Genomic DNA, 72,089 nt, shown 5'->3' with positions numbered 1-72,089 from the left:
TATGTTGTCCAAAAAGTTTGATTCACTTTGTTGAAATAATGAGACACTCTTTCAGATATAGACTTACTAATGTTTTAAGTTCAAGTAATTAATTTAGAGCTCATATCTTTATTTATTAAAATGTCATCATTTTGATTTAGTATCTCATACCTTTGACTTAGTTTAAGTATCTCAGAATCTGTTACTATATTGAATTACTATAATCTTCATACAGAATATATATACACACACACACACATCTATCTGTCTGTGCCCGACAGGCTCTTGTGCTCTGAGGCCTTTTCGGAGCAGCAGTGGAGTCCAGATCTCTCCGGAGCACAGTGTGTGGTGTATGATCTGCTACCTCTGTACTGAGAGCAGGCCAGCAAGACGACACTACACAGACCTGACACACTGAACGATAAGCAGCTGCTGGCCTGGAACCACTGCAAGATGTCTCAACGTGTCCGGTGGGTTGGCCTGACGGTGTCTTGTCCCACGGAGGACCAAGAGTCAGCTCGGTTTTATTTTACTGGAAGCAACAGGCGGGCACTCTTTTACACAGCATTGTATGGACTTAATCAGTAAATGATGAATGTCTTTTGGTTTGGTTGTTTTGCATTGAATCACTTTTGAGTCAGTGTATGTATTGAATTTAAAAAAATTACGGTATTTGTTAGAAATTGTGCAAAAAAGGGCCTTTGAAAGACATGATCATCATTTGAAATGTGAAAATCCCACAAAGTAATCTTTTGATCAGATATATTTTGCTCATAAGGAAACTTGCTTTCCACGAATACTTTGACCAAATTCTTGGTTTGTTTTCCAGCCATTGTTTCACTGCAACACAATAACATAGAGCACATGGAAGCGCTTCATTGTAAGAAACCTTCACAGCCAAACTGAGCATGAAACCAGAGTTTATATTTCTTTGACTAATCCCAAATGTGGGGCTTGAACACCGATACCAGAATCTTACAGCGGTCATGAGTCCTGCAGGTGTTTTTTTATAGATACAATTCATTTTTTTAAATACTAAAAGACAAAGTCTACTTTTATTTGATTCCACACAAATGTCTTAAAAAGTGACAAATCTCAGTTACAAAAAATGTGTGCACAGAAGCAAACAAATCCCAAATCTTAAAGCAAAGTTGATGGTAAAGAATATCAATCATTGTTCATCTGTGAGTTTTAAAAACACCACCACACAGAAGAAGTCACGACCATATAAGGACATGTATGCCACCAAATCTGACACACCGAGGCTTTAGAGTTCTAGATTTAAGTTGCTGTAGTTACTATGATCATCACAAACAGGCTCCTTAACCCCAAATGTAATGCAGTATGTTCTTTTTGGTAGCTCTCCTGTGGCCCCATCTTGTCTCTGCAGATGCCCCCCTTGTGAGTTTGATTTAGAAAGAATCACACCTGCTCAACAGTCGTTTCTGTTGTACCAGCACATCAGTTGTTCACAGGCATCTTATTATTACTTTGTTTTCTAAAGCGGCCCAGAAGTACACACTCTTGTTTTCCTGTAGTTTCATTTGGGGCAGACTCTCCAGCATGTCATTATGGGGCCGTGTTTTTCACCAGTGTTTGGGGCCTCCATCCATCCATCCATCCATCCAGCTGCAGACCTTATCAGCAGAGGCTCTTCCTGCTGTCTGCTCTGAGCGCTGCTGTCCTCTACTTCACATCTGTGTGATGCCATCAGATGCTGTGCTGCGGAGTGCCGGGTCCTGCTTCTACCTGTCTCCCTGTAAGACCGTTAACAAGAGGACGTCCCAAAATGTTGCATGTTACTCTAATGTTAGGTACGCACTTATAAAGTGTCATAGTATGATTACCCTGTTCTAAATTACCTTGGTATTCATTTGGTAATGAATGAAAATTGCTGAACAATATTAAACATATTTAATGACCAACAGGTGACCAACTCAAAATGTTTTTTTTAACTTGGGGACACATTTTGAACAGAAGTTTACGTGGACGTTTTGCTGTCTGTCCCACTGCTTCATCCAGCTTCCACTGTAGAACACTCACCACATGCAGCAGTCTACAGGTGGGACATGGGATGGCCTGACTCCTTTGGTGGTCATTGCAGTGATGGTAATTGCAACTGAAACCATATTAAAACAATTAAAGCAAGACCCTTGTTTTCTTTAAACCACATGGTAAATGATAGAAGTTTACTCTACAGAACATAAAGTGCTCATCAAACCTGGCCAGACTTTCCACGAGTACACAAGTTTTCCGATGATCTTTGAAAACCACTGAGCACATTCATGAGGCATATTTGAAATCAGGTTTTTCCGACATGGACCGGAGGAGCCAGGGATCAAACCGCCGATCTTCCGTTTGGACAACAACCCTCGCTCTCCGAGCCACAGCTGCCCCAATTTGTTTTCCTCCAAAAGGCTTCGGATTTGAAATGTTTTGTAGCAGCATATTGAAATGAAAACAACCCGTCACTTCACAATTGGTTCATATTAAGAACAGACTTTCCCCCCCCGGGCCTTCAGACAGTGCCTCCATTTCCAGAGACAACAACACAACAGTGGTCCTGATGGGAAGCGAGTTTATGTTTTCATTACTAGTTTTCACTACTTTCATTTACTAGTTGGTGAAACTTTTATTATTCTATTAATGTACACATTTAGATAACATATTGACAATTGCTGTCTCAGCTGTTGCTTTCTCTGCTCTGATCTGGACTCATGGGGCTGAGCAGGGCCGTCCTTCAATCAGAGGGTCGGCGGTTCGATCCCCGGCTCCGGCTCTGCTAGTCGCATGTCGATGTGTCCTTGAGCAAGACACTTAACCCCGAAATTGCTCCCGTAGCTGTGCCTCGGGTGTAGAAATGTGATAGAATCTGAATTGGGATAAAAGCATCTGCTGTACATTGGACTGTAATGTAATGTTAACGTCAGCTAGCTCAATGAATCAAACTTGCATGCTGAGATACTAATGGTGAAAGTGATGCTAAACCACGACTGTTGTTGGACCACAGTTCACCAAATATACACCACACATCAAGTTTGTAAGGGAGTTTCTAACCGGGGGAGCGGACAATGAGGCCATATTGATTTCAGTGGCATTTAAAATACGATTGATTCACGATTTCAAATGGCTCTTATAAAATACTCAATCTTTTTTTGGACAAAAAAGGAATTTTGTTACAATTGTGTTACCATTTGACTGTTTTCTGAGTGTTTTCTTACTTTTAGACTAGTTGACTAGTCTAAGTTTAAACTTCCGTTTTCACGTCTATTTAAGTCGTCATGAGGAACATCACACATTGATAGTCCTCTGTGGGTTCGTCACTACGAGGGGAACCTGTAACATTACAGTCTTTTGATCCATTTTACATTTAAAAATATGAATTAGTGCAACTTTAACAAAGTGTTATACTGCTTGGGGCTGAACATCCTTCATGACGTCTCTGTGTCTTTATCCATCTCTACATTGAATTTTTCACAGAACGTCATTTAACTTCATCTGGAATGAATAACATGATATATGCATGATATAACATATCCCATGTAGACGCAGTGGTCAGGCTTTTACATGCATTCAGTTGTTCTGCTTGGGAAAATATTTTTTGTGTCCCCACCCTTTAACTGACATCACTTCTGAGACCTGTTTTGGAGCTCTGTTCCAGATTGTGGAAAGGAGGGTAAAAAACAGATGTGACGTGGAAGATATTACCAGAGGAACAGTTCAGGAAAATGATACAGATGGCTGCTCTGACTCGCCACGGCCTCCACGCCCCAAACACCACCACTACGAAGTCATACCTCGGCTTCCTGCTCCTCTTCATCACAGACTGATGAAGGCAGATACAGATGGAGCTGTGAAACGTTTGCGTCACCGGGATGTCCGTGATGAGCCTGCCTCTTCTTGTCGCAGGGGGTTGTTGGAGTTTCTGGGAGGAGAATGTGTTTCAAAGAGTCGGTCACGGTCAGAGATGCAGCTTTGAATTCAGTCACATTCATGCTGCAGATGTCAGTACAGCTTGCCAACGCTCCAGACACTAGATCGGGGACTGGGTGATGGATCGACCATAACTACATCTGAACAACTGTGTCTGCTTATCACTAGAGGATATCCAAAAGGCAATTACCCAAACTGCAGCAAAAACAGACACTGCCCTCAAAACAAAGAATACAGCAAGAATGCAAAACAGAGCAACTTTCATGTCAATTGGCAAAGGATTGGATTATTTGTTGGAGTCACCAGAAATAAGCACAGCTGCTCCTGCCCAAAGCCAGGAGAAGTCTGGATATGATTATGGAGTTTTGCAGTCAGATGGAAGCTGTTGTGTTTGTGTGTGTGTGTGCTGATCAAAAAGGCATTTCAAGTGAATAGCAGTGTGAGTAAACAGCAGCTTCAGTCCCAATTATAAAAGCAAGGTCCATATTATTGGTCCATAGTCAATTCCAAAGACTGGGTCGGAACCCACAGGTGAGTCGCTCGGGATTTCATGAGGGCCGCAATATACATTTGCAGAATTTCTTCCATTGTCTTTTATTTTACATTTATATCTGCAGTACACATTTGAGCCATGAGGCAGCCTGAATGTACATATTGTTGTGATTATTGTAGTCTACTTTGAAATTGAATCTAATATATGAGAGGAAATGAAAAGAATCAGAGTCTGTTTTAACTCTGCCCTAATGCATGTTTTAATAACACATTCTGGTATATATATATACATATATATACAGTATATATATACAGTATATATATACAGTATATATACACCCCCACACCAGCTCTCCAGGGTTGTCAGCCCCCTCTCTCTCTCTCAGCTGGGCAGCAGCCTTGGCCCCGGCTGCCCTGCTGACTATGGGAATTGTAGTCAGTTAACCAGATGCCATGATGGGTTGTAGTCTCTGCTGCAACCACTGGGAGGGGATGTATCTTCCATTGATGACACTCCCTCTCATGACATCACAATATATATATATACATATGTGATTCATTCACCTGCTGTTTCCCTGACTGGATCTCTGTTACGGCACACAGCAGGAGCTCCACCTTCTAAAACCGTCTTAGGTCTGCTCCCAGTGCTGGACCTGGACGCTGGTTGTCCCCTGCTCTCCAGCCTTCCCTTGAGACTGCTTAGCAGGCTCCCATCTCCTCCCCCTCTGCTCTGTGGTGTCACCCCGTGTGTCATCCTCCCACTGCTGGGCCTCTGCTGGAGGGGACAGCAGAGCCCCTGCACTGTGACAGGAATAATGATCAGACCATTACAGTTTATCATATTGATCGATTTGTATATACTAACTTATATTTACATGTAGTCACCTTGCAGGCCCAGGAGCTCAGAGCCTCTGGAGGACAGCCCTGCGTCTCCATAGGGCCGTGGTCTCGGTGGAAGCGCAGTGAACACTGTGCTCTGGGGCAAGTTCCTCCTCTGCTCGCTGTGGACATACATGCTTTCACCTGCACACTCTGCCCGATGCTTCTTCCTGTCATTCATCACACATCCAACATGTTTTACTGCAAAGACAGATAGTGCACAGTCAGTGGTCAGCCAGTAATCAAACTGTGTGACTCACAACACATTTAATAACTTTCTTTGAATTGTGAGTACTTGTTGCACAGGCCTTCGAATGGATTTCAAAGCTACAGATGATGACTTTGTGTAATTGGGTCTTCCCAGCATATTTAGCTTTTGGAATATGGGATGAATGTATTACTTAAAGAAAAGATCTTCAAAGTATCTGTTCAGAATCTGCATTGAATTTATTGTAATGGAGCTGAAACATTCCTAAAACATTTTGGCTCTGTTGTTTAAATCCACTAAGTGAAACCAGGATTTACATTGGATTCAATATGTTGAAGTAATGTGTCAACCACATGGTTGGGTCAAAGTATCTCTTAAGCTCTTTTTGCTTTAGATCTGTGGAACTTTGATGGGTGACAAAGAATGAAAGGATAAACCAACATAGTGTCTTGGTAAGGTGTTGTTGTACCACGAGCCTCCAGAACTAGTTACTTTGGATGGCAGCTAGATTCGATATCACGAGAGAATCGCGGGGTCACGTGATCACACATAAGGCCATCTTGTCAGGTTACAAGTAATGCGTTTGTGTCCAAACCACAGTGGCTCGGACCAAACAGCGTCCTGTGAAGAGGTACAGGCAGCGACGGCAGTGATTTAATGCTCCTGTATTAGTTTCTCTGCTTTGGCTCCCTGTGATATCAAGAACAGAATTTCAAATCCTTCTCCTCACCTACAAAGCCCTAATTAGTCAGTGGTCATATCTCAAAGAGCTTATAGTACCATATTATCCCACCAGAGAGCTGCGCTCCCTAAATGCAGGGTTACTTGTAGAACCTAGAGTCTCAACAAGTAAGATGGGAACCAGAGCCTTCAGTTATCAAGATCCTCTTCTGTGGAACCAGCTTCCAGTTTCAGTCCGGGGGTCAGACACACTCACCACATTTAAGAGTAGGCTGAAGACTTTCCTCTTTGATAACGCTTATAGTTAGGGCCGGCTCAGGTTTATAGTTAGGGCCGGCTCAGGTTTATAGTTAGGGCTGGTTCAGGTTTATAGTTAGGGCCGGCTCAGGTTTATAGTTAGGGCTGGCTCAGGTTTATAGTTAGGGCTGGCTCAGGTTTATAGTTAGGGCTGGCTCAGGTTTATAGTTAGGGCCGGCTCAGGTTTATAGTTAGGGCCGGCTCAGGTTTATAGTTAGGGCCGGCTCAGGTTTATAGTTAGGGCCGGCTCAGGTTTATAGTTAGGGCCGGCTCAGGTTTATAGTTAGGGCCAGCTCAAATTTATAGTTAGGGCCGGCTCAGGTTTATAGTTAGGGCCGGTTCAGGTTTATAGTTAGGGCCAGCTCAAATTTATAGTTAGGGCCGGTTCAGGTTTATAGTTAGGGCCAGCTCAAATTTATAGTTAGGGCCGGCTCAGGTTTATAGTTAGGGCCGGTTCAGGTTTATAGTTAGGGCCAGCTCAAATTTATAGTTAGGGCCGGCTCAGGTTTATAGTTAGGGCTGGTTCAGGTTTATAGTTAGGACTGGTTCAGGTTTATAGTTAGGACTGGTTCAGGTTTATAGTTAGGGCCGGCTCAAATTTATAGTTAGGGCTGGTTCAGGTTTATAGTTAGGACTGGTTCAGGTTTATAGTTAGGGCCTGTTCAGGTTTATAGTTAGGGCCAGCTCAAATTTATAGTTAGGGCCGGCTCAGGTTTATAGTTAGGGCTGGTTCAGGTTTATAGTTAGGACTGGTTCAGGTTTATAGTTAGGACTGGTTCAGGTTTATAGTTAGGGCTGGTTCAGGTTTATAGTTAGGGCCGGTTCAGGTTTATAGTTAGGGCTGGTTCAGGTTTATAGTTAGGGCCGGTTCAGGTTTATAGTTAGGGCTGGTTCAGGTTTATAGTTAGGACTGGTTCAGGTTTATAGTTAGGACTGGTTCAGGTTTATAGTTAGGGCTGGTTCAGGTTTATAGTTAGGGCCGGTTCAGGTTTATAGTTAGGGCTGGTTCAGGTTTATAGTTAGGGCCGGCTCAGGTTTATAGTTAGGGCCGGTTCAGGTTTATAGTTAAGGCCGGTTCAGGTTTATAGTTTTAATGACACATTTTAACATAGTCTTTTTATAGTTAAAAAAACCCCTGAAATATAATGATAACCAATAATCAAAAATGAACACAAGTGCTTTTGTTTTTCATTTGACAGTAATATTAAACTGGTTGTATTTTTACACTCTGGGCTGCTACTGCAGCTTTATGGCAACTGCAGTTTACAGTTCACAGGAAGGTCACAAATACCTTGCAGCAGCAAGGAATGATTACCGTAGTTTCCCTCTAAGAAGTGGATGGTTGTTTTAAAAAGAAAGAAAAACTGACTTAGTGATGATTGAATGAATGAATTGGGGGTAAATGAGGCCTTATGACCGTGGACTGCATGTACAGTCTGACTCTGGAGGATATTTGCAATATGTCACCTACTGTGTGTTGTCTTGTGCACATACCATGAGAACATCAAATGTATTTGTTGTTTTGTTTGTGAAGGTTTGTAGGAGCTAGTTATTAAAAGGGTGCCATTTTGTACACCCTTTTTTGTCACTTCCGGTAGTTGAGTCACGTGGTGTTGGGGATAGCAATGGGGATATATGCTGTTCCATAGTTTAGTTGGATGAATGGAAGGAGAAGGGGGGGAGAGAGTCTTATTTTTTGCTGACCGCTATTTACGCTACTATTATCACTATTATACACCTGCTCACTGTGATAAGAAGATTGCCCTACAAGCTCAGGGACAAATGGCGACATGGCATGTGACATCCAGGAAAGGCATCGTCGAAGAGCTATGTTTGGTGATATTGTGGGTTTTATTGAGCGTCAAGTAAAGATTGTAACAGATCCTGTATTTGTAAACAAACAAGATGTTCCAAAGTTACTGGCAAAGCAAAACCTTCACCTCTCGCAAGGGCTAAATGACGGTTTCTGCAGTTGAAAGAAAGACCATACCGGAAAACACAGTTATAGATGGACACTCATCTGAAAAGACTTGCCTGTACTGTAAAGGTGGACACATGCTGGAGTTGTGCACTCTATTGGACAAGAGGGCACACTGTGAAAATATTGATTTCCTGAAAACTAAAGGAGTTTGTTTTGGTTGATTGTTTACTGGGCACATCAGCAAGGACTGCAGGAAATGTCTGTCTTGTGAAACATGTGGTTTAAGACACCCTAATGTGCTTCACATCCATCCTGAGGAAAGAGGAGCATATTGGGAGAAAGGCAAGAGCAACCTCGAAGGTACAGTGGACAGTTCTTTGGTTGCAGTCCAAATCAGTGGTCTCATTGGGGCCGGTGAACAAAACTGTAAGCTAGCTATCGTACCAGTAAAGGTTAAATCTGTGAAAGGTCAAAGGACAGTGGAAACCTATGCCTTCTTAGACCAAGAGCGTTCAGCATCCTTCTGCACATTGGGTCTGATGGATAAACTGAATCTCTCTGGGAGAAAAACAAAGATTCTTTTGCGCACCATGGGCCAAGAGAAAATTGTGGACAGTTGTATTGTGTCAGACTTGGAAGTGGCTGGATTGGATAATGGGTTGTACTGTGAAATGCCAGAAATCTCAACATAGAATGCCTGTGAACAGGAGTAACATCCCTTGACAGCAAAACCTGCATAAATGGCCTGATTTGAAACACATCTACCTGCCCGAGATAGATGCACAATGTGGAGCTCTTGATAGGGATGAATGTGCCCAGAGCTTTGGAACCACTCAAAGTCATCCGGAGTGTGGACAAAGGGCCATATGCCATCAAGAAAATGCTTGGTTGGACAGTGAATGGACCACTTAGTGGAGAATGCTGTGATGGAGCTGTGAGTCATCCTGCAGTTACTATCAACAGGATATCCGCCTCAACACTTGATGAACTCTGTAAACGGCAATTAAAAAGTGACTTTCCTCAATCCAATCGAGATGAACAGCCAAGGCTCTTGAGGGAGGACTGTAAGATCACACTGTATAAAATCACAAAACTCAGCCAGTGGATCCGTGAATAATTGACTGCCAGCGGCCTGCAGGTTAGTCTCCCCTACTCAGCCTCTCGGTGACTAATTTTAGGTTGCCGATATTACTACAAGGTTTTTAATATGAGATATAAATATCCCATTGCTGGATTTAAAAGTAGCCTATTTCAGTGTCGGCCTTATTTCTATGCAACTGGCAATCAAGTAAGTTTTACCGTTGGAATTTTAAGCAGGTGCAGAAAATGATATGATTGGATGTGTCCATAGTGTGTTAATCAGAGAAGTGGTCTCTTGTACAGAAGAACAGACCATAGAATAAAAACTGAGTATTCAACAAAGCCGTGTAAAAAGCAGGTGTAATGTTTACCATGTTTCTGTTAGCATGCTGACAGTTAAAGGTGCACTGATTGCTGACAAAGCTAGACAATAATCTCTGAACAAATATGTTCCTACCCAGCAGCAGACACTGTCACCAACTCCCTGCAAAAAATCTTGTCAAACGCAAACAATGGGATTGAAGCCCACAGTGTAGGCCTGATTGATTGTCTGATAACTCTGTGTTAAGTTTAAGAGCACATGACAGATGTTTCCTGGGACAATGCTTCACAACAGTTCACACAGCTCGCACTTTTTACAGGCCTATTTAACGGACTGACACATTTTAAAGAAAAACAGAAGGCCCCCACCTCTGGAACTGATTTGGCCGTTTAGTTTCAGACACTTAGACAAGCAGGGTTATCAGCAGGATTTTAACTGAAAGCATGTGCGTGTGTTTTGGGCTTAGGTTACAGTTCATTACACTGCCTTTCATCAACTCTCCCACAGTGATACAAGCTCTGTGACTGCTCCTACCTGCTCTCATTCAGACATTGAAGTCTTTCAGCAAAGCTCCCTGAGGAATCATACATGCAGATCTTGAAAGAAATCCAATTCTGTAATGTTCCTCTGAATATGGATACACACCCAACCGCTGACTTTAGCAGCAGGGCTGTTTCTGTAGATTCACTCAGCTGTTGCTAAGGGACCGTGAGCTCACTCTCGGAGTTTGTTTGTGGTTGGTAGGGGTACTTGGGGGGTAAGGTGTCATATATTTCTGCTGTCATAGTTACCAAACTGGGGTTGTGTGACGCAATGGCATTATGGTTGATATCTTAACAAGGCTTTTAGGGGCTGTAACCCCTCCCTGTTTACCGTGTTGAAGAGCCACACCTCAACAGTGTAAAAACAGCTAATCGAGTTAGTCAGTGTGGGTTCACATCCAGCATGAGTGGTTTACATAACCTCTGGTGTGTATCCTCCCTTCCTTGGGTCATGTGGTGGGAACAGTGCTGTTGGAACAGGGCAGCAGCAAATAAACACATTGAATGCCTGTCAGTCCTCTGCCAAGAGAGCTGTGGTACAGGTTGTTAAAGATTCGGAATGGAATCCAAACCAACTGCAGTAAACCCTCAGATGCAAGGTTTTGTGGGTAGTTTAGAGATGACGCAGTAACTCAAACAAGCAAGGCATTGCAAAATGATGTCTTTCTTCATGTGTTCATGTCTGATTCAAACACCAGAGAAGAAGAGTTATTACAGGGCTGTAGATTTGTTTGTACTCAAATCTCTGCAGGTTAAAAAAACATCTTTTAGTTTTGATTTTCTATCAAGCCAAATCCAAATATGCAACAAAGATGACTTAGACTAAAGAAAACAAAGTGAAAGGTAGAGATGTAAAACCCGGAAATAAGTCAGCATTTTTATACATTGGACTGAGGGTCACCAGTTAAACACGGTTAGCAGAGACTTTGTCCTTATTCTGTGTGATGACTGTTTATGGTCATTAAGTTGCCTCTGCTAGTGCAACTAATTGTATACATCACAATAACACCACAGATTTATTTCATTCTGTGGGACCACCACAGTCCCTAGACAATGGCTTTAGCCCACTAGCCTCAGATACGTAAATAAGCTAATAAGCTGATAAGCTAAGCAGTGTTAACTTAGCTGACATTACTTGTTTTATGGAGCTAAATCCATATGATGTATAGAAAGTGTTGAATCATAATTCTCGCAGTGCCTACATTACCTGAAGGCAACGTGGTTGAGGAAGTTCCTCAGCCCTCTTTGTTATGCTGTCACTCATGATGCCACGCCCCTCTCAGTTGATGCCACGCCCCCCACGTTCGATCAGGGTTAAAAGTCTGAACTGAAGAAAAAGATCTAAAAGTGAAAAAAAAAATTTAATCTGAAAATATTAAATCTGAAACTGAAAAATATAAGACCTCAAATATCAAAATATATATGAAAGTGAAAAATGAAAAATAAAAATATATTAAATTTATAAATAAATTCCAGAACTGAATCAAAATTATATTCAACCCCAAAAAAAATGTCATTCACTTATTTTTATTTTGAATACATTGCTGTATTTTTCAATGTTCAAGACCACAACTTGAACTTTCAGGTTCCAATTTTCTTTTCAAATGAACAAAACTTTTGACCTGAATTTAGCTCCATATTGTTTCACCATGCTAAACTTAGAAGTTAGGCAGCTGAAAACTGCTCAAGTACTTCCCAAACTCCTAGACATTGTTGTCAAAAGTAATGTTACATAGAAAGTAAAGATAAAAAGGAAAGAAAATTGTACACTTTCACCGCTTTCATTCATTTGTGCATATTGTTGAGAGATGCCACTGTACCGCGGTAATAGCGACTTCTGGTATTTCCCCAAAGTTGTGCCTAGATGACCTGTCATCATGGTTCTTTCTGTAACTGTAATGCATGGAGATTACATACAGTATATTCAAAAAGTGTAACACTGTATGTAAAGCTTTTATTTCTAATACAGTAGCTGCATTTTTGAGTGAATGCCATGATTAAAGGTTGTAACAATTGTCTATTTAAGGCAAGCTGTAATTCACCTTTGATCCCATTTTCCTTTGGTTTTAATCCCCTATAAACGTCTAAATATTAATGTGTAAATTAGTTGATTTTTTTTAGGGATTTAAGACCTAAAATTGTGATATCATTTCTGATTTAAATTCCCTTAACGCCATGTATCTAAAAAAAATAAGCATAGTGGTAACTACAGTGTAAGATATTTTATCATTTTATTATGACTTTTAAATGTTAATTCCAGACATTCATTAATATCCAATACTACAAATGTTTTGATAAATTTCCCCCTGGGGATGAATAAAGTATATCCATCTATCTATCTATGTTGAGGAACTTATAATTATCTCCAAGAATCATGCGATTGCTTGCCTGTATGCGTTTTTGTGTTAGTGTTTACCTGTGTGTCTGTCCACAGTGCACAATCTCGCATTCTGCTGCAGCAAACTGCATACTATTTTGGGTGCTCAGTTATGGCTGCATGCTCAAGGCCCTCTCATGTTTGCGGTGACTCATGTTTTTTTACTTTGAATGACATGTGTTTTATGACGCCTTACTGCCCATTGGTGTGCAGTGGACTTAGTTTTAATAAATATGCAAGTACAGAATGAAACTCATTCTGTCTGAATGAGTTTCATTCAGACATACTGGTTTTCAGTATGAAATCACTGAAATCCAAATACCCAGCTTCCCACTGGATAGAGCTGTTGGAAGAAGGTGTGTGAAGCAACTGCAAAGCCTCTACAGGGAGTGGAGTTTGTATACCCAATGATCCACGTGCGCTCTATTGTACTGTGGACATTAACAAGAGGCTGCCTCAAGAATCCAGGCCGTTATCAGCCCTGGGTTATAATTCAAAAGGTGAGCGACTAAAATAAATGGTCATGCGTGAGGAGTCATCTTAACATTTCTCAGTGGATTTAGGGCTCCTCTGTGATGCTTTTATCACCACGTCATACTGATTTAACTTAAAAGGTGCAGAAGGAATTCATACAGTCTGCACTGCGTCTGTCTTCGCTTTCACCTTCACTGAATCCAGCAGAGGAGGGTTTGTTGCTTTCAGGGGCTGTCTGTTTTCTTTTACACATTTTCATCAGCAGCATTGCTGGATGGTATCCAGGTGAAATCTAGTGCAGAACACATAAGCTGAGCTGACAGTACAGCCACCATGAGTTGGGTTTATTTTTTGACATCTTTTATCCCAGGGACCAATGAATAAGCAAGGAGTCTATCAAGTTAGGCTCTCATGCATCTACTCTATTGTCCCTTGTCTTGCAATAAAAAAAGAAAAGAAATCTAGACCCTTGTCACACATTTATAGTCTATCAACTGAAAAAAAAAATGTTCTCTAATAAGTTTCAAACAGTTTGGAATATGATCATCCCACGCTCTCAAACTCTCCCTGACCTTTGCTTTAATACACACGACACCCTGCTAGTATTTAAATCACTTTTAATCATCTAATTAATGTCATTACTAAAGTAAAATCCTCCTGCTGTGCACTAGACATTCTTCCTACTCCCTTCTTCAAAGAAGTATTTCACTAAATCTCCCTATTCGTCCAAGCCATTATCAATCCCTTACTTGTATCTAGTCAAGTGCCTGATCATTTGAAACCCTCTACAGTTCAACCTCTTCTCAAAAAGCCATCTCTTGATTCATCTGTTTTAAATAACTTCCGGCCAATATCTTGAATCATGTGAATGGCAACGGGCTCTTTGATAGTCAGGTTGTAAGGCGGGTCACAGCACTGAAACAGCACTTCTTAGAGTTCTTAATATCCATTTAGCAGCTGACAGTGCCCAGACATCAGTGCCCATATCAGTTGTATTCTTATCTCTCTAGTAGAACATTCTGTCTGGCTTTATGCTCAGTCTTTGGCCTTTTACTAAGCTCCATTTATTTGTTATCTCTATGTCAAATATTTCAATAGCACAATATCAGTTGCATTTTGTCGCAAAACTGTTGAAGTATGACTGAAAATATGTAATTACAAAGACTACTGTTAAGAGATTGTAGAAAAATATGAGAGCATAAAAGTATAACCATCACAACATATAACTTGTTTACACTTTTTATAACCATTGTTGTGATATAAACTGTTTTATTTCATGATAGATGTGATTTCACATATAAACTGTTTTCTGTAATGATAGATGTGATTTAACATATAAACTGTTTTATTTCATGATAGATGTGATTTAACATATAAACTGTTTTATTTCATGATAGATGTGATTTAACATATAAACTGTTTTATTTCATCATAGATGTGATTTAACATATAAACAGTTTTATTTCATGATAGATGTGATTTAACATATAAACTGTTTTATTTCATGATAGATGTGATTTAACATATAAACTGTTTTATTTCATCATAGATGTGATTTAACATATAAACAGTTTTATTTCATGATAGATGTGATTTAACATATAAACTAAATTATTTCATGATAGAAGTGATTTAACATATAAACTGTTTTATTTGATGATAAATGTGATTTAACATATAAACAGTTTTATTTTATGATAGAAGTGATTTAACATATAAACTGTTTTATGTAATGATAGATGTGATTTAACATATAAACTGTTCTATGTTATGATAGAAGTGATTTAACATATAAACTGTTTTATGTTATGATAGATGTGACTTACCGGGGCACCCTCCCGGAGCCAGACCCAGGAGGGGAGCTCGTCGGCGAGCGTCTGGTGGCCGGGCCTTCGCCCATGGGGCCCGGTCAGGCTCAGCCCGAAGAAACAACATGGAGCAGCCACCCTGTGGACCCACCACCCGCAGGGACAAGCATCGGGCTCGGGTGCAATGCAGACCGGGCGGCAGGTCAGGCCGGAGGCCTGGGCGAGCCGATTACCGGCAGCTTAGACTAGCTCTAGGGACGTGGAACGTCACCTCACTAGCGGGGAAAGAGCCGGAGCTGGTGCAGGAGGTGGAGCGATACCAGCTAGATATAGTTGGACTCACCTCCACACACAGTACTGGCTCTGGAACCAAGCTCCTGGAGAAGGGTTGGACTTTGTCCTTTTCCGGAGTTGCCCAAGGTGAGAGGCGCCGGGCGGGAGTGGGGATACTCACGAGCCCCCGGCTGAGCGCCGCTGTGTTGGAGTTCTCCCCAGAGAACGAGAGGGTCGCCTCCATGCGCCTACGGGTTGCGGGGAGCAAGGCTCTGACTGTGGTTTGTGCTTATGCACCGAACAGCAGTTCAGAGTATCCGGCCTTCTTGGAGTCGGTGGGAGGGGTCCTGGAAAGGGCGCCGCCTGCCGACTCCATAGTTCTCCTGGGGGACTTCAACGCGCACGTGGGCAATGACGGAGAAACCTGGCGGGGGGTGATTGGGAGGAACGGCTTGCCCGATCTGAACCCGAGTGGTGTCTTGTTATTGGACTTCTGTGCTAGCCATGGTTTGGCCATAACGAACACCATGTTCGAACATAAGGTGGTTCATAAGTGTACATGGTACCAGAACACCTTAGGCCGGAGATCAATGATCGACTTTGTAATCGTATCATCTGATCTGCGGCCGTATGTCTTGGACACTCGGGTGAAGAGAGGAGCAGAGCTGTCAACTGATCACCATCTGGTGGTGAGTTGGATCAGATGGCAGGGGAACCGGTTGGAAAGACCCGGCAAGCCCAAACGTATAGTGAGGGTGAACTGGGAACGTCTGGCGGAGGACCCTGTCCGGGAGGTCTTTAACTCCCACCTCCGGAAGAACTTCTCACACATCCCGAGGGAGGTTGGGAACATGGAATCCGAATGGACCATGTTCAAAGCCTCTATTGTGGACGCGGCCGCTAGGAGCTGTGGCCGGAAGGTCATCGGTGCCTGTCGTGGCGGCAACCCGAGAACCCGATGGTGGACACCGGAGGTGAGGAAAGCCGTCAAGCTGAAGAAGGAGGCCTTCAGGGCCTTGCTGGCCCAGGGGTCTCCTGAAGCAGCTGAGAGGTACCGGGAGGCCAGAAGGACTGCAGCTGCGGTGGTCGCGGGTGCTAAAACTCGGGCATGGGAGGAGTTCGGGGAGGCCATGGAGAAGGACTTTCGGTTGGCCTCAAGGAGGTTCTGGCAAACCATCCGACGGCTCAGGAAGGGAAAGCAGGGCCTACCCCAGGCTGTTCTCAGCAGGGGGGGGGAACTGTTGACCCGGACGGGGGACATCGTCGGGCGGTGGAAAGAACACTTTGAGGAACTCCTAAACCCAACCAACATGTCCTCTGCAGAGGAGGCAGCGCCTGAAGACCTGTGGGGCTCACCCATATCCCTGGCAGAGGTCGCTAAGGTAGTCAAAAAGCTCCTTGGTGGCAAAGCGCCGGGGGTGGATGAGATCTGCCCTGAGATGCTGAAGGCGCTGGACACTGTTGGGCTGTCTTGGCTGACACGCCTCTTCAGTGTTGCATGGGGGTCGGGATCAGTGCCCATGGACTGGCAGACCGGGGTGGTGGTTCCCATTTTCAAAAAGGGGGACCGGAGAGTGTGCTCGAATTATCGGGGTATCACACTACTCAGCCTCCCGGGGAAGGCTTATGCCAGGGTGCTGGAAAGGAGGCTCCGACCGTTTGTCAAACCTCGGATTCAAGAGGAGCAGTGCGGATTCCGTCCCGGCCGTGGAACAGTGGACCAGCTCTTCACCCTCGCAAGACTACTGGAGGGGTTCTGGGAGTTTGCCCAACCAGTCTACATGTGTTTTGTGGACTTGGAAAAGGCTTTCGACCGGGTCCCTCGGGGGTTCTTGTGGGGGGTGCTGCGGGAGTATGGGGTGCCGGACCCGTTACAACGGGCTATCCGGTCTCTGTACGACTGCAGTAGGAGCTGTGTCCGCATTCTCGGCAATAAGTCAGACACGTTCCCGGTGGGTGTTGGCCTCCGCCAGGGCTGCCCTTTGTCACCGGTCCTGTTCGTGACTTTCATGGACAGGATTTCTAGGCGCAGCCGGGCGGTGGAGAACGTCAGGTTCGGGGGTCTCGGGATCACCTCTCTGCTATTTGCAGACGATGTGGTCCTGTTGGCCTCCTCGGATCTTGACCTCCAGCATTCATTGGGGCGGTTTGCAGCCGAGTGTGAAGCGGCGGGGATGAGAGTTAGCACCTCCAAATCCGAGGCCATGGTGCTCTGCCGGAAACCAGTGGATTGCTCCCTCCAGGTGGGGACGGAGTGCCAACCTCAAGTGAAGGAGTTTAAGTATCTCGGGGTCTTGTTCACGAGTGAGGGTAAGATGGAGCGGGAGATCGACAGGCGGATCGGTGCGGCTGCAGCAGTAAAGCAGGCGCTGCACCGGACCGTCTTGGTGAAGAGAGAGCTGAGCCGGAAGGCAAAGCTCTCAATTTACTGGTCGGTCTACGTTCCTACCCTCACCTATGGTCACGAACTCTGGGTCGTGACCGAAAGGACAAGGTCGCGGGTACAAGCGGCCGAAATGAGTTTCCTCCGTAGGGTGGCCGGGCTCAGCCTTAGAGATAGGGTAAGGAGCTCGGACATCAGGAGGGAACTTGGAGTCGAGCCGCTACTCCTTCGCATCGAAAGGAGTCAGCTGAGGTGGTTCGGGCATCTGATTAGGATGCCTCCTGGACGCCTCCCACTGGAGGTTTTCCGGGCACGTCCAACTGGGAAGAGACCCCGGGGAAGACCCAGAACACGCTGGAGGGATTATATCTCCCAGCTGGCCTGGGAACGCCTCGGGATCCCCCAGTATGAGCTGGAAAATGTTGCGGGCGAGAGGAAAGTCTGGGTCAGCCTGCTTGGCCTGCTGCCACCGCGACCCGACCCCGGATAAGCGGAGGAAAATGGATGGATGGATGGATGTGACTTAACATATAAACTGTTTTATCTCATGATAGATGTGATTTAACATATAAACTGTTTTATTTTATGATGAATGTGATTTAACATATAAACTGTTTTATTTCATCATAGATGTGATTTAACATATAAACTGTTTTATTTCATGATAGATGTGATTTAACATATAAACTGTTTTATTTCATGATAGAAGTGATTTAACATATAAACTTTTTTTATTTTATGATAGAAGTGATGGAAACATATAGCGTGCTTAGACACTTTATGTAACATAGTCACTTGAGCCTTGTATAGTGCTTACGGTTCTAACAAGACCAAACCAATTACAACCAGTTACATTCTGTTACTAACTCTGGTACAGGATGTCTCCTGTATGTGTGACACATGTGATTAGGGGAGGTACTAGCCTCAGAGTCGCATAAAAGAAGCAGAGAAACTGTGAGATTCAGCTTTTCCCCCTGTTGTAGAGACTGGAATATATTTCTTTAATAGAGGATAGATACCCCTGTTTAAAAATCAGGATAGCTAGCATTAGTTCCAGTACCACTTAGACTGTTTCATTGAATTGAAATTGTTATATGTGATTGCTTTGGAAAAACTTTAATAAAACCACAGCCTGGATCCAAACTGAAGACTCTATTTTTTTTAGATTAAGTTACCCCTCTTCCCCTGTCCGTTAACCGTGTGATACAGAGGTGACGACCGACTCTATCAGAGGAGCTTAACGCTCCGACAGCCCGTCCATGGTCTGGAGTGTTAACTGTACATTTGTGTTATGTACACAACTGCTATGTATAGTAGGTAGGTACCGATGCGACATATCTTTGGAAAGCTAAGACTAAGGCTAAAACTCTTTCAAGATACAATCACAACAGCAGGTACAATCATGCACCAACCAACAAACAAACAATTACAAAATTGAGGCAACTCACTTATGAAGCTTCATAGTAATCCTCCCCTCGATAATATTCCGACAAAAACGGTCTTGTTACATTGCCAAAGGTCCAGACGATCCAATCCAGTAACATATTTAGTCCAGAACACATTATTACGTCAATAAATACCCACGGACTGCTGTTGCATCATTTCAAATTAGCCGGCAGATATGCCTAATTAGTTATGTATTTTTCAACGTAACTCCGGTTCGCATGTAAATATGCCAGTCTCTGGATCTCAAAATGGCGGCTGCACTCTGACCTTTAGATTGACAGCTCATTTGACCTGGAGCTATTAGGAGCTTCCATGTCCTGTCCACAGCCTACAATAGCCAACGAGAGTCCACGTTGAAGGAAAGTGCCTGCCCCTCTTCTTTTGTGTAAAGACCGAGCCAATTGCAATCAATCGTTCTGATGACTGACGCTTCGTATAGCCAATGAAATTTCAAAAATGACGATATACAGCTTCAGGGGTTAGATTTAAAGCCTCAACCCGGAAGTCACCTGCGTAACCGCGAATCTGCTCCTTGCGTACATGAGTACGATGCAAAGTGTGGTTTTGGAGACTTTAGGAAAGTGAATAATGGCAAAATAACTTAGAATTTACTGTATTTCGACATAAATAAGCTTTAGTTTGAATTATGAATACACATTTTTACACAGCCTAGGTATGTTACCATGGTTACCATGGGTCTCCAAATGTCCTTTTTTGGAAAGTGCCTAGACATACCCTTAGTAAAACATGTGTAAAATATTCATTTTCTGTGGTATTGTTATCAAGTTTGAACTTGGACTAGGTACTGCTGTGGTCCCTTTGTGTTTTCCAGCTAATAAGTTCCAGCTATAGTCATCTGCAGGCATCTGTTTGCAAAAAAATATTCAGGCGGAAATAAAAATCTTCTACTTCAGTGTGTTCAAACTTCTATTACTCAATGCCTGTTGGGGAAGAAACTTCAGAGTGTTAGCTTTCTAAAGAGACCAAAACCATGCATGTACTCCAAATGGTTCAAGAACAGCTTTCAATTTACTTTGGGTATGCCTTGGATAGGCGTTTTAGGCTAATTTTACTGGTGTAGTAACAGGTTGTTTAGGTAAGTACCCTGGGTGAAGACTTGGCAGTGTTAGTCTTAAATGGTGAGGAGTTCACAATAGGCAATAGTAAAGTACAGCCGTTCTACATAACTATTCATACTGGGTGCTAGGGTTACATCCTACTGAGAGCGCCTAGGGCGTAGCCGTACAAGACTCTCAGAAAGACAATAATTTCGAAAATCCTAACGATTTAGTTACGGGATGAGATAAAAGGCCGAAGGCATTGTTCCGACACCTCTGTGAGGGAACTAACCCACGCAGGTCGGACAGCCGACGGAGTGACCACCGTGTTAGGTGCGCAAGCTTGTCCCGCTTTCCCCGGGGCAGGATCTGTTCATGCTAAACTACACACCCAAAAGGTACATCTCTTGCTGAGGCTACTTGTGTGTTTCGTACCAGGATGTACTTACATGAACAACAGGTCCTGCATGTTCTTTCCCTTCCTAGCTGATTAAAGGAGCTGCTGGATAAAACACATCAGGTAAGATAACGTTACATTTGTGCATGTATATAGCTAGTTACCTAGCTAGCTAGCAAGGCAAGGTGGTGACGAGCATTGTGCATATGTGTAATTCGTGGCAAAATTAGAGAAAAAAACGGAATCAAAAAATATTTCTCTCTCGCCGTTGACTACTGTACATATTCTTTACCAAATAAGGTCCCATGGGGACACCGGAAGGGGCATGGCTGTGTTTTTGTCTTAGAACTTTAACCCTTTCACAGCGTGTTTTCTGTCAGTGAAAGTTCATTGTCACATTTTGGTCGCCTAAAAATGTATTGTTCAGCGTTTGGTTGTACTTAGCTCCACCCCCTCATGTAAAAAACCAAGATGGTGACAGCCACAAATCAGGAGGCTTGAAAACCGTAGTCCACAAACCAGTGGGTGACATTACGGTGACTACTTAAGTACAGACAGAATGTGGTTTTTATGCTTCTCTCAGGTTTCCCCTACTGCACTTAGAATTTTAAAGCAGTTGAAGTTGACTTGTTCTATATTTTGCTACTTTATACTTACATACAACATTTCAGAAGAAAATACTGTGCTCTTTACTCCACTATAGACATAGTTACTACTAAAACATGATCAACCGTATGTAAAGTAGGTTTGTTGAAGTTGACTAGCTGCAAGCTTAAAACTATGTTAATGCTTCATTTTTTCAATGATTAGTATAGTTGGGTGTAAGAAGTGCAGCCTCATGGTGGTTTGAATCTTATTTTGCTTAAAATAGACGGCATGCAGCTTTGGAACTGACTCAATAAGGATGTTTGTTTAGCTCAATAAAAAATCAGCCTCATCTACCAGAGTTTAATAGAAAGCATGTGTGCGTGCTATCCACAGGCCTTTGGGGACAATGTTTCACATGACCTTTCACCACTGCTGCCACAAGCTCTCTGTAGTGTTTCTTACCTGCTATTAACTACTTCTGACAGTTGGATGTTGAGCAGCTTCAGTGGAGCAACAGCTGAGATAAATACTCTGAGTAAGACAGCTCAATAACAGTTATTGAGGGATGAAAAAACTGGTTTTCAGACCATCAATCTTTTTCTGTAGCCCAATTTAATCTATTACTGTAATAGGAAACTTAAATGATCCCTGTGGGAAAATTGGGTTGCGGCCGTGATAAACTGTATCAACAAACAGTTTCCCCCCCATTCCTTTCTCCCTTCCTCTCTCACCCCTCCCCTATAACGTACTCAATCCCCCACATCCACACTTCTTTTTATTCAATTATTAAATGTCCTCATCTGAAAATACCCCTTTTAAGTTGATAGTATGCTAAAGCTCCTCTCTTCTACTCGGTCCAGTCTCTCTGGTAACGACCTTTCAAAACCCCTTGTCACCCACAACCTCTCTCTCTACTCAAACCATTAGTAAAACTACAATTCATTACTTTCACAACTACAATTGTTACCTCCGTCGAGGTGCTCACCACCCAAAGAATGTCCAAGAGTCTTCACATTCGTTGAAGCAGTAAAGTAATAGCGAGCTATGTGGGAGTTTCATGTCAACGTAAGCAGTTAGTTGCCAGCATCTGTCTCTGAGTCTCCAGCATCACCATTTTATACCCACAATATAATAAAAAAATTTACAAGATTAATTTATTGTCATTGTACAACAGGGTTGCGCAACATAAATTCAAGGATTCAAGGATAATTTATACAGGGTTGCACAACAAAATGCAGTGGTAGCCCATTTGTTTTATTGACATCTTCACATTTAAAGTTAGTTGTTCCATTTAGCTTCAAATAATTAAATTAGCAATATATTTGCTGACCTACTCCCTCAAATTATTCAGATAATCACATCATGTTTTTTACATGATGGCCTCACAAATATTGTTTGTTACTGCTATTCCTCCTTCCTCCAGAAATGTCATTTTCATGACCCATGTAACGGCGGTTATTACTGCAATCCGTGCATCATGAGAACGGTCTCTTGAGAGACCTCCAGCCGGGGTCTGTGAGCTAGCTTTCCCTGGCTGGCATACTGGGTAGACACACCCAGCGAGTCAACTGTCCCACCTTACCCTGAAGCTAGTAGATCCGTTTGGTTTCACTGTGAATGAAGGATACATTGTAATGACAGAGAACCACACTGAGATAAAGTAAAGACAGTCTGAAAGAACATGTTTGGTTATAGTCAAAATGTTGCTCTCTGATGTCCGAAACAGCAAAGCCAAATATTGACACCTCAACTCTTATTTTTGTGGGTACTTTGTGGCTCAGAAATCGAATCGTCTTCCAATCGGAAGATTGGTTTGTTTAATCCCTGGCTCCTCCAGTCTATGTCTAAGTGACCTTAAGCAAGACACTTAACCCCAAATTGTTCTCTGATGGGTCGCCCTGACGTCAGTGTATGAATGTGAGTGTAAAGTGCTTTGAGCCGTCAGAAGACTACAAAGGTGCTATACAAATGCAAGTCCATTTACCATTTTTGAGGCAAAAGGAAAAATCTCTTTCCTCTGTCAGCAATAAGAACTCTGGAATGAAAGGAAGTCAAAATCTGCTAACACTGTAACTTTATAATACACATCCACCCACTGTGCTTCTTAGCTCATATGGATGGATGCATTGTAAAGTTTAAAACATGGTATGTTTTCTGTTGTACTTACAGTCGGATAGAAACAGACTCCAAGCATGTGACAGCTATTATGATTAGAGCATATCATTGCAAACGAACAAATAGAATTCCCAGGTTTTATCATTCAAGCCTCAATCATTTATATGTGGACAGTCAGAGGGCATCAGGGGAAGATGAATGTTGCCTCCCTCAATACTTGTCTAGACTTTGGAAATGTCACCAAAGTGTTCCAATTGAAACAAAGATGCTTGGCAATGAAACTTTCCCCACAACAGCAGATCCGTGATGCAACAAAACTTCATGTCAGCTGCAATGCTGGAGACATTTCCAGTGAAGCAACTTTGACCTGCTTTTAGCTGTTTTGATGATTGATTCTATTAGATTAGACACATTTTGCACACACAACTGCTGCATTTTGTACACCAATGATCTAGTGGAAACTGGAATCCTCACTTATCTCATTTTTGACACAGGTCCTATTGACCAATTTCTCCCCAACGTCCCGTCTTCCTGAGGGGTCCCCTCTGTGAAAAGAGAGTGAACGGGAAATGTTTCACCACACTGCTGCCCTTGTCTAAAGAATCTTCATGCTATGACCCTCTCAACATAAGTTGGGGGGTTTCCTGGTCGGAGCCATGATATCATCGTGCTTTTCTCAGACTCAGCATGTTGGGCGTGTTGTTCTCTGTGTGTGGGGGGGTAATGAAGCTTCACTTTTCTCCCACCCATTCCTCTTGGATCTATACAACACTGATGAGGTGTTTCATTCCATCTCTTGTGAGCTTATGACTTCAGCTGGGAGAAACATTGTCATTGTTACACCCTGTCTGCTGCAGGTTTGGGGTAATGAAGCAGCAGCATCACAGCACCATGAAATCTGCTGTTAGCCTGAAGCAGTGTTGGTGATGAGAGAATGTTTAAACATGGGGCAAACTGGAAGCAGCACCGGACACAAGAAAGACACATGATCTGCTGTAGGCATGGCAGACTCCCCTTTGGGCCAAGCATTGAAGTAAAAAAATTGGGCAGCATTATTTTACAAGTGTTATACATAACATACTACAAGGAACTTTCATTTTGTTTTCATTTTGGCGGTGCCGGTGGATAAAAGTTGTTGTGTTTCCGAGCACCAGAGTGATTTCACCGCAGCAGGGTCTGACTCTGAGCAGTAGTGGTTCAGGTTCTCCCGTGTCTCCCTTCCCTCCAGCGGGCACAGCAAGATGACCTGGGCCTCCAGCAGTGTGGTATCGGTGTCCTGGCCTTAACCTCCTGCCTGAGCTCCTACTGCTGGTCGAAGGTGGTAGCGAAGCTGAATCTGGGTCTATCTGAGGCGGTTGGTCGCCAGAGACCCTGCTGGAGTCTGAGCTGGAAGAGTTTCTGGTGAACCTGCATAATTCCATCTGATTTTACAAGGAATCCAGCCCAGTGGCACCGACGACAAGCAGGAGACATTATGCTCATTTCCAGGTTCATATATGTGTTTGGGGTTTCCACTAGAATATGTTTACATGATTTAATGTTCAGTGGTCTGAATATACCTGTATTCACCTTCTATCTGAAACGCTCAGTTTTAGTGCGTTTCAACAAAATTGTGTTACAGTGATACAGCATTCAATGTTTTTAGAGCAAGACCTGCTTTATAATGAAAAAGACATTAAAAACTCACATTTTACAACATGGGACAGTTAGGAATATCAAATATCTTCTCACTGATGGTCCTGTTTACTTATGTAAGTCATATAGAGGTGTCAGTATTAGATTTGAGACTGTTTATAACCAGTAGAAAAGTTCCTAACAGTAACTTTAATGTACAATACAACACATTATTATTAAGGTCATAATTGCCAGATTCCATACAGCTAATTCAGTGGCGGGCCGTGCATTTTATACCTGGGCCTTCTGTGCTGTCCTACTACAGTTGAACATCTACGGTGCAGATACATGAATCCGTGCACGTTGTGCAATGACGCTGTGTCATTAACGGACAATGCATAGTCAAATCAACGTAATTAACACAATGACAGCAACAGAGTCATAAGAACCAGTCACATATATTCATATGACAACAAAGCATGACACATCAATCCAGCAAACCTGCAGCAGATCCACGCATTCCATCACACAAGAGCACGAGCCATTCAAATATTATTCATAAAAACGTTACTGCAGATGTAAAGAAACAAACGCAGTTTGTCACTTACCGAATGCTGTTCACTTTGTTAAAGAGTTTAATCCCACGCACATCGTTTCAGTTCCAGTAAGACGTCCTTCTCGATTCATGGACGCCAGTGACAGTCGAGCGTCCCCAGTTGTATTTCACCGGTCTACAGCGGCCGGTTCGCAGCGGGGCCGGGATCCCACCTCCACCGGGGCGCCCACCGGCCGCGACCGCCGATCACGACCAGGCCGCGGTTGTGGAGCTCCGTTTCCCTGCGAACGTGTTCGTTGATCTGTAGATCCACTCGGGTTTCTACACAAGTTCAAAAGCATCGTAGTGTCCTGCCGTGCTAGGTTAGCGTAGCGTAGCTCCAAACACGCTCAGTTAAAATTAAACACATTCCCAGCCATAAAATGTGTGACGCTGTCAGCCAGGTACACCGTTCATAAAAATCCTTTTCCTCGCTCAGTCAGGGTTGCTGTTATAATGTTATAATTTCTTCCATATCTTTCAATTTGAACTCTCACTACTCCAACTAACTTCTGCCAGCTTCCTTAAATTTCACACTAGTCACGCGCTGACCCACTGACCAATCACGGCGCACCTTAATGCAGACGTACTTAGCAGGCTAACTCGGTGCCAAAGGCACGTTAAAGAATACGCCCAACATGTCAAACTAAAGATCTGATTGGTTGAAGAATATGACAATCAACAATATCGTCCCCATTTACTTAAACTGCAGAGGCATCGGGCCTCTCTCTTTACATAGAGAAATAGAGGCTGAATCTGATTGGATAAAAGCGCTCCTTAAAACAAGCTGTGCTTTTCAAAGAGGAAGCAACACTTTTGCAAATGATGCGCTAGCTCTGAGAAAACCTTTTGCATAGAGCAGTCCTACATTTCAATTCATATTCCTCAGTCTTAATTCATTTTTTTATTGTACGGTCAGTTCTGCTGGGAGAGCAGGGGTCCTTATATCTGACTATGAGCCAAGTGAGAGTTAGGGATGACCACAGCAGATGAATGTGTGTTTGTGTCTGAACTACTACTACTACTACTACTACTACTACTACTACTACTTATGTCCCACTAAACCACTGCTGTGGTCACCAACATGAGCATTTCCATTAAAAATCTATAAAGATTTGACCCTAGTGCAGTAATGTACCCAGGATGGCAGTTAACTGTTGTAAAATTGCATATAATCACAGTTAGCATAGTTCACTACATTATTAACCTGTTACCACTCCTGCAAAATTCGCCTAAAACGCCTATCCAAGGCATACCCAAAGTAAATTGAAAGCTGTTCTTGAACCATTTGGAGTACATGCATGGTTTTGGTCTCTTTAGAAAGCTAACACTCTGAAGTTTCTTCCCCAACAGGCATTGAGTAATAGAAGTTTGAACACACTGAAGTAGAAGGTTTTTATTTCCGCCTGAATATTTATTTGCAAGCTGATGCCTGCAGATGACTATAGCTGGAACTTATTAGCTGGAAAACACAATGGGACCACAGCATGAAGCCTAACCTAGTCCAAGTTCAAATTGTATAACATTAGCTCAAAAAATGAATATTTTCAACACGGTTTACTAAGAGTATGTCTTGGCCCTTTTCAGAAAAAGATATAGTATAATATAGTCACCTATAAGGTATCTCATCATTATTAATTTTTACAAGTCTCAGATAATCACACTTAACACACCTTGCAATTATTCTCAGACACAAGGACCTGACTCGCGGTGTCAAAATTGACTTCCACATTCTTCCTCTTCATACACCCACTGAATCTGCATATCATTCTTTTCGTAATTTCATTGGCTATATGAAGCGTGAGTCATCAGAATGATCGGTTGCAATTGGCTCGAGCATCACACGAAAGAAGAGAGGCGGGCACTAGCCTTCAACTGGGACTCTCGTTGGTTATTCTAGGCTCTGAAGAGCATATGGAAGCTCCTAATAGGTCAAATGAGGTGTCAATCGAAGCGTCCTAATGCAGCAGCCATTTTGAGATACAGACATTTTAGGGGGGCAGAACTCATAGAGAGGACCCCTCTTCTTGTCAATGGCTTGTTCTGAATGACGACTCTGAACTCAAGGGTGTCTGATTCTACACACCACTGAACTCCCAGAGCTCTCTCAAGTGGGAGTGTGTCTTTTTCCAAATCAAGATATTTGACCTCTTTTATCCTGTCATCCTCAGGCACAGAAGCAAGCACAGCCCGGCTATTGGAAATCCACTTGGTCAGTTTAAAACCCCCTAAGGCACACAAGGTCCTAAGCTCCTGTATCAAAGCAACTGCCTGCTCTTCACTTGCAACAGACCGCAAGCAGTCATCGACGTAAAAACTCCTTAGCACAGTGTTTGTTGCATCTGGGCTGAAGTCTGCTTGATTATCTTCAGCGTATACACAAGTTTAGTTGCTTAAATGTGGTAAGACAGCTGATCAAATTACTTTGGGTAGCGTTGGAGTATATTGAGGGCATTTCCAGTGAAACAGTCCTGTTGACTGAAATCATCTGGCTTGTTTCCCTCTCATTGTTGACTCATGGGCTGGGTTATTAACACAGCATTTAGACTTATTAGATACAGAGAGTCTAAACACTCCAAAACAAACTTAACATTAGAGTCTCATTACCAATCCAGTCTGAAGTTCTCTGGAAAAGCACAGCGTATGTGTGTTTGTTGTTACTCTTGAAGCAGAAGGTTGAGCAATCAAGCATGGATTTCAACACCATGTGAAGAAAAGGTTCCATAGAATTTTGAAATACAAACAAATTAGCCTTAATTCCCTGCAGAAAGAAATAATTCTGAAAACCAGTAGAAAAGCATGGGGGTCATCCAACGCACATTGGCCAGCAGGATGCCCGGCGTACAATTCACCGCACAGCAAACGATATTTGTTTCCAATATTTGCAATATTGCCCACGGGCACCAACACCACAAACACAGCTGAGAGGTGCAGCATTCAAGCGCTGGCTAATCCTAGAGCTTGAATGCTGCACAGGCGGGGTCTTGCCAAGAAGAGCAGTGGGATTCCTAATAACGTGACATACTCAGGTAGGGAACAGGATGGAAAGCGAAAGGAGGAAACCAAACAGCTAATGTTAGCTTTGGTGGTCCAAATATGTAACTTGTGCACCCCAAATAAGTATCAAAACAATCAAACTTGGGCAGACAAGTGTGCAAAGATCCCAAAAGAATAAAAAAAAAAGGCTACAACAACTGTATTGACGGTTACTCTACCATGTTGAAGAAATAAACCAGGACCAAGCATGTTGATGTTACTATGTGACATTGGCTAAGTTAAGTTGGCAGCTGGTAGCTAACATACTTACCTAAAGTTGTCATAAAGAATCATTGCCTTGGCTTTCAGTGTCGACTATTTTGTGAGGGAAGACCTGACCAGTCTGTATTAGTTTGATATATCCGTAGTATGACAGCTAGCTAACGCTAGCTTGGCTATGTGTTTGTTTGCCAGTGATTTTTGTGACTTTGCCATGAGTGCTGCTACCCTCAACTGTGATTGAAACCAAACCTAAAATGTTATAGACAGTATGCAAGTCTAATTCAGCTGACTAACGACAATGTTACCTGACAAACAAACATACAGCTAAGCTAACATTAACCAGCTTTACCTTACGCTGGGTACAAACAGTGACGGTAAAACATTAACCTACTTTGCTCAGCTCGCTATTTTGTCAGAGAGATATGACCAGCCTGTATAAGTTTGATATAATAATATGGATGAAAATGGAGGAAACTCTGATCTGATTGGCAACAGAAAATTCCCTGTTGAAAAAAGTGCATTTGTGTTTCAAGCGATGCCGGGGGATTAAAAAAAAAACACCCACAAATGTAATGAAGTTTACAAATGACAAGCGGTTTGTCAATGCAGGTTCAGCAATTATATGAATGTAATAAGATCCAAATATGTTTTTGATGACATTTTCAAATCCTTTTGTATACATATTGTAGCAACCCTTGGTAAGGAAAGCTACGAGACGTTACATTGCTTGTTTCGATTTATTAGTGGACAGTACACAGGCTACTGTGGGCCGTAGCCTATGCCAAAACAACAGTCAACACCGCTAAATGTTCTCTTAACATGCTTGACTATCCAGGTACCCTCACACCCCCCCATAGGTAGCTAGAATGATTGACAGGTTTAACAGCTTAAGTTAGGAGCGTTGGCTCACTCACACAGTACGACAAAAAGGAACTCAAAGTGAAGTTCGAATACCAAAATGTTCATGCATGAGGTCCAATGTTCTTGCAAAAGTACTGTATTATTTAGTTCGAAGGCAAATATATAAGACTGATATACTGATATACTGGTGTCCATAGCAGATGAAACAGGAGGTGCAAAAAGCTGCAAGGGGCTTGAGTTCTCATTAGAACCATCTCAACAAGGTTCAGTATTCCAGGTTCCAGATGTCCTTTGTGAAATAAACCTCCACTGAGCAAGTCATTTATTGCAGAATATACTATGTGACATTTCTGAGAAATGTTCTTGTTGCTGTTGTCCAATATGATGAGAACATAGACATCTTTGTCGCACATGTCCATTGTTTGGCTCAGACCCCTCCAAGCAGACTTCTGTTGTCCCTTAAAAGTCCTTTATCTCCAGTCATGGTATGTCGTCTGATTTTGCTTCCTTGAAGGGTTTCATACATTTTCTGGTTGAATCAAACATCTTTTGATTTGTAAATCCATTTGAACCCCCTTTTGATTAAATACTGTAAATGCACTGTACTGTACTAAGGCAATTGCTCTGAGCTCCTTATAATTATTCAAATGTTGTTATTGTTTTCAGACATTTACTCATTGTACATTGTACAATATGCCAACATCTGCATCCCACCCGCACAATTCTAAGGAAATTCTCTCTAAATGGACCTCGTTGAATTCAAATTGAATACCCCTCTTCTAGATTATCAGAGTCCATTATCTGGTCCACTGTGTAGCACTAATCACAGCATTTTGACTCTCTGCCTTCTCATCAATTTTGGCAAGTAGCTCTACCTTCAATTTTGATGTCTCAGAGGATAGCAGTCTATGCACGTCGCAAGCATTACCACTGTTAGCAAGTAAGCTAGTGGTAGCCTCGTGGTTCTTCTTTTTTTCATTTCTGCTCACTTGTGGATAATAGACGGCTGTAAACGTGTCCCAGACGTGTGTGATTCTCAATAAGGTCTTGGCTGTCACATAGGCTGAGCAGAGAAAAAGATTAGGTTGGTAAATTCACCAGTTCAGATGAGGAGACAGATGAGGAGACTTCAAACGTGGGTTTATGTTCCCAAACATTATTCAATAACAATCAGTTATAAATAACTAAATTAACAAAGTTATGGGGCCCCTATAAAAGAAGTAAAAAAAAACATAACCCTATTAAAGAATAAGGTGAAAAAAACAAGTCGGTAACTCCATTAACAAAAACCCTCTTGAATGAAACTGAGAGAAACCTATATACTGACTGAACAAACCAACAAAAGCAAAAAGGGGAGGACAACACAGACAAGAACTACAAGGTAACACAAAACCACCCAGATCCCCCCATGCTGTCAGAGCTCTTGGTATGGTCCTTCGCTCAGGCCTCTGCATAAAACCTGGCTCTACCCTCAGCCCCATCTTTTGTCAGACCAGGAAGGAGCCAGGTAACTTCCATTGTGAGGCTGTGGCCACCCCCCCCCGCAGAGGTAATCTGCTGTGCAGTTATCCTGGAATGTGATGGATAATAAACTGGAATGGCTGCAATGCCAGGTACCATCGGGTGATCCGTCCATTGGTGTCCTTCATTCTCTCAAGCCACTGGAGAGCCTTGTGGTCCATCTCCAGGGTGAACTCACATCCCAGGAGGTAGTATTTGAAAGAGTCCAGGCCCACTTCTCCACCGTTGAGTACCGGACCTCCCGCAGGAACAGCTTGTGGCTGATAAAGGCCACTGGGTGTCGTCCCTCAGCAGATCCCTGTAGGAGAACAGCCCCAAGACCCCTCTCCGAAGCATCAGTTTGAAGGATGAACTGTTTTTGAAAGTCGGGACTGTACACTGCTCTGGCAGAGAAATGGGAGACAAAACAATAGTAAATTCCTGCCATGCCCAAAAAGGACCGGAGTTGCTTCCTTGTCTCTGGCAGTGGACAGGACTCAATGGCATGGATTTTATTCACCTGCGGTTTTATCACCCCATTCCCTATAACAAAACCCAGGTACTCTGTTTCGGCCTTGGCAAAGACGCATTATGATGAATTAATAGTCAGCCCGGCAGACTATAGTCTCAGAGGGCTTTATTCAATGTCACTGTCCCTAGACGCTCGACTGCATAAGGACAGACTTCAGCAAAGCAAGACTTTAGCAGTAACCAAAATGAAACTGCAGATGAGGACAGATAGACTTGTAAAACCTGTTTACAGAGTACAAAGAAGAAGAAGAAGCATTAGTAGAGAAACTGAATTAGGATTAAATAGAACTTTATTTATCTTTTATTTATTTAGAAGTCCGTCTCGATTCATGGGTGCCAGTGATGACAGTCGAACCTCCCCAGTTGTATTTCTTGAATATGTTTTAATGCGTTTGAGGGCTGAAAATGTCCGCTCGAGATGTTGGGATTGTCACCGCCCAACATGTCACGCTAGCCCACTGACCACTCAAGCTGCACGTTAATGCTGACGTACTTGTAGGCCAGCTAGAAGCTCTGACATGTCAAAGAATACGCCCAACTTGTCAAACTAAAAATCTGATTGGTTGAAGACTATGACAATCAACAATATTGTCCCCATTTACTGAAACTGCAAAGGGATTCACTTATAAATCTGCAGGCCTCCGGGCAGATTTTTTTACTAAGAGACAGCATAGGGGCGAAATCTGATTGGATAAATGTTCTACTTAAAACAAGCTGCGCTGGAAGCAGAGCAACTGAGGAGCACAGTAGCTGTGCAATGAGAAAATAAGCTAATGGGAAAAAAATATTTAGAATACATGTAGTGTATTTATGAAAAATAATTAAATTATAAAATAGCTATAAGATAGATAGATGGATACTTTATTCATCCCGCAAGGGGACATTTGTTCCCTACAGCAGCAAAAATATATTTAAGCAAACAAAGTAACAGAGTAAATATATAAATAAAATATTAAATATAAAAATGCACAATATATAACTTTGTGGTTCTGTCTGACGGCCCACCACTGCGTAGATTACATACAAATTGACTACGGAGGTTATATACAAATTATAGTGCATTACCTTTTGTAGGTATAGCTACGAACAGGTTATGAGAGCAGCCTGCATTAAGCTTTTAGATTTCATTAGTTCCCCTGCTCAAAAAGAGATACGTTTTCCATTTATTCCAGTTATATGTGACAACCTAGCGCAATTGCAACACTCTGGCAAGAAAGGTCAACATCAGTCTGCTGCACTTTTAATGACATTAAACAATCCCTAAACATTAAGAAACATAAAGACAACAGTAGCAACAATGTGTTTATGATTTCTGTTCAAGTATTTCTCCATAACATTGAATTAGTGACTAAATGTTCAACAATCAAGTTAAAATTTGAAAAGAGGGGGTATATCTTAAGTTGTATTTATTATGAGAGTCAGGAAGTCGGCTAACCTGCTTCATCAGGACGGTGTGGGTGTGCTTTGATCAGGTTTGATTGACAGCGACCAGACAGCTTCAGAACTGACAGATTCAGATTTAAACATCACTTTTCTTGTTTTGCTCCTGTCCTGTCACTCCTGTGTGCTTCTCCAAACATCTACTGTAGGTAATACACTGACGATGGAGAAGTACTACATACAACCCAACGACAAACAAATAAGTTGTTCATTAACCATTTTTCTACAAAAATATTAGAAAAAATATTAAAAAACAACACTTAACAAAACCACATAATTTCCTGTGAACCTTCCTTCCTGTGTAAATATGATGTCTGACATAAGCTGACAGCAGGTTGAAGAACTGTATGTTCTTCTGTATGGAATATGTAGGAAAAAGTCTGACTGTTTTTGTTTAATTGAATATCTGTGCATGCTCATTTTTGGGTTTTCAGAACTCTGAGGACACCTTGGTATCCACTCCTGCTGCCCTTTTCTCCACAAAGCAATTCCCCAAAAGAATGTCCTGGAATTATTCATGCTTTCATGCTCATTCTGTTTTCCTCTCTGTTTTACAAGTGAAATGAAGCATACTCTGCCAACATCTGGCAGTAAATCTACTTTCATATTTGACTCTTTATCATTCAGCATGCTGGGATCCGCCACATGATTCTTGTCTCAGGGGACAGCAGCATACAGAAACCGGATTCCTTTCAATGATATGCTTGGCATGGCTAACCTAATGGGTGAAATCACTGCTGCGCTGGAAGTCTCTGTTCCCGTCCCTTGTCTCTAGAAGTAGATTTACTGCTCACTTTATTCCAAAGAACTGGAGCTCTGCATATGGGCCGACAGCAGGAATATTTGCTGTGGCGTGTAAACCGTGAGGACGCTTTAAGGCCTCTACGTGAACATGACCGCAGGCTGCTTTCTTTTGTTCCGAATGTTTGTTCTCTGAGGTCAGCGCACAGGGCCACCTGTGGGCAGAGATATGATTCCCTTTGGTTTTTCATAATGCTCCGTATGTGATGGCAGGGTGTCAAATACATTCCATACTAATTAGATTAACCACATCTTGAGGACAGATGATTATAAATGTAAACATTGTTTCATTTTGAAACATAATGCAAAAGTTACTATGAGATACATCAGCCAACATTAAACAAAGCACGAGTCATTATTAGGCTGCAATGTACCTTACCTCATGTTTCAAACCATGGTCATTTCCCTGAGCTGTCTTTTGTCAGCTCCACTGTTTGGGTGCTGGTAATTTGACATCTGTGAGAGGCAGCATTAGGTGTTGAATATTTGACACGTCCCTATGGATGTGGAGGCATTAAAAATGCCAAACCTCGTACAGTGTTGAAACTGATCTGCACTGCTGGATGGGTGTCAGTGTGAACCAGCCAGAGGGGATTACACAGGGTTTCCCCCCTCTGACATCAGGGTGAAATTGATTTCAGCAACAGTTGTCCTCAGTGCATCACATTTGCAGTCAAGAGTGTGACCGTTCTCTGAGCAGTGTCACTCCTCCAATGTGGGTCATTTCACACACAGAGTGATGAGGTGGTTAACATTAGCTGGTTCTGTCTTTGCATGTGTAACATGTCCCTGTTACCATGGGGGTTCTTAGAGGCACAATGACGCCAGCACAGTCAGATAGCGGTTCTTAATGTCTTTTATTTATTCACCGCTCACGCTGGTCTCGGCCGGGTGCTCTGCCGCCGTGGGTTCCAACGCCCAGCTGTGAGCGAGCCTGCCAGTCGGTCTCTCGCTCCCAGCGTCGCTCGGCCCGCCTGTGTGTGTGTGTGTGTGTCCCGCGCCTCCGTCCCTACTGATGGTTTTAACGGGGAAAGATACAATTAGTAATTGCCTACAGCTGAGGCTGATTACTCCTCTTACCGGCACCGTTCCTTGAACCACTCCGTCCCCACACTCAGTCCCCTCTGCAGCTGAGCCCAACCACGCCCACGCCACCACAGCATGTTTTCCCATGTCTCCATTTGCTGGACATAACACACAGTGTAGCCAAGAGCAAGGTTGTTATTAGCGATGGTCATTTACCTTGATAAGGCTACAACAGCCAGCTGCCACTTTATTTCAGTTTTTGTTGTTACTTGACCATTGTGGTGCTTTCAAAGTAAGTGACAGCAACAAATGCAAACAAGGCGTCTGACAAAGGTTCAGCTCAAAACGGCCAGTTAGGACATTCAAATAGAAAATAATGCAATCAAAGAGTTGCTTGAGCTTGGTCGCATTGCACTCAGTTAGGATATTGAGACATGCGGTCTCATTCTCAAGAGAGACCTGATAAAACAGTGTGGCCACATTGGACTACCTACCTATATTTGGTGGCCACTGTGAGCCAGCCACACATGGTTATATTATTCCAATTCTTACTCTCTCACCTCATTAGTCTGCTACCTACACAAGTTGTTGTGGTGTTAAGTACAGTTAATTTGTGTTGACTTCTTTTATGGGCAACTGTGGCTCAGAAAGTAGAGAGGGTTGTCCCTCAATAAATAACTCGACGATTTGATCCCATAAATTGGTCCAAATCATCCAAATCACTCCCGTCGGCTGTGCCATCGTTGTGTGAATGGGTGGGAATACTTAGATAGTCTTTTTTGGGGGAGTTTTCTGTTTCCTTAATGCCTCACTGCTTGTTCCCAAACAGCCACAGAGTAACTCTTTCTGCCCACAGGCCATGGTTAATGTCGAACCCTGCTGTCTGTGCAGGATTGTGTGTGTGCGTGTGTCTGCATCCCTGTGTCTGTCTGTCCATGGCTAATCTCGCATACTATTGGACCCAAGAGTCAAATCATTTTTGAGCTCATTTCTGACTGTATGCTGAAGGACAAGTGATCAATAACTGCTTCCGTTTGGACTCATTTTCCATACAGATTACAAAGTTTTACGTCTCGGTAACACAATTGTATGTACATTTGTGTGTATGTTTGCATGTATAACTATTGCTTAGCAAATACCAAACTGAACTGAGCACTGACAACATACATTCTAGATGGCGGGCAACTGTGGTTTGTATTCATTCAATCAAACATTATAGCCTCAGTCGCTGCAGACTCACCTGGCAGAGATTTGTACTCTGAGTGCACTTTCCTAGTTGAGAATGTGCTTGGTTGTTTATATGTGTTTTTTTGGCTCCTGCAACCCTGAAAAAGCCTGTTAGAATGGAGTTTCAATATTTCACTAATGTGATTGTGGTTTTGAGAGTTCAACACCACCCTAAGACGTACTGAAAGCTTTTTTCAAAAACATGACATGTATCACTATATACAGTATGTGTATATATATATATATATAAATCTTTATAGGAGAGGACAGCAACAGTCTGTTTTCCCATTATAAATAACATGTAATATAATGGTGAGGGTGGCAGCAGTAGTTCAGTCTGTGGGGACTTGAAACCAGAAGGTCCAAGCATGGACCAAGTACGGAGCGTGGACTAGTTCCTGAAGAGGCACTAGTTTGCCTCCTGGACACCACTGATGTGCCTTTGAGCAAGGCATGAACCCTCTAACTGCTCCTTGGTACTATATAGTAGACTAGATTTCACTGTGTGCTGTGCTTTATACAATTCTGAGACAAACAAAGTTGACATTGTGATAGGATGAAACCTTAATAAGCTGGGATTGACTCAGGACTCGTTTCCTTCTTCTCTATCTCTCTGATAACTTCCTTCTCCTCTAATGTTGAAATGTGGCACAGGATCACCAGTCCGTACTCATACTAGAACACAGCAGGTACAGGTCAAAGGACACATTGACAGGACACCTGCTTGCTGCGGTGTGCAAACTTTTTGGGGATAATTTGTCCCAGTAAGGCCGCAGTAACGCCACAGCCTCTTTTATCTTCCAAGATTTCTCATCATCCTAATGATTCAAATGCTGCCAAGACCCCTTCCAGAAGTCCCCTCTGGTATTATCCGATGAATAAAGCCTGTGTGAAAGCAGGAGAAATATGTGTCATAGCCTTTAGTCTCTAAACAACAGCTGTCTGTGGTGCATGAAGTGGTGGAGGAAGATCTGACCGTCACCACAATGGTCACATTCTTTATTAGCCCAGATTCAGGCTGCTGTCACCAAGCCAGCATTCCTCAAGGCCAGGGGAGAAACTGGCTTTGTGCTGAATGTCAAGTATGTCTGGGATTGCGTGGAACCATCAACAGAAGCGTAGATCAAAGCCTTTGCAAAAAGACATTCACTTTCTGCACAGTTATAACCTAATACAAAACTCAGAGGAAACTGTTTTCCTAATGTGGTGCTGAAAAAGCAGGAGTGGTTGTCTCGATTTCTACAGAATCATGAGATCATGAGATCATGAGATCATGAGATGTTATGTGACAGTCAAACATATTGAAAGACAGTACTGTAAAACTGTATGAGGCAAAAGGTGTAAAAAGGCCATCAAAGTATGCATTAAAACCATTACAAGCATTAAGGTGTCGATACCAGCAGCAGTGGTAGCTGGCAAAATAAGTCAGCCTCAAAATAATGAAAGCATAGAAGCTTTAGGTTATATTATGGAGTTCTTTTATTACCTTTCTGTAATTGTAGCAAGCAGCAGTAGTTGTCGGGATAAAAGTAGCAGTAGTATAGTTGTAATTGTAGCTGTAGTGCTAACAGCTGTAACTACTACAAGGCTGTTGCTCCACACCAGACTGAAATAGGGCCCTTTCCTCCATAGCAGTCATTCACCTCACCAAACTATGGTCAAAAGAAGGAGTACATTAACAATCGCTCTGAACTGAGTAAAATTCAACAAAAATGAGAACAGGGCTTATAAGTACTGCGGCTAATCACAGGTCTAATGGATTCTGGAATACAGTAAAACCAAACTCCCTTCTATTTTTTTACATACTTAGTCTAAAACGCACTCCTGATGGCATCAGCTCAAATAAGCCAAAGAGGATATGACTGTAGTTGTTGCTTTAGAGTTGTAACATTCCTTTAAATAATTTCAATGGAAGTGTGAGGCTCCATTGTGCCATAGCAGCATGAGGGGATTTCTCAGGATGAGCTTTTGCTGCACAACTGGTGCAGGTGGAGCACCACGGGGTGACATCGTCCTTCATGTTGTACCAATATTATCAGGTCTTAAGACACCCAAGGGTCTTCTCCACCCCAAAATGGCCACCTGCTGGACCGCCATGTATCTGTTCCATCATGGAGGTGTGGTTCATGCAGGGCAGCAGGATTTGTGGGTTTTCTTTTCCTTCGGTGTAGTAAAATGTCCTCAGTAACACTCCATCGTTCCTCCTGTGCCCAGTAGGCTTTGGTGACAGGGCTGCTGGAGGCTCTGTCAGTCCATGTCGGCCAGCCTCTCCTTTCATCCATCCACTTCCACAGTGTCTGTCTGGGTCAGTTATTTGGCCACTATTCAACTGCTGCTATTCAACAGAACAGGTTGCTTTGGGGTGGGTCACTCACCCTGTGGAAGCTTGAATGGCACAGAGCACAATCACAACTGACGTGACTGGAGGTGTTCACTACCCCGCTGGAGACAGGCTTCACCTGGACGGTTAGCCATTATGTTAACACTGTTTGCCACTGAGGTTGGGCTCTGCCATCGTGCATGGTCATGACCTCCAGCAGGGACTCCTAGACAGTGCATCTGTATTCTGGTGGTTTTGTCCCTGGGTGATGGAGCACCTGGAGCAGTTTGCAAAATACCCTATGGCAATCAGGGGGTCCTGTCTCCCCCGATACACCTGCTGGTCTGCTTCCGTCTGTTTGTCTCTGGCCATTGTGCATGGTGTCTGTTTCACAGGTGGTCCTGGGCTGGTCAGGATATAGTGCTGCACATAGTACTTGTATGGACGAGATCAGCGTGCCCTGAAGAGAAAACCTCACTGTCGGACTGTAGCAGGTGGCAGTGCACAAGACCTGCTTCTGGCTGGGGACTGGAGCTCCACCTTCTTCTACAGCTTTGCCGAAGAATCCTGACCACAGCCTCTCTCATCTAGATAACAAGTTCAGCACCATGGTTGAAGACCCTGATGGGGATGTTGGTGGGTCGTTGTGTCTGCACAACAACGTGAGCCACAAGGATATGGTGCTTCTCCATGAAACCCTTGGTTAGGCTCCAGCAGCAGCATGGTGGAGGCTGGCAGTGCCAGGCTGTGAACATGACAGCTCACTCGTTTAATCATCTCCTCTATGAATTAATGTGAAGAAATGTGGTTCAAAGTTGTGCAGTCTTGATTCTTCAAAACAGGCCTGCATTAGGCGGATCATGTTAGGACTGAGTTGTTTTTGTGGAATGGCTTGAACCTAAACTAGCTGTTAATGTTAAGTGAAGTAAGGTTTTAAGGCCAGCTATAATTGTTAAGTCAGTTCTTCGACAGCTGTGAAGAATTTTCTGAAATTTAGAACAGATCAATCCTGTTTGTGATGAGGCGACACCTCAACAGTCCATCACCCCCCAAACAGCTGCGAAGTGGTGTTAATATTTGGCCTCATTGGAGCTGGCATCTGGTATTGGGTGGGGCAATGTGACGGATGGCAGGGTTGACTGAGGCTGTAGTCCCTGTGGTGCAGTTCCAGCCGAGGGCAGCTGTTGGGATGGACTTTGTGGCTGTGTGGATTGCATTAGGCCTACTGGTGGGTACTGTGTCTCTGAGCCCTGCATTGTTGTTGGCCTAAAAACAAGACCAGGACACCCCAGCCCCTCTCCATGATGGTTTCCCATTCCGACACATTCCACTTCTCTCTCCCTTCTCATGCTGAGGTCAGAAAATTACATATAAATAGCTTTCTATATATTTGTTCTTTTGTTTCTCCAAAATAAGGACAGGAGGTGTTGCGACTATGAATGTGGTCTGAAAGTAATTTGTAGTTTTCTTTCTCTCGTGAACTCCGTGGTTCTGTCTGGCCCTGGCTTGTAAAAGAGTCATCACTGCTGCTTCAGTTCTGTTAGAGAGAGAAGTCCTGGAGGAGTCCGATGATGTGATTACTGTACATTAACGGAGACCGATATATTCAATTTTGATATATTCAAAATGTGTGTTAAGGGAGTGTTAAGGGAGTAACTGCATGGTGATGATGGGATATGTACAATGAGACTTGAGTCCTTGCTCTGTGGACGATGGGTTATTAATGGAGCACTGTGGTCTGTGTTCTGTTGTTGCTGCCGGTTGCTGGTTGCTACTGGTGCTAACATGTGAATAAAACAACACTAATATTAGAATTTCCCTCACAGATAGTATATAAAGCAGCACACATTGCTGTCTGCCTGGCTTTTTCTCTTCAGCCAATGGCAATTTGCCCACTGACTGCTGAGACTAACCTCGTAGTAGGATTGCCGTTATGACTTTAACGTGGTCATGCTAGGTTTACCCATGCATTTATGTATCTATTAATTTAATCTGAATTAGATCAAGCCCTATACAATATTCATCTAGTTGCAGTATTTCTATTGTTCCTGTTTGTTGACAGATTTATTTCACTGTCATCATAGTGAACAGATGGAGCCCAACAATTTGGTATTATCTTGTCATCTCATATTCACATCAAAGTGAAACAGGACCAAGATGACTTATGGATGTATTTGGAAGAATACTTCACTTTCATAAATAATCTTTGTTGAGATTTAGTGTTTGGCCTCAATCACATGCAAAAATGTGTGTCCGTTTTGTGGCATCTTTGTCTGCGCCTCTGATACAAAATGTTGATGTGAGGTCCTGACACAACCAGTCCTCCCCCATAATTTCCAAAGGCCTCCATTGTATTTTGTACAATGGCCTTCTTTGGTGTGCTCCTTGGTTGCTAGCCCAAACCTCAGGAAAGCCCCTCTTCAAAGAACATAGACAAGCTTAGAGAAAAGCACTTCATAATTGGATTGTTATTGAGTATTGGATCCCCAGACTTTATTTTACACTTGAGATTTCATGAAGTTTAGGGGATTGACAGAACCACGCATAAGTTTCCATGCAGCTTGGAAAAGGATGGTGCTCCGTTCTTACATCCTGTTCAGCCACCAACTCTTTCTGACTGCTACAGGAAATAGCCCAAAGGGTCACAATTAAAGTCACGTTAATCTCTATATTCTGTTCAGCACAAGACTCAGGCTGTCATGAGTCCCATTTTATACTGTACTTCAATGTGAGCAATAATGTGTTTCCAATATGTTAATGAGGCAAGCTCAAAATTGTAACCTTACAGGATCCTGCTAATCTCTAAAGGAAATCAATATTATCACACTGAAGTGCTTTACACATTTTCTTTAACTTTGACAAGGTTTAAGTTGCACATGAAAGTTAATTTAAAAATTTTTGTCAACTATTTTTAATGGCTTTTTGCCTTTATTGAATAGTGATGGTCCAGAGAGAGAGAGAGAGAGAGAGAGAGAGAGAGAGAGAGAGAGAGAGAGAGAGAGAGGACAACATGCATGGATTTGAACCCTTATTCAGCATTTGATTGTTCTTTTACTTTTTTTTCTCTCGTGTCACTTCTGGTTGCAAAATGAAAAGATGGTGACATCCAAAAACCAAGATGGTGACGGACATAATGCTGAACTCGATGCTTCAAAACGGCAGGCCATAAGACAGCATTAACAAGATAAGAGAAAGAAGTTTCACTTTTGCCTTTTGGCCATAGACTGTATATAAGAAGTGGATGTAGTGATCATGACGTCATCCATTGGTTTGTGTACTGCCTTTTTGAAGCCTTGAGTTCGGCAATTTCGCTGTAGCCATCTCTGATTACAGCCGTCACCATTTTGATTTTTTCACAACCAATAAACTTAAGTTACCATATTTGGAAGGTTTGAGACCATAAACTCATGTTTACAATGTTTACTGAGGTAATAAATCAAGAGAGAAGTAGAGTCATTTTCTCATAGACTTCTATACAACCAGAGGAGTCGCCCCCTGATGGCCAGTAGAGAGAATGCATCTTTAAGCCATGAAGCATTGGCTTCACTCGGCAGAACCAGAGGTTGCCGCCTGCTTTTGGCATGTGATTTACACTTTTAATATCAATAAGCCACAGCTGATATAATCTGCTGTTGGAGATGTTACTCATTTTATCTGTGGAAAGATACAAAGTAGTACCGGTAGTCTACTTAAGTGTTTTATTGCCTGAATGTGATATTAAGCTGGATGACGTTAACCTGACCTGCCTGATGGTTTGTTACACAGAGCCATCCTGTTATTTTGAACAAACAGTTGTCTCTCGTGTTGTGTCACACACACTTAAACCACGCTCATAGCTGCTTGTAACTCCTCACTGACGTAAACTGCCTAAGCTGCTGTGCAGGTAACGCCTGTACTGACAGACAGACCTTCTCCTTCTGCTTGTGCTACATGATTAGTTGCTGTCAGATTGATAGCATCTGATTCAAATGATCTGAACCTAGGGATTGCTTCGCAATACAATCACTTTTTTATTCATATTTTGGGGTTTTGCAAGGATATCAAGTCATTCCAGGTCAAAAGGCAGAAGACACAAGTCATTGATTATAAGTCAAAGTCACGCTGCAAGTCTTTTGGGATTTAGTCTAAAGTCATCAGATTCATGTGTCATCTGACACGACTCTACAACTGTTTAATATGAGACTAATACTCAGAGGTCCTGATGAATTGTTGCAGTGCTGGGTGTGTTTTTGTAAATGTGGGTTGATCATGCAACGGAAGCTCCCTTTATGGGGAGAAATGTCCTCAGTATTGCAGAGGCCTGCGAGGGGGTCATTTTTTTTGATGTTTTTATATTAACCCAATTACTTCTTGACCATGAATGATATGTGGCTCAATAGTGCAGTTTCCGGCTTCACAGTGGCATATAACGTGGGGACAAAGGCTTTACATCCCGGCCACTGTGAGTTTATGATGTTACATGATAAGTATGTGATGGTGAAGAACAAGAGGCCCTGCTGATGTGAACAGGATCATGTTGAGTACTGATTTAGCAACAGGAGAGCCTTTGTGTTCACCGTGAGGTGCAGGGACTGAAGAAGCATAGGTCATGTGAGTTGTCAGTGTTCATCACCTTGACTAGCATGGACATCATTGTTCTACTACAACAACATGTCAACATTTCGTGACAGAGTTCATGATTGGACACACCATTAGTGCTGAGCTCATCAAACCTATGGCATTGCCTTGCACTCATTAATGAACCTCATTATGTGGGTGCAAAAAAAGAACACAGTGCACTGAGATCTTCTTAAAAGAGGAGCACATGCATGGACCTACCACACCCACTATTCAGCTCTTGATATATTTCAATGTCTCCCTCCAGAATTGCATGACTTGGTGCTGAGTTTCAAGATTTAAAAATTCCCAGCCAAGAAATCAGGCAGCCATGCCCTTATAACCATGGCCCAGTGCTGCTCCTTGTACTGTATTTTGGGATTGAGATCAAGCAAAGAATGGCGACCTTTACCCCAGAACTAGCTCATGAGACTTTTGTAATCCAGAAGTCAGAAGATCTGAGTCATCATCTTTTCAACACAAAGTGGGCAAGGCAAGTCCGGCTATCCCATGGCATTTAAAGGGTCACTGCGGATTGGCTTACTGTCAGGCTCACAACAGACTTTTATCAAATCATTTTCTTCTCATAGCACAGACGCACACACAGTTAGTTTCAAGTGGTGTGTTACATTTTATGACATTATTATTATACATTATTTATGCATAAAGATCTTGCAATTGAACAAATTACTTTATTGCAATCAGCATGCCTTTTTATGAATAGGCTTACAAAAACACTTACGATAGTTGAAGAACAAGCCCGATAATGTGGTTGTGAATCATTAATGCTGTACAAGACCAAAACAACACTATAAAGTGATGTAAGAGTTACCTCATGTGTATTAAAGCTTACCATTCCAATTATGTGCCTCATCAGCCCGTTTCACCCCCAACTCGTCAAATACGGCAGTTTGGTCAATGGGCCTACGCGTCAAACAAAGGCGCTCTACGTGGACATAGCATGCCTAATTATCAAGCAAGTTGTTTCTTGTCTGTATTCTAGTGTATGCATGTGACGAGCGGAAATAGACACGTGACGAGTTGAGAGTGAGAATGTGTTGGCCTCACACAGTATTGTAAGTCATTGTCAAAAACAAAAACATTCATGGTTTATGGTGTCCATTATTGAAGATGGCACAGCTAATGCTACTGTGCACCTTTTGTATCAACATGTTCAAATACTCAATACTTACAACAAATGTAGTGGTTATGCTAATGATATTAACAACATAGAAGTTCAACAAGATGCATAGAAATTACAAAGAAAAGGTTGTATCATATTGTCAAATTAATTCATGTAAATATATATAAAAAAACTCAGACATTTGTGTACATGGTTTTGTTTTTGGAGTTCATACTATATTTAACAACATCGATGGTAACGAGACAGGAAGCATCATGAGGCCGGAATGATGAAAGCAGATTCATGATCAAAGTGCTTGGTGATAGGATGGAGTAGATGGGCAACAGTTAATAGTTTAGTTTTACAAACATTTTTCACAAGGAGAACTGCTGTGGAGGCAGAAAACATCTCATTGGTTGAGCTAAATGTTGGAGGGTGGAGCCAAATAACACAAGCTATGTAGAAATATTTATAGGCCACTTAAAAGGCAAAAAGGAAAACACAGGGTAAAACATTGATGATGGTTGCTAAATCTAGCCATGGTATATTACCTAAAAGGCCAGCTAGTTAATTAGGTTATCTTAACTTAAAACTCAAAACTTAAAACTAAATGACAGCAAACGTGGCTGAAGGTAATACTGAAGGTAAATGCACATTTCTTACGCTACACTACAGCTAGAAAACTGAAGTCACAGCGGATCAGCATTAGGTGTTTCATTAATGCTTCTCTATCACCGGCTCATTCATCAGTTCCTTATCAGCTGACTTAAAACGTCTATCACGTTCATGTAGATTATTATGGCCGTGCCATTATTTTGACACTTTTCACTATTAAAGCCCAATCACACCTGGAAGTGGCATGTCAAATCTTGTATTAGAGTAGTAGATTAGTTCTGACATGTTACTTCAATACATCACTCAGGTGCCCAAATGTACATTAAAGAGTTATTGGATAAAAAAAATCCACCGTTATGTGTTAGCATGATATGCCTATTTTAAACTACAGCTATCTATCTGTCTGCCAGTTAGCCAGCCTGCTGACATGTCATAAATGAACATATAAAGAAGTCTCTATGCTTTAACTCAACCTGTGAGATTGTTTTCACTGTTGGTTGTCCATTCTATTGATATATTGTACAGTCACATCTCGAGGCATGATGAATGTTTGGTACACTGTGAGGTCGGGTGTTTGAATAGTGTGCATTGGTAGTGGAAGGCTTGTGTAGGTTCATCCTTTCTCCTGAGTCCAATATGGCTGCATCTTTTTATTTAGGTGTCACACTGGCAGGCCTACAGTGAGCTGCAGCACAAACTAGCTGAGCTCACTGGTCGACAAAGTTTACCTGATAAGTGAGCTGATGGCCATTGTCCCAGGCATACAAAACCTTCTCCTTGGGGTTGTAGTCAATCTGGGTGGTGAAGGAGTACTCATTGGTGAAGGGCAAGCGTGGGATGGCTTCAGTATTGGTGTGGGTGTCGTAGGCAAAGTTCACCTCACCTTCCTTTTGGTTGTATACATTGACGGCATACAAGACGCCACAGATGATGAAGCAGTTTCCGTAGGAGTTCCGCTTCAGACCTGTCCTCCAAGTTGTTTCCTTTTTCAACGACAGGTCTCCAGGATCCAGTTTACTGATGACGATCACCTCCTGCTGGTTGTAGTCGTAGTCCGTGGAAGGGTAGATCACCCACAGGCCGCTTTCGTCCACTGCAAAGTCAATGTCCGAGTGGCCCCTCCATTTCCAGGGGGTGGTGTCCTCGTAAACCACGTCATGCAGCAGTGTCCAGGCCGCCACATATCGCATCCTCAAATCGTACTTGATGATGTTCTTGGTGAAGGCTCTGTTGTAGTAGAAAGCTCCATTGTAAACCACATGGCCTGTGCCTATCCAGTTGTAAGGCAGTTTGAAGAGGTTGCTCCATCGGCCTGTGATAAACAGGAATATTACATTAGCTTTACTATTGTTATTTACCAATGAACACATTCTGTTGCACAAAACAGACCACTGCTTCACAAGTGATGCAACTGCTCATGTGGAAGTGTCTGTGATCACCAGTGCCCACAACATTGTTGTATTCACCTTATTCTGCCTCCTTTTAATAGAGTCCAGCAGGAACTAGTCATAAAACTTAAAACTCGGAAATAAGTTATTATTTTTGCACCTCTGGTTCCCTCGTTTCTAAGTCAATGTTTTTTTTTATAATGGGTTTTAGGTTAGATACCTGAAATAAGGTCTGTGGTTAACACAAGATTTAGATGTCAGTAAATACACCACTTGAGAATTTTGAAGCTTTTATGTGTCTTAAAAAAGGCGGCTGCTAACTAGTTGCTAAATGAGACGACTAAACGTCATCATGCTAAAGACTAGTTTATTAGTTTAGTTTATTTATTTTGCATAATGTAATCAATAAAATAAAAAATAAACAAACAAAATATCACCGTGCAGGAAAAGGCAAAAAGCCAACTGGGCTTATTTGAAGCCTCCACCTATATAATATTAAAATGTTACAATATTACAGAGAACATAAAATGAATATGCATAAGATATGACTACGTAAAATATTATTGACTAGTCCGCCTTCAGCTTAGTTGTGGTGGTTAATGCTAGCTTTTTTCACCTGGCAATTGTATTTACGCTTAATTACAATTGCCAATCATAAAAGTGGTCAACAATTGTGAAGATCTTGCTGAACAATATGTTTCAGTACCATAAATGTTTATTTTCTGCAATAATCCAAAATCCAATAGAAAAATCACATTGGCTTCTTGTTGTGGGACTAGGGCAATGTTAACTTCTGGGTTACAGCGCGCTATAGTTCCCTTTTTCCCACCTTTGTCATCCCACTTCCGCTAAACTGTCATGTTAACTTCTAGTTGAGTAGTCAGAATATTTCCACATCAAACTCAGCTTCATTGTCTTTATTTATTGCATTGTCTTAAGAACAGATGAAGACCCTTAATCAGAGAAATGGCATGGCTAAGATGCTACGTTCAGGAAGTCACTTCGGGAAGGTTGCCATATTAAAGTAAGCTAGCTAGCCATATGTTCCACTGCTTGTGACCTAGCGCTAGTGAAATCTGTGCTTTGAATATATTTAATGATCAGTCAAGTGTCTACAGTTGAACATGCTTTACAATCGGCATTCCTTACAGACATTTTAAAATAAAAGTTACAAAAATGTCAGAACGTATACATTTCAATTGTTGACAACTGTGAGGACCTGCCTCTAGCCAAGATTCGGCACACAATGTTAGCTACTGGATCAGAATGGGAGTGAGTGAACGTGACATGTCCCTAAACCTCTGACGTTGTGGCTCCAGTAACTGTTTACATTTAAGTTAATGATGATTGCCGATTGTAAAGCAAGTTCAACTGACTGATAATGAATGAATGTATTCAGAGCATGGATCTCACTAATAGCTAACAAGCAATTGATCTCCTTATCACTTGACACTGTATTGCAACAGAGCCATTAGTTGGGGTAACAGTCTTCCTGTCCATAAAATGGGAAGAGCACACACAGGTACTGAGGTAGGTACTTCAGGTTTACCATCTGCAGACATATCTTCAAGTGCTCCTCATCTTTGGGAGGTGGATGTAGGTTGTAAAATGCCCCACAACACTCCAACCTCCTCACTTTCTTTTATTTCTTAACATTGTTGTTGTGATTGCTCCCTCCTCTTTATCCAATTATTACGACACCCCTAACTGAACATAATATTATTATACTTGACATTGTAGATTTCCTTGATCGTCTTTGGAAAGCAAGCTCCCTCTCAGTCAGAAGTGGAATGATATATCAAATGTGATGGAGTCACTCTTGTTGTCGTGAAAAATGAGGTAAATGGGTCTGTGAAAAAATCCTGTACTGCTGCATCATGCTCATCCACACTTTGTGTCATGCATGTAGCTTGCTATTTGTGTAGAAAGATGATGTCTCTTTTTTTAATCCTACCTGCAATACCAACCTTTATGTCTTATACTATTGTACTGTGTTTATTGGTATGCACCAATCACAAAGCCAAGTTCCTTGAATGTGCAATGTACTTGCCAATAAACTGTTTCTGATTCTGAAAGCTCTGATTGGTCGACCGTTTGTCTAACTGAGGGATACAGCCATCAATGCGGACAACACAAGAATAATTTGAATAATTGAACAAATCGATATGCGATGTGATTTAGAGGACTGGAACCAAGCTATGACATAAGAACTTACTTCAGACATGACACTCTTAAGACTGGACTTGACACTTAAAAGAAAAAACAATGAAGATTTTCGTTTTGACCAGATAGCTTCATGTGACAGTGACACAGTTTGTTCCGGAGTTCACTCCGAAACAAACTGTACTATAGGTGTCGTTTTCTAATCACATCCTATCTGCTATCCTAACCTTCCAACCTCAGGAAGTCTGATTTAGATAATGATAATAAATGGAAAGCCCAGTGAAGGACAAAAACAACGTGCAGTAGAACCCCCCCCACCCCATCCATAAGTCCAACCCACACTCTTAATCCCTCTCCACTGTGCCCAGTTCAAAGGAAAGGCCAGAGCACATGTCAGGGAACAGCAGGCATCGCCTCCACTCCAAATACCTAGTCATCCGCACACAGCTGTGAGCTCACCGGACTGCAGGACGCCTCGCATGTAAGTGCATTTAGAAAGCCCATTGTCCAAACACATCTAGATCAACAAGCCAAGTCCTACGAGGGGAGATCATCTTAACTCTCTTAGAGAGTGTAATCCAATTCCTCAGTTGATTTGGATGTGGAAGAAGTTGATTTTCCCACCCACTGGAGCCATGAAACAACTAAGATCTACATTCCAGAGATCTCATCAGTCTCACAGAGCTCATTGGACAATCAACATGAATCAATGTCATCATGTTAAAAAACACAGCTATATATTCTAACAAGGTGATACTCTAGTTAGATCAATGTGTTGGGACAATAATGATGTTTGAATTAGATGATGAAAAAGATGTAAAAGTCAAGATATGTATATTCCATATTACATTTAATACAAACATATTGGTGTTAAAACAACTTATATTGCTTTAAATATTATTATGGCATTTCAAACCTTAACTTCTTAGCGCTAAATCTTGGGATAGCTAAACCAGAGCTAGATTCCTGTCGTGTCACTTTATCTTTATTAACACAGGCTTTCAGTAAGTCTCCAGTTTAGGACAGATATAGTTATGTTTGATTGGACAGCAAATGTTCCATTACTTAGTCATGGCCTAAGGGTGTTGAGTTTGTTCTGAATCTACACAGTTTTGTGAGCAAGCAAAACAGAGTCAGTTAGAGGGGCCACATTCTATTTTAGTTGTCCCACCAGGTCTCTGTAAAGGACAGTAAATAGGATGTGAATGTAGACTGCAAATGCCCATGCAACCTGGCTCCTCGTGGCTATTTTAATGAGGAAAGGTTAATATGCGCTTCAGACTATAAAGGTTCGTGGTTGTGCGCTGAGGGGCTACAGCGTAGCTAGGTGCATACGTGGGTACTCTGCTCCTCCTCTGCTTCCGTAGTCTACGGCTGCAATGCTCTTGGATTTAAAAACATTTGTTTTGTGCTAAAACCCTGGTTTTCCAAATGAGAAAGAGTCCGGACTAATGCCTTATGCTGTGTCTCAAGCAGGATCCACTGAATATAGCAATTCCACCCAACCAGGTTTATACTTGGCCGTGACAGGCTGTGATTGGGACCTTCAGGCCTACGTCATTGAGCATGCTCAGCAACCTCCTCTAGTACCAATCCAGCCGAAGAACTCGAGTTGGTACTAATGCTATATGTATACTGCTCGATCTCAGTAAATACCTATATAGCTCACACATATTACTACTGATAGTAATATGGCAAACCACAGCAATTAACGTCTGGCGGAATTAAAAAATGAATGAGTGACTGAAGACTCAGTCATATCAAGGCTATACAACCTCACAAAGGTCTGTGTGTGGTGGCCCAAGAGGCAGCACAACCGGACACATGGTATGTAACCTCTGATCCTCCTTTGACTGAAAAGGTGAAGGGCCAAAAGCAGACAGGTATATGACAGTAGACTTGAATCTGGCTGGAATAACCATAGACTGAACCTAAGACTTATCTATGGTGGGAGTCCTGTTAATCCCTGGGATCAAACACAAATATGGATTATGGTGGGCAAATGGGGCATTGTAAAAAGACCTATTTTAAGCACACCTTGCTTGAAGTTGTCCAGGTTGCGGAACTCCACCAAGTTGTTGCCATAGTAATAGTTAGTGACATAGATTTTGGAGTCTTTAGCCAGGGGGTCCTTCATCCAGGCTCCCTCGTTGCGCCCATAACTGTGCTGCTTCTCTGGCTGGTCAATGGATGCTAGAGTCCCTTCACAGTTTAGGATCTTCCCTGGAAGAAACAAGCAGAACATTCAACATGTACGCATGGGAGAGAGTTACTTGCATTACCATGGGCTTAAATTGATTTCACACTCATATATTTCTTGGCAGAGTGATCCTACAGGCTTTTTTGCAGCTGAATTGCCCTCTGTCACTGCAGTCACAGCCTGCAACACAATACTGAGCTTAAGCTACAGCCACACTACTACGTTTTTGTTTAATACGCATATCTTGTGCTACGTTTACTCTCCAGTGCGACAGGGACACTAGCCACCCTGCAGCGCTACGAGTGTGAGAGCAGGCAACATCAAAACCGAGGAAACAAGTGAGAAATGTGTGTTGATCAAATTTCTTGAACCATAACCTCGTCAAACTTTGATTGGAAAGAGTTGATTTTAAAAGTAAATGAATGTGAATCTGAGAGGGATAGAGCAAGACCTGCAGCGACCTGCAATTCACAAAATGTGTCAGTTTGAGTGCGTGTGTGGAGAACGCTTAATTATCAAGCACAACCTTTTATTATTAAAGAGTACAATAATACTCTGTTGTATTTTCTGTAAATAGGCAACCAATCTACTTCCTGTTAACAGTGTACGTGAAACGTCATGTGATATCCATTTTCAAGCGTGTTAGTATGGACAAAAGAATCATTTTTAAAACGGTACTTGACGAGGATCGTTTTTGTTTTAAAACCTCATTTTAAAAGGAAAACGTATTAGTGTGGATGTAGCCTTAATCACAGAGGGGCATTTAGCACATACCTGCTCTGTGCAGAGTGGGCCGACTGTTGTTATTGGAGTTGTCCAGCACCAGCACAATGGTCGGAGCTGGTCTCTCAGATGCTGGTGTATTTAGTGTAGTTGTGGTGCTAGCTGAGGTGGCTGTGGTCGTGGTGGTGGTAGTAGTAGCTGTAGTGGTGGGAACAGCAGTGGTGGTAGCGGGTTCAGCCACGGTGGCCTCCATGGTTTCCAGGACCATTTCAGCTCCTCCATCCTCTGACTGCTTTTCCGTGATGTGATGGACTGCATACGTTCTGACATGGTCTAGGGGGGGGGGGGGGGGGGGGGGGCAAGGGGATAGATAGAGAAGAAATCTAAGATTATACAACATTTTCATTCAAAGTAGTAGTTTTGTTGATTGAGTAAACCTAACAGCTAAGTAAACCTATATTGGATATATACTGTATGCATATAACACAACTTTACAGTCCCTGAATCCAAAACTGATACTAGAGGGGTACCCTAGTGTCATAGCTGATATATTGATAGAGAATACTGAGGCCTCATTTTGCTTAACAGATATGGGAGTGAGATGCTTCAGGGGTATTCAATTAAAATTCCGAAAGGTCCAGATTGAGAAAATCTCCTCTTGCAAAGGTCCGGAACATTACAATAATATCTAACTTGCGCTATTTAGTGCAATATATATTCAAGAAGCCTAGTAGTAACAAAGTCTCTGTGTAGTCAACAACTGTCAAATCAAATAAAGAAAGTACACATCAATTATATTTTAACATATAATATATAATTACGTTTTAAAATTTAACTGGATGGATTATAAATAATACATAGAAATACAAAAATAAATGTTGTTCTCTCATTTCAAGTAAAATAAGGGCTCCATCTAAAAATAAAATACACAGATGAATTTTTGAAAAACTTGCATCTTAAAAGAAATTGCTTGATTTTTGAAAAATTAATGAAAAGGAAAAAAGGAAAGTGTGGCTGGAGTGAACTCTTTTCTTCTCTTTTGTTAAATCCACTTCACATCATAACGGTCTCAGTGAACTTTATCATAAAGAATCTCTACACATCTCAACATCTTGCCCTCAGTTCAGACTGGAGTGTTTGGTCTAAAGATGCGCGTTTGGTCTCGTGGTGGCGTTTCACATCGGCGCATTTAATAATGGCCACAGTATCTGAACACATGAGTCGTTTAGTAGCGCCAGCAGGAAGAATGAACAAATAAAAGTTCGTCCATTCTTTATTAAAAGCTCTGTTTTCGTGGTCCACTTCTCTTTTTAGAGCACGCCATGTACAATTCTCTGACTTAACTTCTCCCACTGCTCTCTCTCCGTCTCTCCTGTCTGTGAGCAAATCTCACTCGGCTCACGATGCGTTTCAGAATACAGACATTTGATTGGCTGAGTAGCATCACGTGAGATGATTTACAACGTATGTGATTGGTCGGTGTATTTCCTGGACTGCTGAACGAGTGCCGTAAAGGCTGGAAAAGCTGTGCAGGTTAAAATAGAAGCGCTCCGCCAAAATGTATAATTCTCAATTATCCATCAGTTACACGTCCGGGTCCTGATAGGACAGCGTCTGGGTCCGGATCCGGACCGCGGTCCGCCTATTGGCGACCCCTGCTTTAGAATGTTCTTACAGCTGCAACATAAAATATTTCCCACAATTGAAGCTTCTGCATTTTCCAAATGCACTAGTATTATTCAAACGTATTGTTCGGTTCGTTAGCTGCGTACCGAATGGTTTAATACGAATATGTGTATTGTTACACCCCTAGAAACGAATAATAACCGTAGCTGTGGTGCCATCATCAGGTTATTAGGTGGCGTTTCAGCTGCAGGATAGCAGTGAAGGCTCAGGTATAAAATACACGGCCCGCCACTGGTTAAATGTGAACGCCAAATTGCAATTACAGAAATTGCAGTTATGAAACCCTTGATGGACATTCATCCTTTCCTGATATAATATGTATTTTTTATACTTTTCACAGATGTCCACCTTTAATATGGCAGACCATCTGAAACCGGCTCCTTGTTGGTTTTGACAAAAACATTTGAGGAAGAAAAAGGAGATTTTATTATGATTTGCAACCAAAAAGTACATTTTCTATTTCATTGTAATTGTATTTAAAGAGCATTGTTCATGTTATATCTAAATTCTTTGTCCTGTAAGTGGAAACATTTGATGTGTTAGAATGGCTACCTTTGAAAAGGCGTTTAAAAAACAGTTATGGTGAAAAGATGTTCAAAACTGGGTAAAACGTTTTCTCACCAACTATTTAAAGACGTTGATTAAATATTCACAATTAGACCATTATTCACTTGGATTTGCAATTCTGTCCGTCAACTGAAACACTTGGATGTGGTTTCTTAGTTAGGTTCTAAAACAACAACTATTATATAGTTATTATTAGCAAATATAAAGGATGAAAAATTTCTCAACAGCAAATTGAAGGAAATATGGTCTAAATGTGAACGTTACATCAACGTCACCAAATAGTCGGTGAAAGGTTTTTCAGTCATGTTTTTTCAGTACAGAATTGCTCACCGGGGTTAATCACACTGAAGCCTTTAGTGTCCCTGATGGTGTTACCACCGTTAGAAATGCTTGGAATAAAAGTAAGTGCCATTCCTTTTTTAATCAAAAACCTATATTGGTCAAACACTTTTCTTCTTTGTTTTTTGTTTCAGATTTCTATAGACACTTGTGGTCTGCTGTAAAAAAAGACAGCAGGCTTAATCAAATGCAATCTTAGCAGAGGGAAAGTCTGCTCTCCTTATGGTCTTCAGACTCTGATGTCCTGTGCTGCCAGACAGATGTGAATAGATCACAGCAGTACATCTTACGGAACACGTGGACCTGATGATGGGAGTAGAAACTGTTTTCTAAGACTCTTTTTACAATTAACAAGAGCCATTAAGTCTTTTAAGATAATCAATTAAATGCAACACTCATTGCCAAACCAAACTAAAGGAACAAATCTGTTAAAACCGTATCTCTGGTTGAGTGTAGCTGGCTCTGTGTGGAGACTACATGAACAAAGAGATCAGATAACTGTTAACAGACGTCAGATGTCATCCATCTGTAAATTAGATGGGACGCACGTTCTTTTTTTACCTTCTTATTAGACCGATCAAAGACCCCTTTAACACGATGAGGAAGATATTTAAGTAGCTTTTAAAGGACCATGCTAGTTTTTTGCACACTATAGTTAAATTGTCCAATCCTTTGACATTACTGCTAACAATTTTCCAAACAACACCATAGTCCAGGGGTGGCCAACCAGTCAGAGACCAAGAGCCACATTTTTTACTGTGTTACCGCAAAGAGCCACATCATACACATGGGCACACATGAACATCACCCTATCCCTTCCTCACACACACACATACCTTTGCTCAGCCAGATTTATTGTAAATGTCACACACCAATATGATAATGACAGAAATTGACTCCTAAGACCACAGGCCAGTCATTTTCAACAATGAACATTGTGTACACCAGGGGTGTCAAACTCATTGTCGCTCTGGGGCCACATCAGCATCATGGTTGCCCCCAAAGGGCCGGTTGTCGGCGGGGGGGGGGGGGGGGGGGGGGGGGGGGGGGGGGGTGCTGCTGCTCCTTCTTCGTCGGCGGGGAGGGTGGCTGCTGCTGCTGCTGTCACATACGCTGGTGGAGGTGTGCGCGGCGCGTGCGGATCGGGGAGGAGCTCCGCCTTGCGCGATACAACGGATATTTGTAAATTGTCCGACTTTTACATTTTTACTTAAAGCGGGGCTTTCAAACAGTCCGTCTCGGCGTTAAATGGGTCGACGAGGAACGTAATCTGTGGCCGCACATGCGCGTTTGACGAAAATACCGTATTTAACTCAAGCGAAGCGAACACGAACATTAAAAAAACACAAATACAAACTTCGATATGAACGTAAGAGCCGCATGAAACCGGGCAAAGAGCCGCATGCGGCTCGCGAGCCGCGGGTTGGCCACCCCTGCCATAGTCCTTTAGGGTTTTGAAAAGGAACAAAGGAATATGGTGCTTGCTTTTATCATTGTCAAAGTTGCATTCTAATTGTATGGTAATACAGCGCATACTTTTCAAATCAATCTGCACACCTCTCATTAGAGTTGTTCTGATATCAAAACCAGTATCAGAAATGCCTCTTATTTATCTTAAAATGTTGGATCGGGTATCCGTGAGTATAGTAGTCTATGCACCAAAACTGATATCGTGTCATCTTTTCATTTATCAGTTCATTTATGCTACACAGGAACAACAACCGTGTGTCACACACTACTTGATCCGTACGTCCTGCCAGATCGGTCCTGAGCGTGTGCAACACTCAACAGAGATGAAAAAGAAGTAATATGACTAACTTTTCAGCTACTTCCATCGGCAGAAAAAATGGTCGCTGCTTCCGCGATCGTTTTTTAATGCACTGGTAACAGATTGTATCAGCCAATACGCATCGGAATTGGTATGGTGAAGGAAAAAATGGTTTTGGAATATCATTGGCTACAAATGCCTCAATCTTAATCTTACAGTTGTATAGATACATTTATGGTTACTGATAAAAAGTTTAGGATACAAAAACTACTGTAGGCAGGTTAAGTGAGTGTTTAGCATTTTCCTCACTGAATTCCAACTCAGCTCCTCAGTGGCCATTAGTAGAGAACTGTAGTCACACTGGGCAACTCCCAGTACAATGTGTCACTAAATTTGAAGAAAGGCATTTCAGGAAAAAGCATGAAGGTGTATCAACCTTGCCTGGATGAATAAAAGTTCCTGCATCCTGCTCTTTGCCAGATTATGGAAATGCAGCCGACTGATTTCAGTGATTTGACAAGGGTGGCTGTGCTGGCTGAGGTTCAGATGGGTGGCAGAACACAGTCTGACAGCATTATGTGCGTGTGCCCTGTGCAAACACAGCATACCTATTCACTCAACTAGACTTAAAGAGGATTGGAAGAAGTCAGAAAATGTTTTCTCTGCATTGGTGAGGGTCCCCGCACATTGTTGTCAGGAGGGAAGCTGAGGCATGTCATGGACGGGGCAGCGCTCCATTGAGACAGCATTCCATCAGCTCCATCTATTTTGTCAATAAAAGATTTGGATTTCCTGCCTGCTGAAAGCGCACCAGCAATCCAATCCTGCGCTGCAGCTTTGCTTAAAACAACAGTGAAATAAATCTTGTATTGAGGGGATCTTGTTTGCCACGCAGCGATGGATTCCCTGTTTTATTGGCTTTTATTTAGTGTCAAATTTGCAACACAATTAGAGCCTTCTCTTACACTTGTGTAAAACAACATTCTAAGGAAAGCTTTATATTGTCCTTAATTGAAAACTAAATCCAGCTAATAAAGATCTACACTCTGGTTCAATGACTCCGCTGGCTGCTGGCTGATCCTGATCCATTAAAGTGTCATGTGCGGTTCGATTAGATTGCTGAAGAAACAAGTTTGGATCATTTTCAACACCCGCAGTGGATCGCTCACAGATGATCACACACAGATGGGAGTGCAAACTCAGCTAAAGTACAAGCTCAATGTTTGCTTTAGCTCAGAGTGCGTGACACTCTATCAACACACCACTCGAGTATACAGTGTCCCGGCCAAGCTGAAAACGCTCACCTCCTCTGTGCTCATCCTCGTCGGTCTTGGCAGCCTTGTAGTATGTGATGCCCCTCACCACGCCGGGCTGGTGGCCAACCACCTTGGCTTTGGCTGTAGGGTCAGGCTTGGCTGGCTTTCCAGGCTTAATGACCTCCTTCTTGGGCTTTACGACCTTTTCTTTGGGCGGTTTGGGCGAAAGTTTGGCTGCAGGGGTCTTTTTGTTGGGTACTTTTACAGTCTCTTTTGTTTTCTCACCATTGGTGTCCTGTAAACATGACACTCTGGTTATGCCTGGACACTTGGTAATATTGACATTACAAGTAGTGCTAACAATGTTGCCAGTATTATTATTACTAGTACTGCTGCCGATAATATTACTACTGGACCAAATGCATCTCTGTTGCAGCTGTACTAACAGAACCCATTGTCACTATCAACTCGTCAAATATGGATGCTTGGTCAGTGTTCCTCGGCGTCTGATGAGCCACAATGTAGTGTCTGTATGAGACACACTGGCCCATGTCCACCCATCCTCGACATTATTAGTCAGAGCAACTGATGTATAACGAGGCATGTGATAATCCATGTAGGATGTTACATATCTTACATACTTAATATCGATACTTAATTTGCTTTTGTTCCCTAAACCTAAACCACTTGTTGCAAAAGCAAACTTAACAACTAAGTAGACCTATGTTTTGACATGTCCACAAAAGTGACACTAGAGGGGAACCTAGAGCGTCATAGTTGGTATATATATATATATATATATATATACTGTATATATATATATATACCTGTTGGTATACAGCATTGATATTTGACGAGTTTGGAGTGAGAACATGGAACCAACCGACCAAGTCCGAACTGTTCGGAGATTGAGCTGCGTTGCAACTGTGATGCCTCAGTACGGTCCTTTTAAATTAGAACAGTTTGAGATTGTCAGAAAACAGCTTAAATGTGTCTAAATGTTCCTTGAATTGCTAAAGTTGTGATTACAACTTTTAAAAAAAAGATATTACCGGTAAAATATGTATACAAAAAAGCTAAGACTAACTGTAACTGTAATAGTTGACACCCACTACACAGAGACATGTCTGAGATACTTGATTACTATAGCACTGCTTGTAATGTACTGCTAATCTTACAACTACTAATACTAATGGTACAACTAGTAGTGATACTACGAGAAGTACTACAATGTCATAGTTGCTCTAATGCTACCACACGTATATAACAGCGCAGAAAGTGTTTCTAGGAACCTGTGCTTTGCTCTCAGAAGAGTCTCTCTGTAGCAGCTGCAGGCTGAGGCTGGAGATCTCCTTCTTGATGCTCATCATAACGTTGGAGTAGTTCTCATATCTCTTAAACTGGTTGGTGAGGCTCGTCATGCTGTCTCGAACAAAGTCATTCTCTCGCGTAAGGTTCGTCTTGATTGTCTGCAAGACAACGTCATTATTTACATCAATCATGATCCATTCAATACGCTCGTAGTTCAATCACGTGTCTCATAGCAACCCTTTGATTATAATGAAGGATGCACTCATACTCAAATATCTTTATCAGGGAATCAGTGACAATTGGGCTTAACTATTTAATTCAGTTCTATGTTTATATACTATAAATATTGTATACTGGGATTTTAATTCCTGTTCTGACCAATTAATTGCTTGACTTTGAATATTTTATGCCAAATTGCCTTTATTATTTTAATGATAAATAATAATTTGATACATCTATGTATTTACCTTTAATAAAGCAATGTTTAAGTCAAGCCTGATGACTATAACAGAATGATCCCAGTCACTTAAATACACTGAAGCATACAGCTTATGAATGAAACAACGTTATCTGATCAGTACATAAAGCATAAAGTATCGGGTATGAAAAGGTTGAATCGGTGCATCCAGAGTTATAGTGATATGAGGAGATGCACGAGTTTGGGTGTTGGCCTACCTCTTCCAGAGTGTTCATTTGAGACATCACTTTGTTGATGTAGGAGTGGACCTTCATTAGATCCATGCTGTAAAGTGTTCCCTCCAGGAGGTCCACCATAGATTGAAGCTGGTCATTCGTGCCATAAAAGGAGAAGAACTAGCATTACTCATCATCTCCTGAACACAAACCTGACAGCTTTATGTGCCTCTGTTCAACTGCAGTAATCGTTTTCTGTGCCCTCCAAAAACATTTCTCTGATTACCACTATTGACAGCCACACTGATTGCTCTCAGTCTGGGGTTCATTCAGAGTCCGTCTTAATGATTTTAGACCTTTCCTTTTCAATGTAATCCTTTCCTTCAGATATGTATTGGCTTAGCGTGAAGTTTAAAGTGGAGTCAGACATCTGGAACTGCCTTTGGTTTCATATGGTACATAGCGTGCTTTTCCTGCCTGTGAAAAATGAAAGTGTGCTTTAGGTATGTGCAGAGGTGTGCTGGCGTTCTCACGGAAGATGTTTGATGACATACAACTACAGCCAGGTCACACAGAGTTGAAGAATGACCTTCTAGACTGGAGGGATGTTTCCTTTCATTGATTGCTTTTCTTTTAGTTCTATTTTACAAGCACTCTGAGTGAAACATGTAAGGTTCTCATTTCAATTAGTTTAGTTCTTTTTACTATTTTATAGCTTATGTTTTTATTCTCTGTGTTAGCGTACATTCTATGTGTATTTATCTCTAATCTTATCATGAATTATTATATAAAGTTCAAAACTGATATGGAAGTATGAAAGTGGACTCATTGTTTTCTATGTGGCTGGATCTGATGATTGCAACATAGTGGGGTTGCAGCAATAAATTATTTTCATAATTGAATAATTTGTTGATCAATGAAATGTCACAATTTCTGATGTCTTCACATTACTGTCCGACCAACTAAATACACGAGATTTACTTTACGGTCATATAAGACAAAGAAAACCTTTGTTTGTCATTTGTGCTTTAATGCATTATAACGATACTCATTATAGATATTTTATTATATTTATTATACTCATATTATAGTTGTGTTATAATTCCTTTTAGTTATAGTTATAGCACTCATAAATATTCATAAGATTTGATCACAATAATCAAAACACATTATGAAGCATTTTAGAATGACTTATAAGGTTAATTACTCACTCATCGTAGTGTATTATAGTGGACACATTAATGTACAACATGTTGTGTGGTGTTGCAATGATTTAAACTGACAATGAAACTTGTTTGACTCCTATTTGTCAAATGTGTTGAAAGACTATGCAAATGTATAAAGGATGGAATTGTGTAATGTTTGTACAAACAACAACTGATCCATCAGTATCCTTTGAAAACTCAAGACCACCGAATCCGGCCCGCCACGTCATTTTATGTGGTCCGCGAGAGCTTGAAAGGCAGATGATTGTCTTAAAATGAAAGTCTATGCTGCTTTACAGTGTACAGTGACCATGAACTACATCTACCACAGTGTATGTCCATTTTGTGACCCGTGAGTGACGGCATCCTGCCACTAGACAGCAGTTTTTCCATATTGATGTTTAACTAAAGCGGTTTTCCAACAAGTGAATGAGCTGAAAAAGAGAAATGTGTGCAGAGGGAAGGCAGTTTAATGAAAGATTTGCATTTTGACACCAAAACAAGTATACTAACTTTAGCCTCCAAGAAAAACATAACATGCAGACTGCAATCGCAGCAGAATATATTTACAAAAGTTACAGCCCAAAATGCAGTGAAAGCTCGCTTTATTGTGGCTGAAGAAGTGTTTTTCAGAGGGTGCATTGCAGCAGTGCATGCTAAAGGAATGTGAGCAGGTGAGCTCCGACCAGATACAGACTTTTAAAAATATCAGTTTGTCTAGAAACACCATCGCAGACCGAGTTCAGGAACTAGCAGGCAGTCTGACAACACAGCGAGCTAAGAGACGAGCAGGTACTCGTCTTTCTCATTAGCTGTTGATGAAAGCACAGAGAACACGGATGCAGCGCATCTATGGATGTGTATAAGAGGCTGAAGGCAGACCTGACTGTCAGTGAGGAGCTGTTGGATGTAGCTGCCATGCACGGGAGACAACGGGGAGGGTTGACAAAAATAGTTAATGTAATAACTTGTGTTTGATGATATTTGTCTTTGTTGTTTTCTTTAAAGGTTTGATCTTTGATAGAGTAATGAGGGTTTCTTAATCCTAAATTGCTTACATATATTTTAGCATTTATATAACAGCATGTACAATATTTTTACACTTGAATAAACAATAATCAAATGCAGAGACAGTTATTTAACTATATGTTAGGGAGTAGTTACATTTATACAGTTACAGTTAAAGTTACAACCGGCCCTTTGAGGGCGACCATAATGCTGATGTGGCCCAGTGAAAATGAGTTTGACACCCCTTCTTTGAAAGATGCTATGATCACATACATATTCATCTCCTCACCTTTAGTAGCTCGGGGGCCTGTTTCTTCAGCTTCTCCATCTTCCACTCATTCTCACAGGGGTTAAGGGAGGACGGCGGGGCCGTGCACGAGCACTTACAGTCGGACCCAGAGCTGACCGTCTCCACCGTGTAGAAGTCCTCCACGCGTACGCTCCCACTCCGCAGACGCAGGCAAGCATCCTTGGTCAGAGGGCGCATGATGCACTTACAGCGGCAGTCTGAGCCCTCTGACGTCATCCGGACTGGCTCAGTCTCCCCAAAGATCTGGAAGACAGAATGTGAATTGTCCCATTTTCAAATCCAAAGGAACATTTATTTTGAGTCTTTTTTGAGTTGTCACTATAATCTTCTTTTCATTTTTGCACATAAGAAACTCTTGGATGAAGTGGAAAAGTCTCTTTATTGTTGTACTATTCAGGGCTGAGAAAGAATGTAACACATCACACTCGGATATCAGTGACACTGTATATTTACCCAAACCCATAAAATGTCATCTATTCCATTAGTCTAACCCCTGTTGGACTTCCGTGGGATAGGAATCCATTTTTTATTGCAGGGAAACAAAAGAAAGGGAAGGAAAGAGATCTTGAAAAATAGCCACAAGCTTCCCCTACTTTGAACGTTAGCAGGTGTGACTCCACTGAAAGCCTCAGAGACAAACATAACTCCAAAAGACTTTGGCTGTGTATGATGACAGAGCTCTGGCAGGCTTACTTAATAAACAGGATGCAATGCATGGCGGCCTGGGCTGACATTCCACACGTACCCTACATGAAACAAGTGCAAGCTAGCATACAGTGGAGATAGCTTTCATGCAAAACAATGAAGTGCACCGATTTACAGCATATTTGCCCATGTTCAGAATGTAAATGTTCAGGTGGAGATGGTGAGTTGGCAGAGTGAGGTCTGCTGGGAACTCTGTGAATTTCTCCACTACAATCCATCTCCCCTCATTTCACAAAGGAACGGGGGGAGACCAACACCTTGTGTAGCAACAGTTGTGTGACACGTTAGATTGCATATATTGTCAATGCCAAGACACAATGGCACGCAAATTTGTCCTGGGCGGTGAGCATGGAGGATGTAGTTGTGGGTGATGCGAAGATGCAAAGATGTTTCAACTTGAGCAAAATTGTAGCACAATACATCAGCGGGCCACCTCTGGTTCTGAAAAGTGAAGTAAATGCAGAACACGGCATTCTTTCTACTGGCCAACAGGTCTTCTTCAAAACAGCATGATGTTCATTTAGTAAATGATGGTCCATTTAGAGTCAAACAGACCATAAAGCAGGGGATGCTTTAGGGCGGGGCTACTGTGATCGACAGGTCTCTGCTACAGCGTTGTAGTCTGGGAGTTGTCTGTGTTTTCGTCTAACAACTTTCACACTTTCAGTGTGTTTTCACTTCATGAAAGCTTATTTTAACATTTTGGTCGCCTAGAAATGTCTTATTTAGAGTTCTGTTGTACTTAGCTCCGCCCTCTTGTGTCATTTCTGGTTGCAGAAAGAAACAAGATGGGTGGCAAGATTTATACAACCTGTTTCACATATGCAGTCATACTCCTGCACTCCTGGAAACAGGCTGACATGTCACAACATCACTGTACAGCCTCACTGTAATAAAACCTTGTCTCACCTACATATTTCAAGGTTTCAGTTGCATCCTCTTTTGTGCATTGTAAGTGAATTGTTTACCACAGGTCATTGTTTTTGTTCGATAGGCTGCATGCATCGTGCCTTTTTGAAAATGACAGTTTTCTGTGCTTTACATGCGTACACTACTTCTACATAAACTTCAAATCTAGGTTTATTTAGTCTTTAGGGTTACTTGGTTCAATAGGTTGAGGAAAAGATCGTGGTTTGGGTTAAATCAGGTACGTTTGCTACGTAAAATAAGTATGTTTGTTACTTAACTGGCTTTACTTAAGTACGTAAGTTATGTAACAAAACTATGGTAAAATAAGTCAATGCAGACTTGGCTTCATACGGGACAGGAACAGCAGATAGATGGGTCAAACGGCATCTATCCTCAAGCACAGACTTTCTTAATCGTTATACTAGGTCAGTTACTATGAGCGTCTAATAATAACGTGTTTACATTGGAGTTATTTGAAAGGCCCGTGTGTCTTATACAGACTCTAAAGAGGGCCTCTGTTCATCGGTATCAGACGCCGAGGGGCACAGACCATTCGGTATTTGACAAGTTGGGAGCGAACGGGTTGGTGTAGTACATGTGCATATCCACGCAGTGTTTCGTAGGAGCATTGTACTATTCATTGCACTGGTTTGGTATCACTCATGTGTTCAGTGTGTGTGTCCTTATTTGGACCATGTGGTGGAGGAGGACTGTCATCTCTCCTGGGGAGATTTAGGGACCTCTGCAGGATGGGCGCACACGTGTTAGCACTTTAATCAGAGTTGGAGTTCTGCAACGCAGATTCCTCATTAAGGAGCTGTAGTCCTGTCCTCATGTGACTGAAGGTAGGAGGTAGTGCTCTCACAATATGAATACAAGAACATGGAATAAACATTTCTCACCATCTTCTGACATTTACCACGTACCACGAGTCGTGATACGTGTTATACGTGATTTCGCATTTTTTAGCAGGACAGCAGCAGGCTGAAGGTAAGTTCGGGGAGTGGAAGAGGTGGAGGTGTTGGGGGCTCATTAGTGAAAGAATGCAGGCTGAGTGATGGGGGGGGGCTTTCCTTTCCATTACTGCAGACATACTGGGAGGGGGTCTGATACGGGGCAGGACTCCTGTGTGCAGAGCCGGGCCAATCTTGACCCATGTCAAGCGAAAAGGCAGCAGGTTGACAAATCTTACAGCCACATGAAAACAGAGTGGATTAGCAGATTAAACTTCTTTAGCAGAGGCTCTTCCTACGGCCCTGCTGAGCTGCATTGGTTAACCAAGCCAAACACCAACTGCTGCAGAGCAACATCCGCTTAAGTTGCTTTAAGTTGGAGAAGTCAGATTCCAGCCAGATTTACTTTGGTACTCCATGTTTTGTCTAGTCAAGGACCTGGCAGGCTCTACTGCATTTCATCATGAAACGTTTGAATCATTCTGCCAATTGGAGCAGTTGTCTCCTCCTCCTGTCAAATCACGTGTGCTGGTTTGACTAACTGACCGTCCAGCATCTCATGCCAAGCTGACCTACCAGCATGAGAACAGGCAACACAATTAAGAGCTCTAATAATTAAGAGCACAGAGTATCTAATGCATGCTTACAGCTTGGAGTCTTTGGCTTTGACCTCTCAAGTGCAGTCAAGTTTCAGGTCAGAAAGAACAAGGCTCAAACATGAACTTATGTCTGCACAATGGGAAGAAAGGAGCTCTATTAGATCAGCTGCTGCAGCCTTTAACAGCTAACTCTCCCTGACAGTGATGAAGTCAAACCCCTATTGTGCTCAACACAAGATGTGTTCCACAATGGCTGCTGCATTTGTTAGTGAAAGTCATTGGCTCTCAGGCAACATGTTGGTGTTCTTATTTTAACTTTCTCTTCCTTTCTTTGGAACAGTGGGTTCATACTAGTGAGCCACGTGATGGCTGAGACAAGAGGTCAAAACATTTAACAAGCTCACATTCATTTTGTAGCACAATAGCATCAATAGCCAATTTAGGTTAATGGGGATATCTTTAGGCTCTATGAAGACATTTAGAATTATATTAGCCTAAACATCAAACATCATGTCAACCTAACTGTGAAGTGTAATTCATAAGGGCTTTCATATTCAAAAATGCTAATGAAATATTCAGTCCATTAGAGAAGAACGTAGGCTTGGATAACAGCAGGCTGGTACACGACTCCTCCGACAGGTCTGGACCACACATTGTGTTCAAACCTAATAGAATATTCAAAACACGAGAAAATTGGTGAAAGTTCCCCTGAATCACTCCAGCCACTTAATGAATCTGTCCGTATGAGCGGTTGTAGTATGAGGCTCAGTGTTTCAGTAGCACTGTATCTGCAGCCTTGGGGCAACTGTGTGGTGAAAAAGGCAAGCGGCGCAGGTATCCTGTTCCAAACTTCAAACACAAACATAAGTGCTGTTCTGACCTGCAGACCCCCCCCCCCCCCCCCTACTCTTTGCTTTTTAAAATGATGTTCCCATAAATGCACAAGAAGGCAGCTCTAATCAGTCTTAAGTCCATCCAGCCTGTGATGTTAAAGGATGGACTATCTCTTTAAAATCCACATCATCTCCTGTCAAGGTCACTCAGGACCAAAAGCGGGGTCCACATTCCAGTCCAGAGAGTCTGCCGGATTTTTAATCTAATTAGCAGCGCATATGATAAACAGTCTTACTGTGCCACTGTGGAGATTAACTTGGTACAAGGGGGGGGGGGGGGGGGGGGGGGGGGTTCTTTGGAAGCCTTCAGTCTAGATATGAACCATGAGGTCGGTGGCTCAGACTATAAACAACAACACTGGCATTAGCACAGGGATGTTAATTAGCTGAACACAAAGGGTATCAAGCACTTGCTGCTTTTGCAGGTACATATCTACATTCCTGCTGCGTCTGTTTATGTGTCCCGACACATGGGCCTTCCAGTCCTCACAGCACATCATCACACAGAAATGACAAAAAGACTAATACATGTTGACCTTTATAACATTTCTGTTATACTGAATGATTTAATGGATTACTTGTGTGAAAGTTCCTGTCTAGCCACAGTAAGATTACAGAACTCTGGAAAACATAAACAGGATTTACTCACATTTTGCTTTATTTCCCAATAATAAAATCATCAGTCTGCTTCAGGGAGAAAATCCTCTGAAAACACAGATACAAATCAAGCTGCCAATACGGCTCCCTAATGAAATCCACATGCTGTAAGAATCCATTCACAGGCACAAAGAGACACTAATTGTCTAGTGACCTCAACGCCGAGTGTTGCCAATGTGTTTTCTGCAGATGATTTGTTACAGCAGATGTTAACAAGCTGCAGAGGTCATCAATGCTCAGAAAGATACTGTGCTCCATTTATTGAGAAAACGATAAATACAAGTGAGACTCAACCATCTGGTGGTCGTGTTATCTGACAGAACAAAGGCCAACGGTTGATTCATAGAATGTTCATCCTCTACATTTCTCAAAACTAGTAAAGGAATGTCATAAATCCATGACTATTTAGTTTTATATAACAGAGTTACTTTGAATTAGTGTCTGAGTGAGTTGACAATAAAAGCATGCTTAGAAAATACACTTTTTCTTTTTTTCTCTGCAGCTACAGTACATTACCTTATTATCATTCCACACCTTTAAGCATGTTTGTAAGATAACCTGTGTGGAGAAGTAGCTGGTCTGGGTGCTGCTATCACCAACCGAGAACGTTCGTCAACTGTTCTTAAGATGACATTTCTTCTTAAACCTGACTTTCACAAAGATTCTGGGATGTGGTCTCAGGTAAGAACAGAATCTGCATTCACTCAAGAGGGCTGACGTGTTTGTGCTAAATAATTAGTTATTGCATTTTCTTCAGTTGTTGCATAATATTATAAGATTTAAACTACAGTAATATCTTCTAATTACTATATTGTTCAATAATTATTGTCATTATTTTACAAAACATCATGGTGAACGAGTAATAGCGTACCATGCATCTATTGTTGTGTTGTTTCACGTCCACTACTGACACTAAACACCACAGACAAAGGGTTTTTTCAATTTACGAGGACGATTATGGGATTCATCATAAGAACACAGGTACGAACAATCCTGCTGTTGAAGAACACGTCGTAAGTCTGACGCAGACGTTTCTGGGACCTTTCTAGAGAAGAACAAATTAAAGGAAGAACTCAGGAAGATATTGCCGAGTGACGCCCGTTGATATTTGAATGTTCTGCTCCCAATGTTTTACAAATTCTCAACTTCTACAACACTGCGTATGGCAACAAAGTCGGGAAACTTGGAAACAGCACAGCTAAATCCACATCTCAGCAACTCTAAACTCACTAATTCATACTTTATAGCTGGTTTGTTTGGTATGTACAAAAACTGAAGTATAAAAATAACATGTTAGGATTTATGGAGGGGCATTTTTTGGCCAGGTGCAGTTTGCAGGCAACCACAGAGACTCCATGAAGCCATTGCACCTGCCACAAAATAATCCCCCCTAACGCACAACGTATTGTTTCTAGACTTTTTTGTTGTTGTGTGCTGTTTCCAGTCTTTGTGCTGCTGGTGGGGACAGTGCTATCAATCTTCTCCTTTAGCTCACAGCAAGAAATCCAACAAGAGGATTTACCAAAATTAGGGAAAGAATGTAGTTAAGGTTAATAGAAAATGAAGCGTTAACGTTAATCGCAGGTCAGTGATGGGTTGCTAGCTCCAGTCTAAAGCAAAATAAGATGCACCACACGACCTCCTCTGACCTTCCGTGTTGCTACATGTAGATCACACTGCTTCCTGCACTGACACGGAGAGCTGAAATAGGTGGTAAATTGTACTTTTCAGCAAGAATATGGGCGTATATTAGCAACTGAAAATAATATTAATAAGAAACTTGAAAATAATAAGTGTAATACTAAATGTACTCAAACACCATTCTCCTAAGTTCAAGCCATACTACTAATATTACTATTACTGCTACTACTAAATCCTTCAGCTAACTATTGCTAAGATGAGTAGCATAGTCTACTGGACTAGGTGTAAACAGCCTAATAGCTGCCTTGTGACTTTTCTCACAATGTCGATCCATTAATTTTAATGTGCACAGTCCTTGGTAATTGTATAAGTACATGAATAAATGAGTCTGTAGTAAAAACAAGGCTGTGTTTTAATGGCTTGAGATAAGATTTTTGGCACAAGCGAGTAGAACCCTTTATTACACTGATTTAGAAAATCACAGCTGTTTTGAGTTGTTGCACAGCACACACAGGAGAACAGCCGAAAATACAACATCCTTACTGACCATTTTGTAGCAAAGCCAACGTCAGACCAGTGTAAAGCCGGTCGTGTGCAAGGCCGTGCACCTGAGTCGTACAGTGAATGTTGACCTATCCACACAGACACCAAAAGCAGGTGTGAATGAGGTAGTAGTCTCTCTCATTTCGACAGCTTGCAGCTTTGTTTCAACCACGAACAGAGCGACTTGACTAATTAAATGAAATTAAATGAAACAATTAAATGAAACCATAACAGGGCATGACAAAATGTCGGCTCAAGTACACCGTGGCAATCATCTACGGCAAGGCACCTTCCAGCATTTGTAAGTGACTGTAATCATCGAGCCCTGTCTCTGCTGCTCTGGGCTATTTCATTAAGGCCGACTGAGCATCCCCAGTCTGCTGTTTCCTCCTCTCCAGTCCCCGGTTGACCCTGGGGCGATTGTCCTCCGGGGTTGTTTACAACCAGAACATGGAGCAGGTGCGCGCACTGCTTCCCACGCCACCCTCTGGTGCCCTCCATGCCCTCCATGCCCTCTTGTAAGCAGGCTTTGTCTCACATTAATGTCAGTGCCACCAGTTTGGCGACACAGACTATGAGTGGGCATCTCCATTGGCCAAAAGACTGGAGCTGTGCCACTGCGGCATGATGGGGAATGGTGTTGGGAGGAGAAATATGTGGGGATATAAAGCAAAAACAAGCAAACAATGGATTTACTATAAAACCTTCAGTCTTCAGAAAGACGTCTGATACAGCCTAGAATACTGGATCAGGTGTCGGTGGGTATGTGATCTATACACTGATCTGGAATCACATTATGATTTGTTTATCAGGTCATTTATGCTACACAAGAACGACACATGCAACTATCTACCTGATCCGTATGTCCTGCCCTATTGGTGCTGAGCATGTGCGACTCTCAACAGAGATGAAAAAGAAGCAAGATGGCTCACTCATGAGCTACCTCCATCATCAGCTCCAGAAAAAAGAAACAGAAACCGATGATCAAGACTCTCTGTTGGGAGTTGAACATGTGCAGCACTGATCAGGCAGGTGCAAGTGGAGAATGTTTCAGGTTATCCACCAGATGCTGAAACCTGGCTGCAGGGATTCGCCCCCATTCAGACACAGCATCAGTGAGGTCCAACACCAATCACAGTCCGTGTTCCAGTTCATCCCAAAGGTGTCGGAATGCGTTTCAGTCAGGTTCTTAATCATTTCTTTACGGAGCTTTGTTTGTGTTTGGAGCATCGTCACGTTGAAACCAAAGAGGGACAAACTTAAACTGTTGCCACACAGTTGGAAGAACAGGGTCTAAATGATCTCTGTAAGCATCAAGATGTCCTTCATTGGCCTCGACCCAACCACACACATATATTACAAACACTTTTACTACTACTAACACGACCACGTGCTGCTTCTGTTACTGTTGTAATTAATACTACTGCTGCTACTTTTACTATGAATACAAGTATTCCTATCACTACTACTACTATGGGGCGTTTGCTCTGCACTCACTCACTGGCCTGGCCTCTGATTGTATCCAGAGCAGGCAGTTGTTTAGTCACACCATACATGTGGGACAGAGCCTCTGGTCTTATAATAGGTACTGTACATGCATTGTGTGTGTGTGTGTGTGTGTGTGCGTGTGTGAGAGAGTGTTACCCCGGTTTAGGCTGAGGGGGAGTGAGGGGTTACTGGAGTCCAGCAGCTGTATAAACAAGGGCAGCCACATATTACTGTTACCCCACTGGGTGCCATCTCTCCCACACTCTGCTGGTCACACACCGGAGTTATCATCACATCAACCCACTGTGTCTTGTCTCACACAAAAGCCCTCATTGGGAGGATTACCTTGAATCCGAAAAAATAACACATAGCCACATAAGCATCTGCCGGCTTTAGACAGAAACTTTAGAGGTCTGGCTTTGGGAAAATGTTGGTCAAGTCACTTATGACTTACTTACTGAGGCAGAGGCACCATGACATGAAAGAGGTGACGTTGAGCACAATAAGAGTGGGATACTGTAATGATAGGATGTTTAGAGATCAGTGACTCCAAACAGCTCTTGTAACGATGCAATATGCGAATTCTGAAAACTCAAATCAAACCCCGCTTGTTGCGTCTTCCTTACCTTGTTCTGTGAAGACGCATCCTTACACAAAAGCAGCAGGCAGGCGAACAAGTTCGTGTATCTCCACATCTTCTCTTCTGAGTGTTTGGCCGTGAAGTTCAGAAATCCAAAGCGACAGTCACTGCAATCAGTCCATTAAATAGTAGCGCACTTATTTGAACTCCATTTCCTTTTTCACACAGGGAGGATGATGCAGCCTGTCAGTAGGACTGTATGGATGTTAATGTGTGTGCTGAGGAGCGCGCTCCGTCTTCAACTGAGCACACAGCACGCTGCATCTGTCATCCGCTGTCCTGCACTGATGGGAGGGGTTTACACAGCAACACAGTACTGCTGTATCCTGTCTGTACAGGATGATATTATAATATATAAGCATAGTCATAATCATAATCATAACAATAATAATAATAATAATAACAAGAAACAATAATGTATATCATCATAACAACAAAAAGCCTATTGTAAAATTCAATATCATTTTTTAATTGATCTGACATGTTTGAATTGTCTCTGTGTGTGAGAGTAAAAGTGGGAATGAAAGCAAAGTGCCTATTAGACGTTTGAAGGGCTTTTGGCGCCATCAGCTGGCCAAAAGATATTTTGAAACTCCAATTGCACAGTTTAGGTCACTTTGGAGATGTCATGGGTTGTAAGAGAGTGAAATGCACAACATGCAGCCACAGACCTTCAGCACACAAATAACTTGCATTGTTAATGGAAACTAAATGTCAAACAAATCACAGAAAGTAGGCATAGTGGTGGGCTGAGGCCCTGTTTCTCATTGTCGCTGTGCAATGTGTCCTTTCTCTATGCTGGAATACATAGCTCCAGGTTTGCTGTGTAGTAAAAGTATACATAGTAATTTAGGCAACATATAACCTCGCCACAAAATTGAACATTACCAAACAAATGAGATTTTGACACAGGGGCTCTCTTCAAGACAGGGCCTCAAGGTCAGTTAATAACACACAACTAATCTTACTACGATGCCCTTATTACTTCAAATTATATTTATGCTGAAGCAGTGAATATCACCAAACACATTTTCAAATGAGCACAAACTTGCTGAAACACTGAGCCTGGGGCTTTTGGGGGCCCTTAAGTCCTTGGGGCCAAAGGCTTATCTGTGTCAATAGCAGTTAGAATTGATCCTTAATTATGTAATTATATGTCTAAAGAGAAACCCTAACAATCATATATTGTTTTCTCAGTCTTCACAGCTTAGATTCCCATGGTATACAAATAGCAACACTGTGTTTTAAGACTATGACAATGATTACAAATGATGTTATTTTTAGATATAGGAAATCAGGGTGATCTAGGCTATTTTCAAGCAATTCAGAATTTTACTACCCAGCAAATGAGATCATCACTTCTCTTAGATTTCTAAGAAAGGTGGGTGAAAGATGCCATGTGACAAACAAGAGCTTTAAAGCACCAGTGTGCAGGATTCAGGGGGATTTATTCGCATAATATTCATAACTATGTTTTCATTAGTGTATAATCAACTGAAACTAAGAATTGTTGTGTTTGCGTTAGCTTAGAGAACTCGATCTGAAGTCCTGACCTGCACTAGAAGTCATTTGGTGGGAAGAGGAGCTGGACGAGATCGATTACTGGTCACAGCAATAATGACAATAGAGATGCTAGTACTTTTAGTAGTAGTATATAATAATAATAATAATAATACACTGTGTGTGAATGTGTGTGGAGAAAGAAAAAAGACTTGACTGATGTGTGTGTGTGTGTGTGTGTGTG

General features: G+C 42.1%; 1 protein-coding gene across 1 annotated transcript; it reads right to left on the bottom strand.

The window, feature by feature from the left end:
- Positions 1 to 43,647: 43,647 nt before the first annotated feature.
- On the bottom strand, positions 43,648 to 70,453 carry olfml2a (olfactomedin-like 2A). The gene is made up of 8 exons (XM_079160471.1): positions 70,332 to 70,453; positions 61,297 to 61,560; positions 58,837 to 58,944; positions 58,143 to 58,319; positions 56,899 to 57,145; positions 51,286 to 51,567; positions 50,349 to 50,534; positions 43,648 to 46,072 (listed from the first exon to the last, which is right to left on the bottom strand). The coding sequence occupies exons 1-8, from the start codon at positions 70,398 to 70,400 to the stop codon at positions 45,468 to 45,470; spliced, it is 1,938 nt and encodes a 645-aa protein (XP_079016597.1). The 5' UTR covers positions 70,401 to 70,453; the 3' UTR covers positions 43,648 to 45,467.
- Between the last annotated feature and the right edge of the window lie 1,636 nt (positions 70,454 to 72,089).

This window comes from Pholis gunnellus, assembly GCF_910591455.1.
Source record: "Pholis gunnellus genome assembly, chromosome: 6".
NCBI classification, from domain to species: Eukaryota; Metazoa; Chordata; class Actinopteri; order Perciformes; family Pholidae; genus Pholis; species Pholis gunnellus.
This window is presented reverse-complemented; position numbering and strand designations above follow the sequence as displayed.

Coding starts and splice junctions, on each gene's coding strand:
- olfml2a (XM_079160471.1), bottom strand. CDS start 70,400: ATGTGGAGATACACGAACTTGTTCGCCTGCCTGCTGCTTTTGTGTAAG. Junction 58,320..58,836: donor AAATGAACACTCTGGAAGAG/GTAGGCCAACAC, acceptor GTTGTCTTGCAG/ACAATCAAGACGAACCTTAC. Junction 46,073..50,348: donor CCTGGACAACTTCAAGCAAG/GTGTGCTTAAAA, acceptor TGTTTATCACAG/GCCGATGGAGCAACCTCTTC.